Here is a 66,885-nt window from a genome sequence, read left to right as displayed (position 1 = left end):
AACAGGGCTTCCTTGGTAGTGCAGTGGTTAAGACTCCAACTCACAATGCACGGGACGCGGGTTCAATCCTTATTCTGGAAAGATTCCACGCGCCTTGGAGCAACTAAGCCTATTCACACGACTATGGAGCCTGAGCTCTAGTGCTTGTCAGTCACAGCTACTGAAGCCCAAGCGCCCTGACCCCATGGCTCTGCCACAAGAGAAGCCACCACAATAAGAAGCACACACACTGCAACAAAGAGCGGCCCACACCGCCACAGCCAGAGAAAGGCTGCCAAAAGCAGAGGATGCAGCATAAACAAAATGCAAATAAATATCTTTAAAAGAGAGCAATTTCAAAAAGTCTATAAATAACAAATGCTGGAGAGTGGATGGAGGAACCCCCTTGCACTGTTGGTGGAATTGTAAATTGATACAGCTACTGTGGTGAACAGTATGAAGGCTCCTTAAAAAATTAAAACATATGACCCAGCAATCCCACTACTGGACATACATCCAAGACACATGTACCCCGACGTTCACTGCAGCACTGTTTACAAAAGCCAGGATGTGGAAACAACCTAAATGTCTAAATCAGATGAACGGGTGAAGAAGATGTACTACATACATGCAACGGGATATTACTCAGCCACTAGAAGGAGCAAAATGGCCATTAGTAGAAACACGGGCGGACCCAGAGTCTGTCACACAGAGTGAAGTAAAGTCAGAAGGAGGAAAACAAATACTGTATATTAATGCATACACATGCGATCAGAAAAATAGTATAGATGAACCTATTTCTAAGGCAGGAATAGACACAGACTTAAAGAATGGACCTACAGACATGGGGTGGGGGTGACAAGCTGGGGGGAGATTGGGACTGACCAATACGCACTGCATGTGTAAAACAGATAGCTAGTGGGAAGCTGCAGTATAGCACAGGGACCTCAGTTTCACGCTCTGTGGAGACCGAGAGGTGGGATGGTAGTGGGTGGGAGCTCCAAGAGATAGGGGAGCTCCAAGTGTTTGGCTGCTCAGTCGTATCCGACTCTTTGCAACCCCATGTACTAAAGCCCACCAGGCTCCTCTGTCCATGGAGATTCTCCAGGAAAGAATACTGCAGTGGGTTGCCATGCCCTCCTCTAGGGGATCTTCCCAACTCAGGGATCGAACCCAGGTCTCCCACACTGCAGGTGGATCCTTTACCATCTGAGCCACCAGGGAAGTCCAAGAATTCTGGAGTAGGTAGCCTATCCTTTCTCCAGGGGATCTTCCCAACCCAAGGATGAAACTGGGGTCTCCTGCATTGCAGCTGGATTCTTTACCAGCTGAGCTACCAAGGAAGCCTGACAAAGGGGATACATGTGCATATGACTGATTCACTTCATTGAAGAGAAGAAACTAACACAATACTGTAAAGCAATTATATTAATAAAAAAAGGCCCAAATAGAAGGAGTGCAGGCCTTGAACACACCCTGACCCTCATCAGCATCTTCATCTTTGCTACATAAAACTCCTCACAAAATCCTTCTGGGTTGAGACACTTGGTTCTGAAGGCATGGAACTGCTGTGTCCCCCTTTGCCTGGCAAAGCAATGAAGCTATTCTTTCTACTTCACCCAAAACTCTTGTCTTCAACATCCAATTCAGCACTGGGGCACAGAGGCTGGATTTTCGACATCAAAAGCACTAGAAATTCAAAATGTATTCATGATTAAAAACTCTGAAAATTAGTAGGACAACTTCTACAATCTGGCAAAGAGCATCCACAGGTAATATCATACTTAATGATAAAATATTGGCCACTTTGCCGCTAACATCAGCAAAAACAATTCCCATTCTCAGTATTTCTTTCCAACATTTTACCACAGTTCAAACTGTTAACATAAGGCAAAGAAAAGAAGTAAAAGATATGATAGAAAGCCCAGAGATACACCCATGCACATATGGTCACCTAATCTATGACAAACGAGGCAAGAATATACAGTGGAGACAAGAAAGTCTCTGTAATAGTGGTACTGGGAAAAACGGACAGCTACATGGTAAACAAATGAACTTAGAATACTCCCTCACGCTGTACACAAAGGTAAACTCAAAGTGGATTAAAGACTTGAACTCAAGGCCAGACACTATGAAACTCTTAAGAGGAAATCAAACTCTTATGTTAGGAAATCACAGACACAACATTCTCTGATACAAGTCACAGCAAGATTCTTTTTTGAGCCACCTTCTAGAGTAATGAAAATAAAAACAAAAATAAACAGATAGGACCTAATGAAACTTAAAAGTTTTTGCACAGCAAAGGAAACCATAAAAAAGATGAAATAGCAACCCGCAGAATGAGAGAAATATGTGCAAATGCAGCAACTGATAAAAGGATTAATCTCCAAAATATACAAACAGCGAATGCAGCTCTATGTAGACAACTCAATCAAAAAATAGGTGGAAGACATGCAGATGGCCAAAAAACATAAGAAAAGATGTTCTACATCACTAATTACTGCTGCTAAGTCACTTCAGTCGTGTCCGACTCTGTGTGACCCCAAAGACGGAAGCCCACCAGGCTCCCCCGTCCCTGGGATTCTCCAGGCAAGAACACTGGAGTGGGTTGCCATTTCCTTCACTAATTACTAGAGAAATGAAAATCAAAACTACAGTGAGGTACCACCTTACACAAATCAGAATTGTCATTATTTAGAAATCTACAAACAATAAATACTGGAGAGGGTGTGGAGAAAAGGGAACCCTCTTGCACTGACAGTGGAAATGCAAATTGATATAACTACTATGGTGAACAGAGAAGACTCTTGGGAGTCCCTTGGACTGCAAGGAGATCCAACCAGTCTATCCTAAAGGAGATCAGTCCTGAATATTCATTGGAAGGACTGATGCTGAAGCTGAAACTCCATTGATTTGGCCACCTGATGTGCAGAACTGACTCATTTGAAAAGACCCTGATGATGCTGGGAAAGACTGAAGGCAGGAGGAGAAGGGGATGACAGAGGATGAGATGGTTGGATGGCATCATCAACTCAATGGACATGAGTTTGAGTAAACTCCGGGAGATGGTGATGGACAGAGAGGCCTGGCATGCTGCAGTCCACAGGGTTGCAGAGTCAGACACGACTGAGCACCTGAACTGAACTGATGGAGAAGAGTATAGAAGTCTCTTGAAACACTAAAAATAGAACTATGATATGACCTAGCAATTTCACTACTGGACATACTCTGAGAGAAAACAGTAATTCCAAAAGACACATGAAACCCAGTGTTCATGGAGCACTATTAACAACAGCCAGGACATGGAAGCAACCTTAATTTTCCACGAATAGCCAGAGGAATAAATAAAGATGTGGTGGTTGCTGGCATTCAGTCCCTGAGTTGTGTCTGACTCTTGCTATTGACAGTTCATGCAGCCCCATGAGCTGCAGCACACCAGGCTTCCCAATCCTTCACTATCTCCTAGAGTTCGCTCAAAAAGATGTGGGACATATGTCTAATGGAATATTATTGCTGTTTAGTTGCTAAGTTGTGTCTGATTCTTTTCAGATCCCCTGGACTGTAGCCCACTATGCTCCTCTGTCCATGGGATTTGCCAGGCAAGAATACTGGAGTGGGTTGACATTTCCTTCTTCAGAGGATCTTCTTGAGCCAGGGATCAAACCTATGCCTCCTGCACTGGCAGACAGATTCTTTACCACTGAACCACCAGGGAAGACCACTATGGAATATTCCTCAGCCATAAAAAGGAATAAAGTTGGGTCATTTGTGGAGATGTGAATGAACCTGGAGACTGTCATACAGAGTGAAATAAGTCAGAAAGAAGAAAACAAATATCATATAGTAATGGGAATGTGTGGAATCTAGTTTAACAGTATGAGTGAGTGAAGTCGCTCAGTCTTGTCTGACTCTTTGCGACCCCATGAACTGCAGCCTACAAGGCTTCTCTGTCCATGGGATTTTTCTAGGCGAGAGTACTGGAGTGGGGTGCTGCTGGTGCCAGATGGCAAAGAGAACAGGTCTGGACCGCAACGACATAGAAGCCTGAGAAAAGAATTAAGGAGTAAAGAATGGGGTCGAGAGGACTGAATGCTCGTGAGGCAAATCATCGACTTTATTGAAAAGGGCCAGGGTTTTTATACAAAGTGAGACAGGGAACAGGGTACATAAAAATACCAAGTCATTTACCAGGTTAGTTATTGCATCTATAGAAGATTACACAGGCTTGTTTGCTTTCTAAGACAAGCTTGGCATTTAGACTAATGCTCACAAGATAAGAAAAACTAGTCCGCAGGCTATAAAGATTAGGGGGTACATTCTTAATCTATTTTAAGAGATAAGGAGAACATACCTACATAAATTTGGGGGAATAAACAAGAAACCTAGCAAAGGATTATTTGCTCTGTTTTTCTCCAGGAAGAACAAATAAGGCCTGGTAAATGTTTTATGACTCTCTTAAGGGGTGGCGGGACAGGGAACAGTACTTACAAGGCATTCCCAGGGCCAATATTTGGGGCCTCGTTCAGGCCGGCTCCCCGCAGGGTGCCATTGCCTTCTCCAGGAGATCTTCCCAACCCAGGGACTGAACCTGGGTCTCCGGAATTGTAGGCAGACGCTTTACAGTCTGAGCCACCAGGGAAGTCCTAACAGTTTAACAGTGTAGATAATCTTATTTGCAAAGCAGAGGGAGAGAGGCAAGGACACAGAGAACAAGTGTATGGACACCAAGGTGGGAGGGTGCTGGGATGAAGGGAAGACAGGGGTTGGCAAATACACAGTACTGATTACTATGCATAAAACAGGCGACTAATGAGAACCTTCTGCTCAGCTCAGAGAACTCTACTCAGTGCTCTGTGGTGACTTACATGGAAAGGAAATTTAAAAAAAGAGGGGATATATGTATACATGCAACTGATTCACTTTGCTATATAGCAAAAACTAACACAACATTATAAAGCAACTATATTCCTATATAGATTAATTTAAAACATTAAAAAGTTGTAGCATTTGAGAAGGAAGCAAAACTGTTTTCAGATCACATAGCAGTTTACACAGATATCTTAGGAACTGACAAATTGACAAAACTATTAGAACCAGAAGGTGAATCTGACAAGGTCTTAGGATTCAAGGTTAATATATAACAATTATTTGCATTTTTATACAAAAGCACATAGTTATAGATTTGAATTTATATAATAAATTCAAATATAATAGTAGTTAATGAGGAAGCAGTGGAAACAATGTCAGACTTTATTTTTTTTGGGCTCCAAAATCACTGTGGATGCTGATTGCAGCCATGAAATTAAAAGACACTTACTCCTTGGAAGGAAAGTTATGACCAACCTAGATAATATATTAAAAAGCAGAGACATTATTTTGCCAACAAAGGTCCGTCTAGTCAAGGCTATGGTTTTTCCAGTGGTCTTGTATGGATGTGAGAGTTGGACTGTGAAGAAAGCTGATCGCCGAAGAATTGATGCTTTTGAACTGTGGTGCTGGAGAAGACTCTTGAGAGTCCCTTGGACTGCAAGGAGATCCAACAAGGAGATCCAACCGGTCCATTCTAAAGGAGATCAATCCTGGGTGTTCATTGGAAGGACTTATGCTAAAGCTGAAACTCCAATACTTTGGCCACCTCACGCGACGAGTTGACTCACTGGAAGAGATTCTGATGCTGGGAGGTATTGGGGGCAGGAGGAGACGGGAGGACAGGAGGACTGACTCGATGGACATGAGTTTGCGTGAACTCTGGGAGTTGGTGATGGACAGGGAGGCCTGGCGTGCTGTGATTCATGGGGTTGTAAAGAGTCGGACACAACTGAGCGACTGAACTGAACTGAACTGAAAGTATATGCAAACAAACACAGTATAAGGCAGAAATAAATGGAATGATAGAAGCTCTATGGCTGGCAACCAAGCATATGTAAACGAATTGAACATCAACAGACAACAGGAAAATGCAAAGCAAAACCACAATGGGATGTCATTACATACCCAAAGAACATTTTAATTAAAAAAAGAAACACACAACAGTAATATCAAGTTCAGGTGAGGATGCTGACCAGCTGGAACTCTCATAAACTGTTGGTGAAAATACGAACTGATCCAGCCACCCTGGAAACAACTTGATGGTTTCTGATAACGTTCTGTATATATCCACCATACAACCCAGAAATCCTATTTCTAGATATTTACTTGGGAGAAGTAAACACTTACATTCATACTTAAAAAAAATGTATGTGAATTGTTACAGTTGCTTTACTGATAATCCTTCAAGTCTGGAAATAAGTCAACTCTACTTCAAAAATAAATGGATTCGTAAACTGTGGTCTGTCCATACAAAGAAATATTACTCAGCAATATAACAGAATTAACTGCTGATCCAAACAATATGTCAAAGACTCCAGTCAAGAAAACCAGACTCAGGAGGCTATCCACAGAATGATTCTACTTATGGGACTCCCTGGAGGAAGCAAAAGTATAGTGACAGACACAAAAGACTCCAAATAGCCAAGACCATCTTGAAAAATAAAAGCAGAACTGAAGGAATCAGGCTCTATTACTTCAGACTATACTACAAAACAGTATGGTACTGGCACAAAAGCGAAAATACAGATCAATGGAAAAAGGATATAAAGTCAAGAGACAAATCCACATATGTATGGTGACCTAATCTATGACAAACAAGGCAAGGATAAACAGTGGAGAAAAGATAATCTGTTTAATAACTGGTGCTGGGAACACTGAACAGCTACATGTAAATTAATGAGATTAGAACACTCCCTAACACCACTACTCAAACTCTAAATGGATTAAAGACCTAAACATAAGACCAGATACTATAAAACTTAGTGGAAAACATAGGAAAAAACACTCCTTGACATAAACAGCAGCAATATCTTTTTTGATCCACCTCCTAGAGTAATGAAAATAAAAACAAAAGTAAACAAATGAGACCTAATTAAACTCAAAAGCTTCTGCACAGCAAAGGAAACCATCAAAAAAAAAAAAAACCCACAAAAAACAAAAAGAAAACCCACAGAATGAGAGAATATATTTGCAAACGAAACAGACAAGGGACTAGTCTCCAAAATATACAAACAATTCACACAGCTCAAGATCAAAGAACAACAACAAAAAATCAAATCGAATGGGCGGAAGATCTTAATAGACCTTTCTCCAAAAAGACACACAGACAGACAACCAAGAGGCACAAGAACGTGAGCTCAGGATCACAAATTACTAGAGAGGTGCAAATGAAAACTACAATGAGGTGCCACCTCACACTGGTTAGAATGGCCACCATCAAAAACATCTACAAATAATAAATGCTGGAGAGGATGTAGAGAAAAGGGAGCCCTCCTACACTGTTGGTGGGAATGGATTAATAAGTTGGGACATCCACTATGGTGAATAGTACAGAGGTTCCTTAAAAAACAAAAAACAGAATTACCATTTGATCCAGCAATCCCACTCCTGGGTATAAATCCAGAGAAAACCACAGTTCAAAAGGATACATGCACCTCAATATTCACTGCGGCACTATTTACAATAGCCAAGACACGGAAGCAATCTAAATGTCCATCAACGGAGGAATGGATAATGAAGATGCGGTACATATATACAGTGGAATATTACTCATCCATAAAAAAGAATGCAATAATGCATATGCAGCACATAGATGGACCTAGAGACTGTCATACTGAGTAAGTCAGACAAATATCAAACGATATCACTAATATATAAAAAAAATGGTACAAATGAACCTATTTACAAAGCAGAAATTGAGTCACAGATGTAGATAACAAACAAGGTTACCAAGGGAAAAAGGGACTGGAATAAACTCGGAAATTGGGATGAACATATATATACACTATTGTATTTGAAATAGATAACTAATAGGAACCTACTGTATAGCACAGGGAAATCTACACAATACTCTAACAATCTGTTAGGAACAGAATCTTAAAAAGAGTGGATATATACAACTGTTTCACTTCACTGTACAGTAAAAATGAAAAGAACACTGTAACTCAACTACACTCCAATTTAAAAAAAATAAAAACTAAAACAGGATAAAAAACTATAGAGACAGAAAATAGGTCAGCTGTTGACTGGCATTGGAGGGAGGGGTTTACTACAAAGGAGCATGAGAGAGTTTGGGCAGGCACATTATGGAATGGTTCTGTCTTGATAGTGATGGCAATCGCGTGACTATGTCTCTGTTAAAACTCAGAACAGTACACTAAGAAGGGTAAACTCTGCTGTATGTAAGTAAATATGTAAGTTACACCTTAATAAACTCAACCAAAATATTCTCTTTCTACAAATTAGCAAAAAACAGCTAGCCCATGAAGTTTTTTAAGTATATATTTTAAAAGACTCTCAAAGAATGCTTATTCAAATGAATTCAATCATTAAAGCATTTACATGTAAAGGTAGAAGAAAGAACTTTGAGGCTATTAAACTAGAAGGGGAAGAACTTTACAGATAAAATACCCCTCCTCAGCATAGTGAACGTGACCACAGCACTGCAGAAGTCCCTCCTTTTCCACACAGTATGTTTACTATTATCTCTTAATATAAACTGGTCCTAAGGGACATCACAGTTCACCTGCCAGGGAACTGACACTTAACCATACTGCAATCCTGTAGGAAATTCTCTCTGTACAGTATATCGCGCAGTCGTGTTTGTGTGGGCTCAGTCGTGTTCTACTCTTTGCGACCCTATGGACTGTAGCCTGCCAGGCTCCTCTCTGCATGAGATTTTACAGGCAAGGATACTGGAGTGAGTTGCCATTTCCTTCTCCAAGGGATCCTCCCGACCCAGGGATCAAACTCACATCTTCCATATTGCCTGCACTACAGGCAGAGTCTTTACCACTGAGCCACCAGAGAAGCCGCAATATTACCGAAAGCAATTACTATGAACTGAGAGTATTGTTAGTGGAGGGCAGGTTTCTATCATATTTCTAAAAGCACCACATCCATGAGCAGGCAACATATTATTAAAAAAGAAATGTTAAGAATATAAGATAAGAACAAATATGTATCAGTAATTATTATACATACCAACATTCAGTTCAGTTCAGTCGCTCAGTCGTGTCCGACTCTTTGCGACCCCATGAATCACAGCACCCCAGGCCTCCCTGTCCATCACCAACTCCCGGAGTTCACTCAAACTCATGTCCATCCAGCCGGTGACGCCATCCAGCCATCTCATTCTCTGTCATCCCCGTCTCCCCCCGCCCCCAATCCCTCCCAGCATCAGTCTTTTCCAGTGAGTCAACTAGTCACATGAGGTGGGTCTTAACAATTATCAATTCTCCTCTGAAAACTCACTGATGTTGGTTAGAATATAAGTTCAGTGTTGGTTAAAGAGTCCCTCAAAACTGGACAGCTCCCATCTTTCTTCACAAGAAATCACATCTTTGATCCAGTTTATATATTTCAGTGGCCAAAATTTGGCTCCCAAGTGTGTAGCTGTCTCTTCACTCATCTAAGTTATGATTGTGTTCTTCTGAAACTAGAGATTCATTTCAGCAAACTAGAGAAAGACGCAATTGCGTATGTATAGCAGGTGATGGAATTCCAACTGAGTTATTTCAAATCCTGAAAGATGATGTTGTTAAAGTGATGCACTCAATATGCCAGCAAATTTGGAAAACTCAGCAGTGGCCACAGGACTGGAAAAGGTCAGTATTTATTTCAACCCCAAAGAAAGGCAATGCCAAAGAATGCTCAAACTATCGCACAATTGCACTCATCTCACATGGACTTCCCTGGTGGCTCAGATGGTAAAGCGTCTGCCTACAGTGTGGGAGACCTAGGTTCAATCCCTGGGTCAGGAAGATCCTCTGGAGAAGGAAATGGCAACCCACTCCAGTACTCTTGCCTGGAAAATCCCATGGACGGAGGAACGTAGTAGGCTACAGTCCATGGGGTCGCAAAGAGTCGGACATGGCTGAGTGATTTCACTTCACTTCACTTCTTCACATGCTAGCAAAGTAATGCTCAAAATTCTCCAAGCTAGGCTTCAACAGTATGTGAACCGAGAACTTCCAGATGTTCAAGCTGGATTTAGAAAAGGCAGAGGTCAAATTGCCAACATCTGCTGGATCATAGGAAAAGCAAGAGAATTTGTTGGGAAAGGAGTATGTCAAGGCTGTATATTGTCAATCAGCTTATTTAACTTATATGCAGAATACATCATGAGAAATGCTGGGCTGGATGAAGCTCAAGCTGCAACCAAGATTGCAGGGAAAAATATCGATAACCTCAGATATGCAGATGACACCATCCTTATGGCAGAAAGTGAAGAGGAACTAAAGAGTCTCTTGATGAAGGTGAAAGAGAAGACTGAAAAAGCTGGCTTAAAACTCAACAGTCAAGAAACAAAGATCATGGCATCTGGTACATCACTTCTCAGCAAAGAGATGGGGAAACAATGGCAACAGTGATAGATTTTATTTTCTTGGGTTCTAAAATCACTGCAGATGGTGACTGCAGCAATGAAATTAAAATGCCTGCTCCTTGGAAGAAAAGCTATGACAAACCTAGACAGCGTATTAAAAAGCAGAGATATTACTTTGCTGACAGAGGCCCATATAGTCAAAGCTATGGTTTTTCCAGTAGTCATGTATGGATGTGAGAGTTGGACTATAAAGAAAGCTGAGTACCAAAGAATGGATGCTTTTGAGCTGTGGTGTTGGAGAAGACTCTTGAGAGTCCCTTGGACAGCAAGGAGATCCAACCAGTCAATCCTAAAGGAAACCAGTCCTGAATATTCATTGGAAGGACTGATATTGACATTGAAGCTCCAACAGTTTGGCCACCTGATGCCAAGAGCCGACTCACTGGAGAATATCCTCATGCTGGGAAAGATTGAAGGCAGGAGGGGAAGAGGATGACAGAGGAACAGATGGTTGGATGGCAACACTAACTCAATGGAGATGAGTTTGAGCAAGCTCCAGGAGATGGTGAAGGACAGGGAAGCCTGACATGCTGCAGTCCATGGGGTGGCAGAGTTGGACACAACTGAGCTACTGAACACCAACAAATAGCACTTGTGAATGTAATACTATTTTCTTTCATTCATTCATCCATCCATCCAACCAAATGTTTGTTTAGTGTCTTCTGTGAGCCAATGACATTTGTGAATACTCACAACAGTAAGTTCATCTAACGATTTATATTGTGCTTGGGACAGTGTTAGGCATTGTATTAATAAATCACCCTTTACAAACAGCCAGTGAGGACGCTGAAGCACAGAGAGGCTAATCTGTCCAAGGTCACACAGGCGGTAAGTGGCACAAGCAGAACGCAAACCTAGACATCTGACTTGGAAACCGCCACTGTCTTCTGATAAACCTGGAGAAACAGATAGGGACCAGGTCCAGCACAAGGCCGGGCACTTCACAGGATGATGCTTGGATTTTTTTAAAGGTAATATAAAGAAACTAAGGGTTTTCTCCAGAGGACTTTTCACAGCCCCATTTGTGTTTCCACGTGATGGGTCCTGCAGCAACACGGAGGATGGCAGGAAGGGCCTGATGCACACATTTATTATCTCACGGTTCTGGAGGCCAGAAGTATAAGATGGGTGCACAGGGCTAAATTCCTTCTGGAGACACCTGGAATAATAATAATTCCAATTTCAAGTGGTGCCTTCCCTCCATCTGTACAGCACACCAACATAATGGAGTTTTTCTTCTCAGCCTCCTGCCACCACACAAGAGCCCTGTGATGACGCTGGGCCCCCTGGATAGCCCAGGATCATCTTCCTATCAAAGACCCTCACCCTATTCTTACCTGCTGTGTAAGGTGCTGCATTGCTGGGCTTTGGGAACTGGGCTGCAGACATCTTCAGGGGACCATGTATCAGCCTACTGCAACCGCACATGTGTGCTTTAGTGACTGGGGGATGGGAAGACACAGGAAACCCAAGGGTTCAGTCAGTTAGGTTCAGTTCAGTCGCTCAGTCGTGTCCGACTCTCCGCAACCCGATGAATCACAGCACGCCAGGCCTCCCTGTCCATCACCAACCCCTGGAGTTCACTCAAACTCATGTCCACAGAGTCGGTGATGCCATCCAGCCATCTCATTTTCTGTTGTCCCCTTCTCCTCCCGCCCCCAACCCTTCCCAGCATCAGAGTCTTTTCCAGTGAGTCAACTCGTCGCATGAGGTGGCCAAGGTATTGCAGTTTCAGCTTTAGCATCAGTCCTTCCAATGAACACCCAGGACTGATCTCCTTTAGGATGGACTGGTTGGATCTCCTTGCAGTCCAAGGGACTCTCAAGAGTCTTCTCCAACACCACAGTTCAAAAGCATCAATTCTTCGGCGATCAGCTTTCTTCACAGTCCAACTCTCACATCCATACATGACCACGGGAAAAACCATAGCCTTGACTAGACGGACCTTTGTTGGCAAAGTAATGTCTCTGCTTTTTAATATACTATGTTATTATGTTACAAAACAACTGACTGGTCAACATGTGACATTCATTGCATACACCTCAATGCTGAATATATTCCCCTTTCTTTTTTTTTTTTCCTTTTCTGAATTTTAGGCAGGTGGTTTGATTTCAAGTAAAAACTATTAAATGGCACCATGACGCCTTTCAGATCACAGTTCTGCTATTTCCCCTGCCAGGACCTTTTAGCAAAAGCCTTCCTAAACAGATTGCAGCTCCCAGGAGCATTTGCATTTTATATTAGAACAGAGAAGGGAGACTAAGAATTCACATAAAGATATGAATTTATAATGATAGCAGACTCGACCCCCTTGGGGAGATATCTGAAGCAATATTTAGACAAAGTCAGATAAAAACATAATTATGACAAAATTTTAATATCTTGCAACTTTGGGGTGATAGTGATTATCTCATCCAAACCTCTCCCTCATATTTTTACTTTTTTGTTTTTGAGTAATTTGTTTAAAAGTACACGTTCTGTTTCAAGTATGTGTTCTTTCTTTGAAACAACAAAAAGTACCTGTTTGAAGAAAAAGTCATTCACTCATTTTGTTCTCATAAAAGTTTAATAGAAGCCAACTAAAGTTTAAGATCTCCCAGAGGACAAATAAAGATATTTCTCAGCAAATGTAGAATTGCAATTTTCATTGGTGCTGGGGGATTTTACACACAAACGCAATTTTATTTTACATTTAAAAGAGGTGAGTAAATAGACAAATCAATTTTAGCTGTTCTGAAATTTCATACTGGGTCATTAATTTTAAAGATGGGACTTTGGTAATAGTTAAAAGAACAGAGGCCCAAGGGTAAAGACTGAGAATGTGAAGTGAAAGTCGCTCAGTCGTGTCCGACTCTTTGCCACCCCATGGACTATACAGCCCATGGAATTCTCCAGGCCAGAATACTAGAGTGGGTAGCCTTTCCCTTCTCCAGTGATCTTCCCAGCACAGGAACTGAACCCAGGTCTCCCACATGCAGGCTGATTCTTTACCAACTGAGCTATCAGGGAAGCCCTAAAGACTGAGAATAATCACTTTCAAAATTCTGACTTATCAGTAGCCTCGGATGAGAACCAAGAGGGATCTAAACCAGGTTCCTTCTGACATTCTATATTTCTTGTCTGCACAGGAATTCATCTGGAATTCCCTGCTGTAATTACACCACCCTCTCCTCTTCTTTCCGGAACACTGCTTACCCTAATGGATTCTGATAAAACCAAGCAGATAAAATAAAGACCTGTCCTCGCATCTAGTTGTAGAAACAAAGATGTAATACTCTGTACAAAAATAAAATTGGCACGTAAATGCAGCACTTAAACATACATTTAGAATAGAGTAGAATCAGAGACAGGTTTTCCCATAGGAGTTGAGACAAATAATTACAATAATTAAAAGTTTCTCAAGGGGAATCTTCCTTCATACCTTTCCCGCCTGCCAACATTCAATAAAATATTTACCCCAAGTTAAGTAAGTATTTTACTGTTTCTTTTAAGATAACTATCAATTATAAAGTTCTGCCATCCTGGGAAAAATGGCTTTGGAAAACATTATAAAGAAGCTCTGCTAAGTAAGTTCTTTAAGCCTCAGTTTCAGTTCAGTTCAGTTCAGTCGCTTAGTCATGTCCTACTCCTTGTGACCCCATGAATCACAGCACGCCAGGCCTCCCTGTCCATCACCAACTCCCGGAGTTCACTCAAATATAAAATAAGTTTATGGGTTATTGTATGACAATGTATATAAAGCAATTGACAGTTTCAAGCACAAAAAAATTCCTTCTAGGCTAAGATGGAACGCTGATTTACATTAATGAAGTAAGTTTAACTTTTAGTTTTTTTACACTCTAGTTAATTTCCTGTATCTGGCTTTGAGAGCAAAGAACTGGTCCCTGCAAAATCTTTTTGCACTATATACTTACACTACATGATTGCGTTGTTTACTTTCAACTTATACACTGTTATATGTCCATTATATCTCAGTAAAACTGGAAACAATTAGTAAAATAAAACTGATCACGGAGTAAAGAAATGAAAAAGCTTAAGTTACTCAGACTCCTTGCTGAATAAACACATGCTTTTAATTTTAATTTTAGCTATAGACAGTAAGGGGCTTCCCTGGTGGCTCAGCTGGTAAAGAATTTGCCTGCAATACAGGAGACCTGAGTTCCAACCCCGGGTTGGGAAGATCCCCTGGAGGGCATGGTAACCCACTCTAGTATTTTTGCCTAGAGAATCCCAACAGACAGAGGTGCCTGGCAGGCTGCAGTTCATGGGATCACAAAGAGTCGGACACAACCGAGCAACTAAGCACAGCAGCATAGACTGTAAACTCATTGATCTTATACCGGGATTGTTCAGTGAATACCTGGGATAACATTTAAATCCAGTTGGTTCATTTTTTTTTTTAAAGAGAAGCTTTACTGAGACATAATTCACATGTCATAAAATATACCTACCGCTTTTAGTATAGTCACTGAGTTGGCAATCATCAGTATAATCAATATTAGAACATTTCATCACGTTCATTACCTCAAAAGAACCCTCAAACAGAAGTAGAGACCAATTAGAGGGGAAAGGGGAAGCAGGTGGGAGTAATTGGGAGAGTGGGACTGACATATATACACTGCTGAAACTATGTAGAAAATAGACAATTAATGAGAACATACTGTATAGCTCAGGGAACCCTACTAAATTATCTATGGTGACATGCATGGATGGGAAAGCAATCCAAAAGGGAGAGGATATGTGTATACATATGATTGATTCATTTTGCTGTACAGTAGAAACACAGCAGTGTAATACAACTATACTCCAATCAAAAATAATGGTAAGTAAAACAGAAACCTCAAACCCATTAGCAATCACTTATCATTTTGCCCAAATTCTCACCATCCAGCCCTAGGAAACCACTAATCCACTTTCTATTCCCATAGATTTGCCTATTCTAAATGTTTAATATAAGTGGAACTATACAAAGTCAGTTTTGTGAACTGTTTTTTTTTTTCACTTAGCTTTATGTTTTCATGATTCATCCATGTTATACCATGCACAAGAACTTCATTCCTTTTTAAGGTTTCATAACATTCCATTACAGAGATTCTCAATCCATTCATCAGTTGGTGGACATCTTCTGTTGCTTCATTTTTTTGCTATTATGAATAATACTGCTATGAACAGTCACGTAGACATTTCTGTGTGGCTGTCTGTTTTCAATTCTCTTGGGTATTTGCCAAAGACTTGAATTGCTGGGTCATATAGCAACTCTGTGTTTAACATTTTTGAGAAACTACTAGACTGTTTTTCAAAGTGATTGCACCATTTTACGTTCCCACCAACAGTCTCTGAGGGTTCCAACTTCTCCACATCCTCACCAATACTACTGCCTTTCTTTTTTATTTTAGCCATCCCAGTGGGTGTGAAGAGGTATTTCACTGTGGTTTTAATTTGCGATAATGATGTCAAGCAGTTTTTCATGTGCATATTGGCTTTTGGTATCTACTTTGATTTGGGTATGTGTATATATATGTGTGTGTGTGTGAGTAAATATATATATCATATATATATATATATATATATGTTAGTTTCTGCTATACAGCAGAGTGAGCATATATATTACTTCTCAGATTCTTTTCCATTTTAGGTTATTACAAGATATTGAATATAATTCCCTGTGCTACATAGTAGGAACTTCCTGTTTATCTATTTATCCCAAACTCTTAATTTGTCCCTCCTTCCCTTCCTCTTTGGTAGCCATAAGTTTGTTTTCTATATGTTTGAGTTTATTTCTGTTTTGTAAATACGATCACTTGTATTATTTTTTAGATTCCATATGTAAGTGATATCATATGACATTATCTTTCTCTGTCTGACATAGTTCATTTAGTATGATAATCTCTACATCCATCCATGTGGAGTTAATTTTCGTATATGCTGTGAGGTATAAGGGTTGAATATAATTCTTCTGCATATGCTTCTGCATTATTTATTGAACAGTGATTTTTCCCCCCAATGAATTATCTTGGCTCCTGTGTCAAAATATCAGTTGACCATAAATGTGAGGGCTTATTTCTGGACTCTTCATTCTATTCCATTGACCTCTATTTCTCTAATATTAAAAAAAAAACTACTCCTGCATTTATGTAAACATTTTCATAAATAGAAGCATAAGAAGAAATTAAAGGTCCTCCTTCGTGGTCCAGTGGCTAAGACTCCAAGCTCCCAATGCAGGAGGCCTGTGTTCGATCCCTGGTCAAGGACCTAGATCCTACATGTCAAAACTAAGAACTTGTACACCCCAAGTAAAGATCCCGCTGGCTTCAACTAAAAGATTCTGCATGCCACAACTAAAGACTGAAGATTCCAAGTGCCACAGAAAGATCCAGCACAGCCAAATAAATTAAACCAACCAACAACAAACATTTTAGAAAAAGAAATGTGAAGGAAAGATCAATCCCACTGCAGGAGAACAAGCTGCTGGTTCCAATGCTCACTCCTCTCTCACGGTTATACACATGCAAACCCTGTCTCATCAAGGTGGGGGCAGTGTACTCTGCGTGGGGCCGTCTGACTCAGGGCTTGGCCATGCAATTTGTCCTGACTCTTGGGATGTCAGTGAGCATGACTCAAGCAGACACTTCAAATGCTCGTGTCCAGTTCATCTTTCTTGCACTTTTGGGATCACATGAAAAGAATATGCCTTGTGTATCCACTGGTTCCAAATGAACAACAGATGCTTGGAATAAACCTGAACCCACCCCGTGATCTGGAATCCAGCCAAGTTTAGCCAGATCCTGGACAAAACTCCGAAGCTTGGGCAAGAAATAAATGCTTATCACCGTTTCCCACTATGGTGTCTGTGGTCGGCTGCGCTATAGCAGTGGCTAACTAAAACGCCTCTACCACGTAGAGATAACCATGCCTATCATTCTGGTCTTCTATAGAATATGAGATTATGAAAAATAAAGTATGTATACATACATACACATATATGTGTGTGTGTATATATTTGCACTCCTGTTGTTTTCATTTAGCATTTTTCCATAGTACCCTGTGTTTAACAGTTCTGGATAAACACTCCTTTTATTATCAACCTATTTCAACCTTGAAAAAGTTATATATTTCTCGTAACCATTTCCACACTACTTTTACTATTTTAAGTCAAAGTACAATGCATTGTGTTTACTTCCCCTCTCTCAGATAAATCTTGGTTTGTATTTCACATTTTCCACGGAATGGATTCCTACAGGTAAAATCTTTAGCAAGTGCCTTTAACAAGGGTTCAGGGAAGAACCACATCATCCTAATTTCCATGGCATTACTATCCACATTTTCAACTATACTCTGGTTAAAGCTGGATTATTTTGCTTCTTAAGAAAGTGCAGGTCAAGAAGGAAGGGACATATGCACATCTATGGCTGATTCACGTTGTTGGATGGCAGAAACCAACACAACACTGTAAAGCAAGTATCCTCCCATTAAAACTAAACAGCCAAAAAAAAAAAATACAGGCCAATTTTTGTTTCACTTTTTGAAAAACCATTTATGTGAATTCTTCCAGCATGTTCCATTATACTATCTTTGGACGTTTACAGTTTATTCTAAAGAAGACTGTTCTTGCCACAAAAAATAAACTACACAAAGCTGTGCCTATTATCTTCCTTGGCTTTATTTGGAAATAGGGCATGGGAACAAAATGCAAGCTTGTTTCCTTGGGTTTTTAATATTGGCATGGCTGATAACGTGTCATATATCTAGAAAGATGGTATCCAGGGTAAGAGCCAGTTCTGATTTTCTCTATATCCATAACAGCTTTTGGCTTGTTGCATAGATGGATTTAATAAATATTTCTTGAATAAAGAAACATAGAAAATGTTAAAACAGCCTTTCTGGTCAGAAATTATTGCCCTCACAATGATTAGTAACTAGTTTTAAGTTTTCAAGGATGACAAATAAGCTGCAACTAAAATTAGATGCAGGACTCTAAAAAGTAGGTCAGATGGCTGATACTGTATCTAAACTTCTCTGGGTCCATCTTAGCAAATAAATGGATCTCTCTCAGTTCCCAGTTCAACTTTTCCTTTCCCCAAGGAAAATCATGTTTTTTCAGATCATCTAATAACAACTGATCTGGTTCTTTTTCGGCAACTGCTAAAATGATTACCTTGGGAGCCCCAGTGGCTGTCCTTGCAGAAGACATGCACTGACTTGCAGGATGTCTCACTGGGGTGCCTGTCATTTTTCATCCTGTAAACTGAACCCCTTATCTCACCTGGCCATTGCCTCTCTCACATCAGTTCTGTGGAGACCTGGGCCCCTCTGTTCCCACTTCTCGGGGGCTGCTTGCTGCTCACCCCTCTGGGCTAAGCCTGGAGATTCCCTCTCAAAGGGAAAGGCTTCCACCTGCCTCAGGCGCTCAATAACGTTAAGGGACATTTTCATCTATTCAAACCCTGGGAAACATATTTTTAAAAGTTGGGTTTGCAAGTCATGTGCCTGGAAATTCCCTAGACAAAAATGGAACAAAGGACAGGAGAACCCAACTAGGTTTACTTAAAGTGAAGGTACTGAGGAGAGGCCAGCTGAGGTGCTGCACCGGGAACCGGGAGATCAGAGACAGCAGGTCTTGGGTGAGCACAGAAAAACACGGCCACAGTCACCATGGGCAGGGTGAGTCCAGACTCGCCAAGGCCAGCAACTCGTGACACCAGAAACTGCGTCTCCCTCCTCTGCCCCGCGCCCAGCACACACCCATCTGTCTGAGGGCGCAGGACCTGCTAACACAGCAGAGAGGGGTTAAGGAACCTCTGAAAACTGAAAATTGCTGCTCAGCTTGTAGGGAGCGGTAGATACCCCATTTTTCTGTTAAATCGTGTGTCTGGTACTGTGTGACAGTGGCACAAAAAATCCTCCAGCTGAACGAAGCACATGAAGAAAACAGAAATTCTGGAAAGTGCCCAGGGAAAAGTTGATTACCTTGCCACCCAGGAGCCAGTGTTCACTGAAACTCCTGAATAGGGCAAAGCATCTAGAAAGATAGTGAAAATGCAGATGAGACAGTTATCAGATAGTGGCTATCAGGAACAGAGAGCGCCTTCACTCAACAGCAGTTTAGTTCTCAGGAGTTTCGTTACAGGGTTAAGGCTCGTCCAGAACTACCTGCTCACAGATGCTCCTTGATATTTGCTTAGAGGAGCCCTGCTGCCCTCCCATCGTCAAGGGAACTGGCTGTGAGTTTGTAACCATTACAGCTGTGATGATGAAACAGTGAAGAAGATCTGCCTCTAAGTCAAAAGTGTACAGAGATAAGGTTCATTTTCAGTGCCCTGCAGCAGCTTCTGATGGCAAGGCCACTGCACTTCTCCGTAAGTGGGGATCCAGAACTGATTCATCTCAGAGTGAGCAGATGACTCTTTCCCTCTAACACCACTCTGAGCTCCACCTCCTAATAACTTCATTACACGGCAGGGGTGGGGGCGGGTGGGGAATAGGAAAAGTGAGAGAATGACTTGTAAATATACGGCAAACTTTTACATGAAGAAATGGGGAAAACAAAACCCCTTAGAACTCTATTATTAGCAGGAATGGAACTAATAACGTTACTATAGACATGTTATCAGGCCAGTTGTGTCCACTCTGGGTGTAATATTCTATTCCTTTGTGTTGGGCTAAGTAACTGAGGTGTGCAGTCTGTGTGAAGGTGAGTCACACTGGAATAAAAGCTACGTTTTTTGCTGATTCTTGTTTAAGACACCTGTTACCCGCCGTTGCAGATACTTCCGAGATTAAAATGAGAACACAGACTCTGCTAAGTTTTCTGGGGAAATATATGAGTTTAAAAAATAGGGGACAGGATAAAATAACTTGATGAGGACGTCTGCATTAATAAGAAAGTTACAAATGCAGAAACAGCAACCAAAAAGGAGATGGTGGCCCTGGCTCTAACTGAAGCCATCTGCTTTCTGTTTCTTCTGAGGGTTCTGGGATTTTGAAAAAAAAATTGTTTGATTTTATATAAAATCTCCAAAAACTTGCTGAAACACCTCACTCGGTTTCAGGTTCACCATTTTATTAAATTTTGACCCCAATCAGTGTAAACATATTTCCATATATACAGAAGAAATGGATGGAATGACAAAAAAAAAAAAGAAAGGAAGACATGGAAAGAAAAATCAGATTCTCTTAATACTCCATGAGCCTACAACTCATTAACACATGAAAAGTGACTTTTTATAGCCATATTGATTAATGTATTTGATACCCAATTTAATGAATCATCAGGTTGAAAACTGAATTACCCGGTACAATTTCTAATATTTCTTGTAAAAGGGTATGACTTCTTTCATAATTACTGAAAAATATGTTAGTGGATGTAGCTATTTGTTAACTGTTTGCATTTCAAATATAACAAAGTCTGGGAAATCAAATCACCTCATTCGTTTCCATTACTTGAAATGCTGCTTGGGGAAATTTTTAGGCAAGGTACCAAGAGTATCACATCTCACCCTAGACAGCCCAGGTTTGCTACGTGCTCCCAGCCTGCCGTGCTCTAATCTAACTCGTCCCTCTGCTAGGTTTTTCCCTACAGAGCTCGACTTGTTAAGGGGTGTGCATTAATTTGCCTTTATTTTGTGTAGAACCAGGCATATGTAGCACCTGCCCTGGGCCTGAAGCTGTGCTAGGTGCTGTGGCTGCAGCCACGAGCACTGACAGCATGGAGGCGGTCCTGGCTGTCGGCTACTGAGCATGGGTGGTCATCAGGAACGAGAGGATCAGACCGGAGGAGACAGGTATGCCTGGGAACAGGGAAGTGTGGATGTGGGATGACATGGCACCACGTGCAATTGGCAGGAAGACATTTAACCATTAGGAGATGTGCAGCAAACTCTTTCTGCCAGCATTTCCCAAATACTCAGGGTGGCAGCACCATTTCCACCTTGGCTAACAAGGGTTTATGACTGTGGCAACAGTTTGAATTGCTGAGTTATATTTAAGGACTATTTCAGAAAATTAATCAGAAGTCCTGTAGTAAGGCAGAAAAAAAGGTTGCATGCCTTGTATATGCTCCTAATGACTCATATTTTTAGGACTATGCACAATTTTTCACTTGGGGGTAATGCAACATACCTAGCTAAACATGTCATTTGCATTTTACACCTTGGTTTATTTATTTATTCTTCATTCCCCAAGAGATAGGTTCTATTGCTGATTACACTGTACGGGAAAAAAAAAAGGAAGTAAAAAGTAAACTCTACTTTTAAGAGTTTAACGGACCATGAATCCTAACAGTTGCTTTTCAATTTCTGTGCACTGAAGTTGAGTTTTAATTAGTTGTCACCACAGTTGACTCAAAAAGTTTCTTTAAAAAGGGTAAATACAACTTTGGTTATAAAACAAGTGTCCTGGGCAGCAAAATAATCTGGAAAGAGAGTGGGGAAAACGTTAAGTCTGAACTTCAGTAGAATTTGACCAATTCTCAGGAACACTGGGGAAATTCATCGACAATTGTCAGGACTTTACCCCGCTTTCTAGAAACATCTGAACTGTGAGCGATGATGCTCCTGTTTACTCCCAAATTTCAAAGAATAAAACACCTGCCAAATTCTCAGAGAGTACTCGAGGAATTTTAGATCACCCAATGAAATATGACAAGAACAGGTAGCCCATGGTCTTTCTAAGAGACAGCATGCATTTCTGATAATGGTATTAATAGGTAGGCAACACATGTTTGCTTCATTCTGAATTTGAATCTACTTTAAAAATTTAATGGTATTCCGCTGGATTTTAATTAGTATCCATGAGAAGAATGCATAACAAGTTATTCTGAACAAGTTATTTCTATACATTTTAATATAGTGACACGGCCTACTGTACAACAAAACATTACCCCGCTGACATCCATGTAACAGTATATCACTGGATTAAAGAGATGACCCCCAAAGATTCAAGTTCGTTTTCCAGCAGGAGTGACTGCTCTGCCACGGACCAGAAATATTAAGAAGACATGAGCAAAGGCTGAAGGTGCTTTCAGGGAATGAGCAGAGCAAACAGAATTATAGAAAAATACAGGGTCATCTGCTGAACCTTCAGTAATACCCAGGCTTTTACTGAATTTATCTGGCTCACAAAAAAAAATGTTGAGTATTTTGTGTTGTCTATAAGACAACAACTTCTTTTATTCAAAGTTACCATCCTTTTTAACAGATAATATCACAGTAAAATGCGAAAAAATGTGCATGGCGGTTTTATGGTTGATAAAATTGATCATCACAAATTTTTCGTCAAATTTGAAAAACAATTCTGTTTTAATCAGCTATAAAATCAGAACACATAAAAAGTTCTAGGGCAGACTGCTTGGTTATATGAAATATTCAACTATCTCCACATTGAGGCATGTGATAGTTTATTACTTCAACAATTTAATTGCAATTTATTATTTTTACAAGTACTGTTATAACATACTACTTACTTTGACAGTCAGTAAAACTCACTCAGGGAAAATCAATTTTGCATTTTTTTCTGACTGAGAATTCCTCCTAGTAATAATGATTAGTGAAAACTTAGAACACGTGTGATATTATTTCCGGAAATACTGAAATTTCAAAGACATCACCTTCTAACCTTGAAGAGGAAGCTATTTTTGCTGTTGTCTGTCAAGGAATTTTTTTTCCACTTTTTTCTTTATTTTGGCTGTACTGCACAGCACATGAGATCTTAATTCCCAGCCAGGGATCAAACCCATGCCTGCCCCTGCGGTGGAAGCACAGCGTCTTAACCATTGTACCACCAGGGAAGTCTCTAAGGAGTTCTTATCTTTGCTTCTAAGGCTTAGTAAATTACCAAGGCGTGCCTTTAAATCCTTAACATTCTCACTGAAACCTTTAAAAACTTTAGAACAGCTGCTTTTATCATTACTGTTGCTTTAAAAATTCTTTTTCTACATGGTGTAAAATCAGAGAAAGAAACAGGATGATTCTTATCAAAAGAGGCATAACTCTGGATGCAAGGAGGACTGTTGTATGATATCCCTTATATGTGGAATCTAAAAAGAAATGATGCAAATGAACTTACAAAATAAAAAGCTACTCACAGACAACAGAACCAACCTATGGTTATGGGAGGATGGTGGGAAGGGTAGGGGAAAGAGATAGTTAGGGAGTTTGGGATGGACATGTACACACTGCTACATCCAAAATGGAAAACCAACAAGCACCTGCAGAGAGAACTCTGCTCAATGTTATGTGGTAGCTTGGATAGGAGGGGAGTTTGGGAGAGAATGGATACATGTATATGTATGGCTGAGTCCCTTCACTGTTCACTGGAAACTATCACAACATTGTTAATCTCAATACAAAATAAAAAGTCTTAAAAAAGTGGCATAACTCTGATTAGCAATACTTGAGTTTATCTGACAAAGAAATTGATTTGTATGCTGTTTCTGTCTTTGTGCTGTGACATTTTACTAATTTCATTAGTAAGTAGTAAAAGTAAAGAAAGTGTGGTTTTTGGTTCTTCCTTAATGTATCCATTTAGCCAACGTTTATCCTCTGTGGGTCTACCAGAATTATGTTTGAAAAATATCACATCACTTAAATAAAATTTTAAATTAAAAATTGTATAACTTAAGTAAGTGTAGAACATAGGTTTTACAGTTGGAAGATCTGAGACCGTGTCTATGATTTTTAGCCATCTTTTCACCGTTGTAAATTGGATAACTACACACTCTCATTATCTGGTGGTGGGGGAGGACAAAACTTAGCAGGCGGAATGTTAGTTTTGTTAAGTTCATATGAAAAATGCCTTCCGAAATTTTCAAAGGAAACATTCAAGATTTCTAATCTACAATTCTCAACAAAAGATCTTTTCTTTCACGTTAAAAAAAATGTTCCTGAAACAATCTACTTTTTTCAGACAGCCACACTTGAGTTATGCTAATATTTCTACTCTAGATTCATTGTCTGCTTATTTTTTTTTAATTTAAAAGAAACAGAAATATCAGTTTTATTTTCTTCAGGCCTATGTTTTCATTCCCTTTAATGGCCTATTTCTTTCTGGGTTCATCAAAAAATTCCGCCTTTCTGAAGTCTGAAGTACTAAACTCTTATTCCAGGTTTGTGATACAAAGCGTCTTTTTCCCATGTAAACATTATTTTAGATTTAAGTTCCTTGTCATGCTGGACATGTCATGCTCATATGTAAATTCTTATTAGTGAAACTGGTAATGATATTTATATTCAATTTTATTAACTCTGTGTTCTACTGTTCAAACATCTGCTGTGGTCTCTCACGGAATATCAACCTTCTCCTATTTTCTTTCCTCTCTTCTGGCTTCGCATGGCTCCGTGTGCCACCATGGATGCCTTTCCTCACTTGCATGTGTGTAAGAACTCTAGTATATCCTTTAGGACTCAATTCAGAAGTCTCTTTGCTCCTTATACACATCTTTACTAGAGCAGTTTTGAAGCTGGAGTTACAATGATTGATTTGCACTTCATTCTGTCTCTCAGATCTCTCAGATCCATGTTGGCAAGACAAAATCCAAGATTTGTTCATATTTATATTTCTAACACATAAAGTTCATAAATGTTTGTTAAATGGCTAAATGACTATACTTTTCTTTAGAAAGGAGCTAGCAGCTTTTCTTAGAAATGGCAACAGCTGACCATTTGGATTTTTGTCTTTCTGTTTTCTGTAGGATGTGATCATCATGGCACCTGAATTACTGATTCTTTTGGGGGCGGCAGTAATACTGCAAGCAGACTTACTTCCTGATAAAAAATGTAAGCAGCACCTATTAAATTCAATAATTAAAAAAAATAAGTACATTACAAAGAAGGATAGTATTAATTTCTCCTAAATAAGACTCAATTAGGAAATCAGGATTTTTTTAAAAAGGGATGGAACATTTATTCTTATCAGAATATCAGTTTTTTAAACATACTATATTTTAAGAAAGCAAAGTTGGCTGAAGCACGTATTTTATATTGCAGTGGGAAATCGTATTCCAAGTATGGGTAAACGGGCACTCGGAATAAAGCTGCAGCTGGTGGCCGTATCTGGACACCTTCCCAGACAAGCATATAGTTCAAAGTCCTCTCAAAGTTCTCAGAACCAAAGAATAAGAAGCTTCCACTATGTTTGGTTCAGATCAGTTGAATCAGTGGGTCTGTTGATCAGTCGGTTTAAGGGAAAAATAACCCATCACATGAGTCCACTGGCAGTAAGAGACGCTGCTACAGTCCTGGCTGTGAGCCCGTGTCTGCACTGTCCAGTGACACTTGACTGCTGAGCACTGTGTACATGGCTCACCCAGCTAAGACACTGAACTCTGCTTTTAGTTAAACAGCCACATGTGGCCAGTGGCTACCACAATGGTCGGTGAAGCACAGAGCCCCAGACGTCTGCACGGAGCAGGTGCGGAGGCAGAGTCGTGGAAAGCTATTAAATGTTAAATGTCAGTGGAAATGTGCTGACGCATAAATTCATCAAAGAAGGTTTCATAACTGTATAATACTATAAGCGAAAGAAGTGAACTCACTCAGTCGTGTCCAACTTTTTGCAACCCCATGGACTGTAGCTGACCAGGTTCCTCCATCCATGGGATTTTCCACACAAGAATACCGGAGCGGGTTGCCATTTCCTTCTCCAGGGGATCTTCCTGATCCAGGGATTGAACCTGGGTCTTCTACACTGCAGGCAGACTCTTTACCATCTGAGCCACCAGGGAAACCCAACTTTAGCAAAAATTTTAAAAGTTGTATAAAGGTACACTCAAGAAAAAAAGACAATAAATGTATTACATGTTAATGCCACTCAGTGATAAAACTGTGGCTGTATTTTTTTCTTATTTTTTTGATCATCTGTGCTTCCCAAGATTTCTAAGAACAGGCATTGATTTTGTAATTTAAATGAAAGCTTTGATTCTGAAGACAGTGGTTCATGAGGGCAGAAAAAACATTTTCTTTTTATAAATGCTCAGTGAGTAATTTTGCTTACAAGGTTTTTGACCTTTAATCATATTAAGAAACAAATCTTTACATCCTGAACCAGTATACAAATATGTGACTATATTTATGGAACAGAAATAAGAGGTTCATGAAATAACACTTCTTATGTTTGATGCACCTGATATTTTCTATTCAATTTTATTCCATGTCATTAAACACATTGCTACCCACAAACTATTATTTTAGTCTGTTAATAGATAATGACCCTTTGAAAATTATTATACTGAATAACAACATAGCAAAATATTCATATTTCAATAAAACACCTGTAGGTGTTATAGGTAAATACCTGGGCAAAGTAAAAAAGATAATGAACTAAAAAAAGTTCTAAAGAAACTTTTCCTAAGATTATTTCAGTGTTATACATTCTGATAGCATAATAAAATACTATACTACACAATAAAACATTTAATGATTTTAAAATGTACCATATAATTAAACATTGCATGGGTTTTTTCTTTTGATCAACAGTTTTACTTCTACCACCAATCAATTTCACCATTAAAGCTGTCAATTTAGCTCAAGTTCTTTTACATTGGGAACCAAATCCTGATCAAGAACAAAGCAATGTCCAGCTAGGATATCATGTGAAAATAAATGCTCCACAAGAAGAAGATGTAAGTGTTTATTTTGATGGCAATGCTTACCTAGACTGAATTTTCCTTACTAAAGGAAATTTTAACTAAAAAGAGAGAAAACCGCTACAGAGCTTTCTGTTATATTTCAAGTAGGGCAATGTCTCTACTGAAATGGCTGAGAACTAGTGCCATACCTGCACTAAAACAGTGGCTCGGAACATTTTTAACTGTGGGACCAATTCTTCCACTTAACAATAAAGTTTAGTAACTTCTGAGCTACAGTGGTTTAGATATTGATTTTATGTTGCCTTTAAAATATTCAAAAGAACAGAAGAGAATAACCAAGCAAAAGTGGAGAGGGGCCATTGTACCTAACGGAAAAGGTCAAATTCAAATCCCAGTTCAGCCACTTCCTGCCTTTACTACCTTCCATCAGTCACTTAAGATCCCAGAGCCCCAAGTTCACTGCGGGGACATATTAAAGCACCAGGCACCGAGCTGATGTGCAATAAATCAAACGAAGGGAGAAGCAGTACTCACTGTGTCAGTAAATATGGAATTCTAGAGCATTCTCTATGGAGCCAGAGATGGTGGTCAAAGGAAACTGGAGTCTGAACTGTAGCATTCTGTTTGTTTTTACAAGAAGCAGTTATTCAGGTATCCTTGAATAATTATTTTCTATATTTCATTATGTATTTTTAAAACATGTACCAATCTAGAACTAGGCAATTTGTTTATTCATTTTTAAAACCATTTTATTTTTGGTAAAAAGCTGTACCTATTTAATGTGTACAACTTGATCGATGAGTTTAGGGATAAGAACATAACCTTGAAACACTGGGTTTGATTTTTTTCTAGCAGAATGATTGCATTGCATTGTGTTTACATGCCATTTAAAAAGTGGAAGAAAACTCCTATTTGATTAAATAGTTCTCTGAAGGTCATTTCTCCTTTACATATCATGACTTGTGGGTTTTTATTTTTAGTACGAAACCAGGAACACTGAGAGCAGCCTCATAACCATCCTTCACAAGGGCTTTTCAGCAAGTGTGCAGACAGTGCCGTGGAACAACCAGTCCCTACAAGCCAGCAGCTGGGTTTCTGCAGAACTTAAAGCCCCACCAGGTAAGGCAGGTCTCTGAGAGCCCAGTTTTAAATTTCAGACTTTTGGCATCACCGACTCTGTGGACATGAGTTTGAGTGAACTCAGGGAGTTGGTGGTGGATAGAGAGGCCTGGCGTGCTGTGATTCATGGGGTCACGGAGAGTCGGACACGACTGAGTGACTGAACTGAACTGAACTGAACTGATCATCTCACGCTGGCCATAACAGTCATCATCAAAAAATATATACATAAATGCTGGAGAGGATGTGGAGAAAAGGGAACCCTCCTACTCTACTGGTGGGAATATAAATTAATACAACCACTATGGAGAACAGTATGGAGGTTCCTCAAAACACTAAAAATAGAGTTACCATATGCCACAGCAATTCTATTCCTGAACATATACTTGGAAAAAACCATATTTCAAAAAGATACATGCAACCAATGTTCACTGCAGCACTATGTACAATAGACAGGGCATGGATGCCACCTACATGTCCATCAATAGAGAAATGGATGAAGATGTGATCCACATATACAATGGGGTATTACTCAGTCATATAAAGGAGCCAAACTGTGCCATTTGCAGTGATGTGGAAGGACCTACTGTCAAAGAGAGTGAAGTAAGTCAGGTAGAGAAAAGCAAGTATCATATATTAAGAAGGAAATGGCAATCCACTTCAGTGTTCTCACCTGGAGAATTCCATGGACAAAGGATCGTCGAGGGCTAAAGTCCATGGGGTCGCGAAGAGTTGGACACAACTGAGCGACTAAGCACCGCACGTGTGGAATCTACAGATGACCTTATCTGCAAAGCAGAATAGAGACACAGACACTGAGAACAAACATACCGAAGGGAAAGAGGGAGCAGGGTGAACTGGGAGGTTGGGACTGACATATATACACCACTATGCATAAAATGGCAACCCACTCCAGTGTTCTTGCCTGGAGAATCCCAGGGACGGGGGACCCTGGTGGGCTTCTGTCTATGGGGTCACACAGAGTCGGACACGACTGAAGTGACGCAGCAGCAGCATGCATAAAATAGACAACTAATGAGAACAGATTGTACGGCCCAGGGAGCTCTACTCAGTGCTCTATGGTGACCTAAAGTAGACTTTCATACACTAGTGTGCGTACTGAGTCTTTAAAGAGGCAGTGTTCTTTTGCCATGTTGCCAAAACTACTTTCCTTTTGAGCGGCAATCTGTTACTCATGAAGCATTTGGATACTACCTAATGAATCACTTCATTCTCTGATGCAAAGTGGCTTTGGAGACCTTCCTCAATTAGCTCTCTTAGTCATAACTAGTTATTGACAATGGAGCATCAGAACCCTGAGGCTGCTGTATACCAAGCTCTGAATGACAATCTATCACACTGCTCTTGAACTCTGATATCTATCACATATAAACCCTCCCTGCAAAGAAGCTGCAAAACTTTTGAAGTCAGAATGTAGGGCTTAGTCATTTTAGTTCATCCCCCAGAAAGCTGACCTTTTGCAAATAGGTTTCTAGAACTGTGTGGTGACAATTACTTTTTGATGTCCCCAATCCCTATGGGTTTAAAAGAAACTATCAAAAGCTATCGTGGCAATGCTTTGTTCTTTAAAAAAAAAAATTCGTTTTTGGAATAGAATTAACTTACAATGTTGTGTTACTTTCCACTGTACGGCAAAATGTGAAACAATTCATGTATATGTATATCTGCTATTTTTTTTCCCAATTTTTGACCATCTAGGGTCTCCTGGAACTGAGATTGTGAATTTAACTTGCACCACAAACACGAAGGCAGATAATTACACACACTTACGAGCTTACCAAGTTTCTCTTCACTGCACCTGGCTTGTTGGCAAGGACGCCCCTGACGATACACAGTATTTCCTCTACTATAGGTTAGTACCGATTTTCACTTATGCGAATGGGTTGTTTCCTCCAGCCTTGAAAACTTATGAGTGTTCCAATACAGGTATCGCTCTCGGATTGAAGAATGTCAGGAATACAGCAAAGACATCCTGCAGAGAAATGTTGCCTGCTGGTTTCCCAGGACTTTCATCAATAGCAAAGGGCGAGACTCCCTTGCAGTGTATGTTAACGGCTCCAGCAAGGAAGCTGTGATCAAGCCTTTCGATCAGCTCTTTGCCCTTCATGCCATTGGTAAGACAGCCTTGACACAAAACCAGAATAATTGAATTGCAGAATCTCAGCACTGGGAGGGTTTATAAAAATCACCTAGTTTGGCTACTTATCTAATACTGAACGACCACATGGCTCCTGCTTAAAAACCACAGGGTCAAGGTTTCTCAGCCTCGGCACTACTCATATTATCTGGCCAAAGATGTCTCTGTGGGGCTGTCCTGTGCTTTCCAAGGTGTTCAGGAGCAGCCCTGGTCTCCAACTGCTAGACGCCAATAGCACTCCACCCCCATTCTCAAGTTGTGACAATAAAAATGTCCCCAGACTTTTTTTTTAATCTCAATATCTAATGATCTTTACTTTTTTAATTTTAGTTTTGATGAGGTAAGAGAGGTAAGATGAGATTTATCCTCCAAATCTTTGGGGCACAATACAGTATTGGTGACTGTAGGGACAATGTTGAACAGCAGATCTCTAAAACGGAGTCCTTTTTTGTTTTTAACTTTTGATTTCATATTGGAGAATAGCCAATTAACAATGCTGTGATAATTTCAGGGCACAGCAGTGACTCAGCCATACATGTACCTATATCTGTTCTCCAAACTCCTGTCCCACGCAGGCTGCCACATAACATTGAGCAGAGTTCTGTGTGCTATACAGTAGGTCCTTGTTGGTCCTAGTAATTCCCCAGACATTTCAAAATGTGCCCTAGGGGATAAAATCTCCCCTAGCTGAGAAGCCAGGGAAAGTGAGCTTGCTGCTGAAAGAAGCCCAGACCACCACTCAGCAGCTCTGGCTGGTCTTGTGAAATGTCTGCCCACGGATCCTGTGACGGGTTGGCATCACCCCCACAGGATTCCTTCCCCACAGGAAGGTCCCTCAGCTATCTGAAGGCAGCCAGATTTCTCATCCTGAACTCTCTCTTTCACAAACTACTGGCCCCCAACTTCTCACGCATTCCTCTCACAGTCCTCCACCCTCTGCACTGTCTCCGCTGGGTGTTCTTGAGTCAGCAGGTCTCCCTCACCATGTGATTCTCTGACTGAAGCATATGAGCTAAGCTTCCACTTGTTCAGTTTTCAAAACTGAAGATCTTCTCCCTCACCCTAAATACTTGTATTAATGAAACTCTAAATACTTGTATTAATGAAACTCATCGGGAGCCCTTCACATAGCATTTCTGGTTCTTAATGTTCAAGGTTTCCGTGATGGCATGGTTATTAGTGTGGACTATGGAGCCAGGCTGCCTGGTCACAGATCCTGGCTTCTCCACTCACTCGCTGAGTGACCTTAGACAAGCTGGTCATTTCTCTGTGCCTCGGGTTTTTCACCTAAATATGGGGAGAAATCAGTTCTTCCTACATGGTCTTTGCGACAATCAAGTACATTAATAGTTATAAAGTGCTTAGAATGGTGCCTGGCCTAAGTATCCAATAAATATGCAAAATATTATTTAAAGGATGTGGTTTGTGACATATGTACCTGTTTCTACTTTTCTATCATCCATGTGTGTATCGAGTGGAGTATAACTTTATTTAAACAATCAGAGTACTTGCTAAAGAGGTTATACAGTTCTCTTCAACAGCCTATTTTAGGTCATATTAGATGACCTAAAAATGTCACTTTCATGACAACAGGTAATAAGAAATACTGAGAGAGACCTATGAAACAATGATATTAATATGAAAATGGACATAGCCTGGGACAGACTCTGGGCATTTATTTTCTTGTATGATTTTCATTTTATTGAGACCAATTCCTCATGTTACTAAAAGAAATAAATGTTCTCTTGGTGAAAAAAGTTTTGGCTTAGGGGATGGCAGGCTCTGGAGCCAGTGGGCCCCATTCTTAGCTTGTCCCTATGATTCAGTAATTGTGAGGTCCAAGTCACATAACTTTAGACAAGTCGACTCAGAAATAATTTCCAACCATATCAAGTGGCCATAGGACAATCAAGTGAGATCTCAGCGGAGAGAACTATGGAGTTATAAGCAAAGACAAATTTAGCCTAACCCATTCATTTTCTGTAAGAAAAAACCAAATCCTCACAACAAACGAAAACAAGATACACAAACCAAAATGAAATAAAAACTGAGGCCCAGAAAGGGGAAGTGATCAGCCCAGCCACACACCTGTTCCATAGCACAGGGCTTAGTTGGGCCTCCGGGACACCTCTCCAGGAACAGGTTTACCCTCAGGTCGGCCCAACTCGGAAAGTAAAAATGGATGGTGGGGTGGGCCTTAATAAGCTGAAGGAAAGGGCATACAACCATTCGAGACCATTTAAGTAGGAATTTTTGAGGTTTACAGGAGAGATCTCTCCTGTAGCTGTAAGATGGGAGTCAGATGCGAGCTGCTGGAGTTCTGTGGCTTGCAGATTTGTTGGTTAAACGTTGCAGGAAAATACTTGAGAACATGTAGCTTAGAAATACCTTGACAAATGTGGGTGGACTGGACTTATCAACCATAATCACCAAGCTCTTGTTCTCTAACACAGATCGAGTAAATCCTCCAGCGAACGTCACGGCAGAGATCAAAGGAACCTATCTCTCTATCCACTGGGAAAAACCAGTTTCTGCTTTTCCAAGCCACTGCTTTGATTATGAGGTGAAAATTTACAATGCAAAGAAAGGATATTTTCAGGTAATGATTCCAATAATTCCATTATTTGATGACAAATTTCTTTAAAAAAAAAAAAAATTCTTGTCCATTTGACAGCTCTGGTGATAGCCTGGAACTAACAAAGTCAAAGGTAACATATCCCAGTTTGTAAAAATAAATCAAACCTTACTGATTTTTTGTCTTGAGAGGACCTATTTTGGGTTGAAAATAATGTGAAGGATCAGATAAAAGTTCATTAGCACTGTTGGGGAAATGGTGCAGCTGCTATGGAAAACAGTAAGGGGATTTCTCAAAAATTAAAAATAGAATTATCATATGACCCAACAATTCTACTTCTGGGTACATATCCAAAAGAATTGAAAGCAGGGTCTCAAGACCTTTGAACAACCACGTTCACAGCAGTATTATTCACAATAGGTAAAAGAAGGAGATGGGGTGCACGATGCGAATGTACTTTTACTGCTGAACCACACACTTTAAAATGGTTAAGATGGTAACTTTTTGCTATGTGTGTTTTACCACAACTTAAAAAAAAATGCCACCTCATCAGCCCTAATGGGACAAAAGGTCAAGGGGAAAGGAGCTGAATGAAAGTCAATATTTATTAAGCATCAACTATAAGTTAAGCTTTGTTAATACAGTCATATCTGACTTTTGTGACCCCATGGATTGTAGCCCACCTGGCTTCTCTGTCCATGGAATTTTTCAGGCAAGAACACTGGAGTGGGTGGCTATTTCCTTCTCCAGGGGATCTTCCTGACTCAGGGATGGCAAATCGGGTCTCCTGCATTGCAGGCAGATTCTTTACCAACTGAGCCAGGGAAGGCCCTTGTTATACTTACAGTTTCTCTATTATATAATTATACAGTGATCATTCCCATCTTACAAGAAAGTGAGGCACAGAGAGATTAAGTAAGTTGCCCAACACCATTAAGCAAAGTAAAAAACTGGAGAAGTCAGGATTCAAACTCCTGCTTTGCAAACTCAATTTGGTTTAACAGAGATTTTTCCAAGCTGGCTTCTCAGTGGGAGAGAGACAAATAGGCACCATTTCTGCTCTCAAGGGGCCTGGTCTGCAGGATGCACTCACCCAGTCTCAGAGCGGCCTGACCAAGAGGCTGGGTGGATACAAAGCAGGGAGTCAACAAAGCAAGCTGCCAGGACCACCACCCAAGGGGGAGAAACTGAACAGAATCTTGAAGGATGAATAGAAACCTGCCTAGTGGGAGAAGCAGAGGACTTTTTTAGCCAGCACTTGCCCAAGTAAACATGGCAAAAAACTGACTTTCTTTTTAAAATTTCGAATCCACCTATACTGGTATGATTTGCTAGAAAAATCAAGGATAGCCAAAGACAAACCCAGTGATCCTGAGCTTGGATGCCATGGCAATGTCAAATTGCTATGAAAGCTCCCAAATTGTTGTCTCCACTTGTATATTTCCTCCTTGAGGACCACAATAAACAGCCCTCACTCATGCCAGTCCTCCAATACACTTGCAGTGGTCAGGGCCCTAGGCAGAAGGAGTAACCAAAGCTTGAGAGAACATGGTTCCTTCAGCCAAGTGGCAGTAATTCAGTCAGCTGGACATAAGACCAACACTGGAATCATAACTCTAGCTCTGACATTAGGACTTCTCCCAGAATGACTGTAAGATTTTGCTTGGAAAAAGTAGTTTCTCTTTTTAAAACCATGGCCATTAGCAATGGAAGCCACTGGAAGGTCTTACTCCATAGAGAAATGTGAACAAATCTGGAGAAATGCAGAATTATTTTGGTAGCAGCATAAAAGCTGGGCATGGCAGAGGGAACATGTGGAGATAAAAACAGCAGTCTCACGGCTACTGCAACCGTCCAAGCAAAAACTGATGAGACCTAAAATGGCAGTGTTTTTGGAGGAGAGACAAGGAGGGGAGAAATCTATCCAGGAGTATGTAACACGGGGGCCCCAGGGACATAAACTTGGTTTGGGGCAGAGGGAATTAGTTGCATGGTGAAGACACTGAGCAGTAGAGAGAATATAGAATAGAATATAGAAGGCTTTGTGAGAAAACAGCCTCAATTCAACACTATACAATGTTAGTCTACATTGCCTATGACAAACGGGAATTTACTGAGTGTATATTAAGGTTCCGTTCCGTTCCGTTGCTCAGTCATGTCCGACTCTATGCGACCCCATGGACTGTAGCCTACCAGGCTTCTCCATCCATGGGATTCTCCAGGCAAGAATACTGGAGTGGGTTACCGTTTCCTTCTCCAGTATATTAAGGTTGAAATACCCCAAATGGTTGTTTTTGCAGATCAAATATGGATTGTTGAATATTAGCAGCTTTAATGTGATTCAACCCAAAATATCTTTAAGCTTGGCCTTTACAAAGTTGGAGAAGGCAATGGCAAGCCACTCCAGTACTCTTGCCTAGAAAATCCCATGGATGGAGGAGCCTGGTAGGCTGCAGTCCATGGGGTCGCTAAGGGTCGGACACGACTGAGCGACTTCACTTCACTTTAAAAAGTTAGGGCTTCTTTATTTGATAACCCACTGGTTTGATGGTATTATTCCTATTTTACAGATGAGAAAACTGAGGCTCAGAGAGGTCAAACAACTTGCCCTGCATTTAGTTAGAGGTTAGAGCTAGGATTCAAGCCCCCTTTTCCTAGATTCAAGGGCCCTGCTCTTTTCTACATCCTTATGCACCCTCCACCCCTCACTTCTCCTCCCAACCCCAGGCTGGGAGTGACTCATTGAAACAGGGATCAGCAAACTTTTACAGTAAAAGGTCACAGAGGAGATATTTTAGGCTTTGCAGACCCTGCTGCTTTTGCCAAAATTACTCAGCTCTGCCACAGATACAAGCTAATAGGCATAACTGCATTCCAGTAAAACTGTTTGTGGATACTGAAATTTCAATTTCATATAATTTTCATGTGTCACAAAATGCTCTTTATATTTTTCAATTGTTGAAAAATATATAAGTCATTCTTAGCTTGCAGTTTCTATAAAAACAGGTGGCAGGCCAGATATGTCATAGACTGGACTTTGCTGGCACCTGTTGAGTATGATGGAAGCCACGGGATGTTGTTAGGTGATTACAGAATATCTTGTGACAAGATGAGGAGAGTTACACATCCTGCTAATGAGCCACTCCAGTCTTTCACTCTGGAAATATCAGCTGGATCCACATGGATCACTGAGACTTACAATTGCCTATTTATTTTTGTTGCTACTAGCTTTCCATCGAAGGATGACTGCCAAGACTTCCATACTGAAGTGATCTAGAAGACACTAATTGATGTGTGTCTTGATTTTAAACGGGTTGCTGAACACTGAGTCACTTGCATATGACCTTCTGGTCTAGTCACTGGCATAATTTAAATAGCAGGTTCCAAAGAGTATTATCGTGTTATTTTTTTCCATTTAGACAGAAAAAATGACAACCAATACACTCATCGCCATAACTGATGATGTTTCTAAGTATTACATTCAAGTGAGAGCAACAGTGAGCCCTGTGTGCAGAGCAGCGGGGCTCTGGAGTGAGTGGAGTCAACCTATTTACATGGGTGAGTACCTCTTGTTTATCTTAAAGCAAGTGGCTTTACTCATGGTTGTAACAGATCCTCCTGGAAAGTGGACATGTTCACTTCTGAGTCTTGAAATGCTTTCATTGTCTCAACTAGGCCTTATCTTGTCAGCTGGCTTGCTGCCTTTCTGACCAGAGGTGCATTTACCATAAAAACAGTGAAGTTTAAACATTCAAGCTTCTCAAGAGCACAAGCTCTTCCAAAGTCTGGTGACTATTTATTTTTTGCAGATTACCTAATTCCACTTCTATTCAATTTTTCCAAAATATGTTTTTTTAATTTTGATATAAATTCATATGCAGTTGCAAAGAAACATGCTGAAAGAACTCATGAAGACTTCATTTGGTTTCTTTCAGGAGGAACCTCTTAAAAACCTGCACTGCGATATGCCACTCAAAGAAAGTGGCAAGGAATCAACCCATCAATCTTATTCAGATTTAACTGATTCTATATGTACTCATTTCTGTGTGTATTTAGCTCTACACAATTTTATTCCATGCGTAGGTTCGTGTATCTATTACCACAAGGGCTCCTCTTTCTGCCCTTTTATATGCATATTCATCCCTCTCTCCTCCTTCATTCCTAACCCCGGTCTCTGTAATTTTTCCATACCTAATTTTGAATTCTTATTTTTGTTTCATTTCATAAAGAAGATTCCAAAACTGAATAAGGTCAGGGTCCACAAAATCTGAATTCAGACCTGGGCCGTCAGCAAAAACAGACCTCAGTTCAGATCAGTTGCTCAGTCGTGTCCAGCTCTTTGCGACCCCATGGACTGCAGCACGCCAGGCCTCGCTGTCCATCACCAACTCCTGGAGCTTATTCAAACTCATGTCCATTGATTCAGTGATGTCATCCAACCATCTCATCCTCTGTCATCCACTTCTCCCACCTTCAATCTTTCCCAGCATCAGGGTCTTTTCAAATGAGTCAGTTCTTCACGTCAGGTGGCCAAAGTATTGGAGTTTCAGCTTCAGCATCAGTCCTTCCAATGAATAAGCAGGACTGATCTCCTTTAGGATGGACTGGTTGGATCTCCTTGCTGTCCAAGGGACTCTCAAGAGTCTTCTCCAACACCACAGTTCAGAAGCATCAATTCTTTGGTGCTCAGCTTTCTTTATAGTCCAACTCTCACATCCATACCTGACTATTGGAAAAACCATAGCCTTGACTAGATGGATCTTTGTTGGCAAAGTAATGTCTCTGCTTTTTAATAAGCTGTAGAGGGTGGTCATAACTTTCCTTCCAAAGAGTAAGCGTCTTTTAATTTCATGGCTGCAGTCACCATCTGCAGTGATTTTGGAGCCCAAAAAAATAAAGTCTGTCATTGTTTCCATTGTTTCTCCATCTATTTGTCATGAACTGATGGGACCAGGTGCCAGGATCTTAGTTTTCTCAATGTTGAGTTTTAAGCCAACTTTTTCACTCTCCTCTCTCACTTTCATCAAGAGGCTCTTTCTTCACTTTCTGCCATAAGTTAGTGTCATGCATATCTAAGGTTATTGATATTTTTCCCGGCAATCTTGATTCCAGCTTGTGCTTCATCCAATCCGGCATTTTGCATGATGTGCTCTGCATATAAGTTAAATAAGCAGGGTGATAATATACAGCCTTGACGTATTCCTTTCCCAATTTGGAACCAGTCTGTTGTTCCATGTCTAGGATTGGGCACTGCCTGGACTCCTATATTGGTTCTGCAGATGTTTTTGTTTATGATTAAATTGACTAGCTTACTAGGCAAATAAGGTGATCATTGTATCTGTCTGTGGGATCGGAGAAGGGGGATGACGGTGGCTCTGAGTGAAGGGGAAGATTTCTATTCATCCTCTATGTCAGGTGGTAATTCTGTAAACTGGAGAGGTGGTCTTGCACCATGAAGCTAGAACTTGCACTCCCTGTGTTTGCTGTCACCTGTGTGTATCTTGGCCATGCAGGGGGGCATTGTATGAGAGAAGAGGACAGTTAATAGAAACAACTACTGTTTCTCAAAACTCTGGAGTCTTCCACAGCAAGCTCAGATTTCATACTAGCCTTGGCACATGGTAACTACTTGTTCAGCCTAGAATAGATCACTTCTCTCTGCCCATCCTTGGGCTCCCAGAACTAAGGAGACAATATCCATTTCTCTTGCCTCACAGGTTATTGTGAAATAGAAACAACAATGTCAGTAGATAAGATTTATTGTTGACTACCTGCTCCCCCCTAAAGCACTAAGCACTAAGCTCCAGCTTTACACGCACCCTTTCACCAATCCTATCCACAAAACTGTTCTGTACATGAGAAAAAAGGGTTTTGAACATTTAGACAGTTTGCTTAATTCTGCATGGCCAGTAAGTGGCAGAGAAGGAATTCGAACCCAGGCTGACTGACTCCAACACCTGAGCTCTCAGCCCTACAGCACCGTGGCTGGAGTGCTACGAGCTAGAACCCTGAACAAACTAAAGACTCATTTAAGAGATCCTGGTAGCTAACTTTGTGGTTACGGCTGGTCAAGAGATCCTGGTAGCTAACTATGTGGTTATGGCTTGTCAAGCACATGTATGTCATAGACCTCATCCTATGAGGTAGTTAATGACAGGTACTAAAGAAGAGATTTCTTTCTTTCAGCACATGCTATGATTTTCTATTTAGAAATAAGACACTTAGGCTACTGAGTGTCTCTGCAGGATATTCCTGGGCAGTGCCCACTGGCCCATGTGGATGTTAGGCCAGATCAAAGATACAGCAGGGAGATTTCCAAGGAAGGTTGGGGAAGACAAGCGAAGGCCCGAGGGATGGAACACGGTTCTGTATCTGCAAGGCCTTGTTGAGTTGCTGAGTTTCCCAAGGGGAAAGGCGCCCCTAAAGTTGTGCCACAGGATCAGCACAGCCTTGCAGCTCTGCTCCCATATGACCCTACTGGGACTCAGAGGAGCAGCAAGAGCCTTCCTGGGAGAGGGAACTGAAAGGAAAAAACGAACTGAGAAAACAGGCCAAACGCCCCTACTTCATGGTTCGGCCAAGGCCAGTCTTTTCCCCTCCCCCAACACCCTCCTTCCCAGGTTGAGGCCTCAACCTGACAAAACAGACTCAGCACACACAGCACCCCCCCACCCCCACAACCCGCCAACTTTGCTTTCAACTGCACAATCGAGATCCACTCTGCTCCCCAAGAGGGGACCCAACAGAAGAAACACAAACCCATCGCAGGGCATTTTCAACAAGGTTATGAATTTCATCAAATGCCCATAGCGGAAGCTTAATTTTGATCACCTGCATTTGGTGGATTTCTGTCTTAATGCTTTGTTCTTCCCCAAAGGCACAAAAATCACTGGCCCCAAAGTACTGATATTTCCAGGTGTCTTCCCAACATTGCTGCACACACAGTTTCAGAGATTTTTATTTTTTCTCAATGCTGCTGGAGGACCTCAAACTAACTTGGAGACCATGGTGGGGGTACCTTGGCTGTGGAGCCAGCTCTGAAGTTTTTTAGCGTTTGTGTTCCAAATTCTCATCAGTGTTGACTGTGAAGAGTTTAGAACGTAGAGAGGAAGAAAGCGAGAGACAAATCAGAAGATCTAGGTTTTCGTCCTGGCTGTAGCAGCGTCTAGCTCTCTGATTGAAGTTAGAGATGCAGAGATAACGTTTCGTGAGCCAACTAATGAGAGACTGGAAGGAGAGACAGACTACTTTAGGTCATCCGAAGGAAGGGCCATCAGTTTTCACCCCTGGAGGGGACAGAGTGGCTGACCCTGACCTCGTCAGCCACCCCTAACCTCCCCAGGTCTCAGCTTCCTCCCTGTAACAGGTGAATTTCCTCCTTTGTAAGTTTATTCCACATCTGCCTTTCACTTTCCTGGCTCCCCTACCCCCCACCGTGACAGCCCCCTACCAAAGTGCTGAGAGAGATCCTGACCTAGAATGAAAGTTTATTTTAAGCTTGTTTTTAATTTATTATTCACTCTGCACTTTAGAGCTGGCATCCCATTATTATTTTCTAAACAGCAGCTTCCCGGTTTGGAACTGGGTTCATTATCCTTTGCCCTCAGGTATGCCTCCCTGCCATCATCACGGCAAATCTTATTTCATTTACTGCCACCCTGGTCATGAAGATGCACTGATTAATATTACCACTAACCTTATAAATCCATCCTTTCTGGAATTTACTCCCCTGCTCAGTTTAGGATCATTAGTGAATTTAATCAATGCAGGCTCTCCATCGCCATCAAGATGATTAATAAACTAATAGGAAGCCCAGGCTCCTCTGGGACATTTCACACGGCTCTTCCTTACCCCGCGAGGATGCAGCAATAATTATGCTCTGCTCGCAGCCCACCAGGCAGTGTTCCCGCTCCATTCATTTCCTCCAACATCCTTCCTCCTCTCCTACCTTGTCTTATAAATGGCACTCTAGAGCCCTCCCCTTCCATTTTCATGCCAAGACCCAACTCAAATACCACGTCTCTGTTAGATATTACTAAGTCCACCTCCCTTATTTGAGGGAAATGCAGACCCAGAGATATTTAATAATTCAGTAGTTATCAAACAGCCAAGAAGTGGCTATTAATGGATAATTTTCTCAAATAGGTGACATGAGTCAATTAGTAAATTGCAATAAATTCGATTGACTAGTTAACCCACGAGAGCCCAAGGATCTTGATCAAGAGAGAGACACCAGATGAATACACTTTGATTGAGGAAAAGGGAGGATGGAGGAGTCGGGCCTGCTGTCCAGCTCGGTCGGCAAGGCCACTGCACAGTCAAAAGGCACAGGGCACAGTGGTCCGGGGTCCGCCAGCCTCTGTGCACTCTCGGTCTGCCTTGAAACTCTGTCCTCCCATGATGGGATTTCCAGGGCATGGAATACTTTTTATTTATTCCTCAGATGGAAGAAGCAGTTTCATTTTATCTGCCCTCGTTATCAGCTGCCCTTCCTCAACTGGCTTCTCTGCCTTATCTGAAGAGCTAACTTCCCACTTTTCACACTTCTTTCTCCTTTTGTAACTTTCTTAACTTCCGGATTGTTCTGTTCCTTTATTATCTCTGCCATCTCCTGTTTACCAAAACCCTGTGTCTCCTGAGGGGTTCGTGGTCTGAGTGAAACTTTTCCTTTTCTAAAGTCCATCATCTTCCCCCTCCCTTCCCAGAAGCTTGTGTCATGCATGAAACAAGCAATAATGAAAACAGTTTCCTACAGTAACGCCTTTACCACGGAAAAGTGTTACGTGCATCCACCCAGCCATTTAGCTGGTCAGGCTCAGTGGATCTGAGTCCGGCACATCAGTGACGGGTCTTTCCCACAGTCACAGGCATTGCCTCTCAAATGAGCCACTGGGCCCTTGATGAAATCAGTATCTAAAAGTCAGGATCTGTCAGACAGAGGTACCAAGTACTAGTTAAAAATAAAAATCTTGCTTTAGGCCTGAGATGTGTAGCACTTACACCCAGGGGAGGAGGGGAAAGTTTACCGCATTCTTGGATGGCTCAGCTGTGCAGTCAAGGTAAACATGGATGGCAGCTATCTTTTGGGGCATCTTCTACAACAAGACCTATTATTCATAGGACTGTAAGGACTTCATGAAAATAGTTGGAAGCAGAACCAGGGAGGGAAGTAAGATTTGGTGGGGGTGGGGGCAGGGAATGGAAGCAAGGCTCTTACAGGGAAACTCTAGTGCCTTTTTCCTTGGACCTGACATTCATGGGCTGTGAATGAGTGAGGAAACCTGGCATAGCAGCCCCAGGGCACATGAAATCAAAAGTTGGAGGGCTTGGTGTCCCCTCCCAGGCCCTCCAATCCACCTCGAAGACTTTGCTGGCTCCACCCTCAGCACTCAGAAAAAAAAAAACAAAACCTATGGCATAGTCTATTTGTCACAGTCTTTAAGTCCTCACACTGTGCTGGAAAAGGGAGAGACCAGGCAGGTGAAAGGTGAAGGGGAGACACTTGTAGAGGGCTCAGATTCACTTTGCACAGGAAATGAATTCTGCAAATTCCAAAGCTTTCATGAAGAAATGGTGGGCTTCTGGGTCAACAGTGACAAAAACTGATAGAAGAATAAAAAGTCGACCCAATAACGTGAAAACCCCCCCTGGCTTCCCTGAGGGTGATATAACTTGTGGCAGTTTCAGGTTTTCTTTGCAAATGGGGGATTTGGGGTTGGTAAATGTGGTGGCTGATTTGGGCCACTGCTTCCTTTTACCCAGACTCCTGTGGTTTCCAGGCTGACAGCCCCATTGCTTACTTGTTCCCAGTGGGGGGACAGGACAATTCAGCCCTGTGGCCTGAAGGAGGGCCAGCAGGGAGCTTTCTCATTGTCCCCAGATGTCAGGAGCAGGGAGTTCCCACTTAGCTTTCAAGTCTAGCTCCTACCAGCTGGACTTGCCCCACCAGCCTTCTGTGTATGACCTCTGTCTCATGAAGGAAGGTGGGGCCCTGCTCTTGGGGCAGGCACTGTGCCTGGCACGTTCACTTATTTTATCTTATGTAGCTTCACAAACACAGGATTTTCCTAATTTAGAGGTGAGAAAAGAGATGCAGAGGGGTTAAGGAAGTGGCCCAAGTGAGAGCTAGGAAGTGATGGACTAGGACCTGGAATGCAGCCACAGGACTGGGTCCATGCCCTGCTTTTTTTTGTGATACTGGTCACAGTGCCAGCACAGGAGGAGATGGAGGCGGGCGGGGGGTGGCATGGGGGCTAGCGGCAGTAAAAGGGTCACACTGTCAGCTCATGAGCTGGTCAGCCTTCATGCAGACCAAGCAATGGGGACATTTTCATTGACCTCTTCAGGCTCCTCTAGTCTAAATACCTCCTATGAGCTGTCTGTGGTGTGCATTTTCACACAGACCTTCCAGAGGGTGAGAGCCATCATGCCTGATGCCCTCTCCTACTCTCCGGTATCCTGAATATTCAGTGTTTTCTTTCCCTTCAGGCCTGAGCTTATGACTTAATCTTTTGAGGATTCTGACAGGACTTGATTTTTAGTCTGGCTTTGATGAGTTAGGGAAATTATCTTGGTGCCTTACTGCTGAACACGATGCATTCATTCATAATCACAGTTATAAGACCTAAGATTCATTAAACATCTACTGTGAACTAGCACTGTGATGACCACTTTACAGGAATCAACTCAGTCGGCTCTTATCCACATTGAACAAAGCTCCCTGCTCAGGGACACCTCTCGTTGCAAGTGGGAGAACCCAGATTAAAGTGCTTCACTTCTGTTTCTTGACTCTCTGTGAGGACAGCTCTCAGTTGCTTTAGCAGATGGAGAGAACAAGCTCAGAAAACCCCTTACAGGGAAGAAAGTTCTGGGTTGCCTGGGGCCCTTGGTGCTGTGTGGAAAAGTCTGCAAAGAAGAAAAAGAGGGCAAAGATGAGTCTTCCACTCGGCCTCACCGAGTCCTGCTGGAGACCAACAGCCTGGCAGCAACCCCTCTAGGGAATCCTGAGTGCGTACAAATGCACACACACCCCAAAGCATCTCCATGTCCTTCCCATATGTTGGGTCACTGAGCCCCGTTTCCCCAGATGAACACAGTACAAGTTCTCTGCATTTTGCTCGGGGTCCTGCACTATCTACATACTGTTCACCAAGGCTGGACTGGTTCCCTCTTTCAGTCTCCCTAAAACAGGTGAAGCTCAAAATCCACTTGACAGCTGTCTCAGAAAGCTCATCCACCTGAAAGGCATGCTTATGACTTCTACCTGCATTGTCAGCCTGTGACCCCCCTTGGGGGCCCCTTCACAAATGATGCCAGGCTCCCCCTCCAATGAGGGGCAAGCACAGGAGGCTTTGGACACTAACAAATCTGCATCCTCTCAGTTATCCAGCCCTGTCCATGTCCTGAGAACTCCTCCCAGTGCCTGGTGGCTTACCAGACAATGAATATGGCTGCTTCACTGGCAGAGCCCCATCAATCTACTAAGTAGTTTTTTCCCTTGGAACCCATGGTTGAGACTGAAATCAGATTCAAAATCAATATGGGATCCCTGATAGTCATGGTCATATGAAGAGCTTAAGGGTGGAATAGGCCTTCAAATCAAACTGACTGTCTGAGAGTTGTCAGTCTGAGCCATAAAGATCACAGAATTCAGGAGCAAGTGGGGTTACAGCCCCAGCTGGGGGATCTGACAGAGCTCCGAGAGCAGCCAGAGGCAGAGTGGGACTGTGGGTCCAGGGTCTGGGTTTCTGCAACCACCATCCTATCTATCCCCCTCTCTCCCTTCCCCACCATACCCTCCCAGATCATACAACATGTGCAGAAATTTCTTTAGCTCTCTTATTCTCAAGGCTGAATGGCTGAGAAACTAAAGATGCCAAGGTCACCAGAAACCAGACAGCTTGAGCTCCCAAATGCTCCAAGTTGTCAATATTGGGAGAACAACCTAGAATAAGGTACAGAGCCTAAGCTGCTTCTCCTCCTGAGCAGGACAGGCTTTGCAACTTCCTCTTTGTAAAGCTCACCTCTGCATAACCAAACACTGCTCATCAATTTCTTGAAAAGAAACATCTGTGGCTTCCGTTTCAATGGCACAAAAGTCATTCTTGAGTCAGAGAAAAGATTCAAGTTACCTGGAAACACTTGTTCCTCAGAAAATTTCCATTGTCAGAGACCCCAAATTCAAATGAATGATGTACTGAGGGGCCTCTGAACTTTTACAGAGGTAAATTTCTTCTTCATTTTGACCTGAAGGATATATACTGTGAGTGGGGACTGTTCACCTACTCAACTTTCAGCGAAGTCAGAGTAGGTGCTGTCTTTAATTGATTTAGTCACATAACTGACTCTCAACTTCATTTTTGTGTGAAGAAATCAAGTAACATTAGATAATCCCCAGGCAGTTTTCATTTGGTAGTGAATATGTGAACGCTTTTTTCTGCACTAAATTTATTGCCAGTTTAGGTTTTCTTTGAAGAAAACCTGACCTCAGCTCTGCTGTCTGGGTTAGTTCTGTCCTCAGGTGATGGTAAGGGAGTAGTTCTAAAACAAAGCTGGGACACTGCAGAAGCCAGGAGGGGAGAAATGACTCAAGTGCCACCTCTTCCAGGCAGGAACCATGACTGCTCCTCACCTTGCAGGCACCACAAAATTTTTTTGATCAAAAGAAATAAAATCACTTGTCTCTCTACGTTTTGCTAATTCATAGAGCATCTTCACTTATCAGTGCGAGTACTGAAGTGAATAGCAAGAGAGTAGTTTAACTGAAAAGATTTGTGTAACCACATTCACAAGTAAACGGCACTCTTATCGGGACCTGACACTCTGCTTGCAGTGAATTGCCCAATCTGAGACACCAATGGGACCCAGTGTGCCACCCTGATAATATTTACAACATTGCTCATTCTTCCTGCAGGACTCAAGTTTATCCTGTCTAACCCACTGAAAACAGGGAGAAGTCTGCTCCTGAAATAACCCTTGCTAAATTTATATCCCACGTGGACTAGTGTGGAACTTCTGAAAGTGCTTGTCAGGGGACTTGTGTAACAGCTCACTGTGTGGAACGGTGAGCTTCAGAAATGGGGCAGTGAGGCGGGCAGGGCCCCTTACTCATGCAATCAGAGTGGGAAATAAAGCGAGCCACTACTTGATTTGATGGTATTCCAGTTCATCCCAGGTGCTCTTTATATTAGCCATGTGCAGTAAAAACTAGGTTTAAAAGGAGACTTGGTGACAACCCAGAGAACTGAATACTAATCCTAGAACTGACTCTCTGTGGTATTTGGGAAAACAAAAGGTTTGTCTTTCTGAGCCTCTGTTTTTCATCATTTTACGAACTGTGGCTACTGCCTGTGTGTAAAATAGCTGTAAACACATGAAGCTTCTTTTTACATGCCATGGTCAGAGTGAATCCCTTGAAGTGATTCAGTCCCGACTAAAGCCTAGGGAACCACAGGAGTAGCGGCATGCAAGGCAGCCTTGTTCTCCTGGAGACACAGCCTGAAAACACAGCCACCTCCGGCAACTGAGAAGCAACACAGCAGGGCTGCCCTGCAGGGAAGTGGTATCCGGCTGGGAAGAGGACGCTGAGGACAGTGTTGCACAACGGAGAGATGTTTAGGATGTGTTCTGTGAGGTGCCTGCCCATGCAGTGTATTCTGGGTCTGGGGGACGGGGTCCCTGCACTGTGGTTAAGAGCACAGCTGCTCAGCATGTCCTGGCTCCTCCCCCGGCTCCGCCCGTCTCTGCTGCAGCTCCTCCATCCATCAGAAGTGGACAGCAGTGCCCACCCTGAAGCGCTGCTTTGAGAATTCAACTGCAATTACACAGGAAGCCCTTTGTGGAGTGTCCGGTACCTAAAAAGTGAATGTAAAAATGTGTATAGAACATAACCTATTGGTGACTGCCGGTTGTTACTGACTTTTCTCTTTTATTCTTTTCTACTACTTTTTCTAATGAAAATTTACTAAAATTAATTATGTGAGAGATCAGGATGCACAAAAGGATGGTGCCTGGACTGAGTCAGGGTACTAGAAAATGTGCTGGATTGAGAACGTTCTTAAGGGTCCTATTTCAACTCCCTTGTTTTTACAGATGAGGAAGCCGAGGCCTGGAATGGCCACCTTCACCACAAGACTAGGCAAAGGCAGAGACAAAAGCACGCCTCTCTCGCATTTATGGTTGCGTGTGATGCACCGGTGTAAACTGAGCCATAGACAAAAGCACGCCTCTCTCGCATTTATGGGTGGGCGTGAGGCATTGATGTAAACAGAACCAGTGAGGAAGGAAGGTGGGGGTCTACAGTGAGTGAGGAGAATCAAAGTAACTTCCAAGGGTTCCAGTTGGGGAACTTGGAAGAGTGAAGACCAAAATGGAGCGGTCATGAGGGAAGTTGCTTTGATGCGAAGAAGGGGGTGAGTTTAGTTTTGAACATTGTCAGCTTTGAGGCACATCCCAGTGGGTTGCGCCTATGGGCAATCTCAGATCCAGACCAAGAGATGGGCAGGAATAAAGATGCAGGAGAGGTTGCCATGGAATTAAAAGACAAAGCTGTGCTCAACAAACTTTTCAAAGTTCAAAGAATAGATCACAGTGGAAAAACATCAAGAGATCAAGGTTGAGCTGAGAGGGCCAGCTGAAATTAAGAAGGAGGGAAGGAAATTATATTGAAGCAGAGGAAGATTTGGGTAGAGGATTCAGTGGCTTGGTTTCCAGTGGGCATAACCATCAAGTCTGAAATTCAGAGGAAGGTCAGGGAAGATAAAGTTGCAAAAAGAAACCAACCATCCTTTGGCTTCAACCAAGAGGAAGTCAGTCAGGATTTTAAAAAGTGGTTTCTGAGATGGGAAAATGAAGCTGCCTGAATTTCTTATTCAACAAATGAGTCTAGGAAATAAAGTAAGATGGCATTTGATGATCACTGAGAGAGATGGCAGAGCAAAGTACTGGCTTATTCAAGATAAAGGGTTCTATGAATATTTGAAAGCAGAGGGGAAAGATGAAGGAGGAGAGATTAAAGCTTTTGGGAGTTAGAGGATCAACCCCAAGTAAGAGTTCTCAGGAGGCAAAAAAAAAAAAAAAAAAAATGTTCAAGAGATCAAGGCAACACTGGAATCGGGAGCATTAAATCCTCAAGACATCTCTCCATCCTGACACCTTGAAAGATTTGACTTTTATGTATTTTGTTTTTTTTTTCCCAAGTCTTAAGATATTTACAAGTACTTGAAAACTGCATTTACATTTACTCCTCATTTTATAAAAGCAACTGTTAATGGCAAACTGAAGAGTAGGACCTCCTGGTGAGGTGTGTCTGTCTCACCCCTGTATTTAGAGCTGCTGTCACTTAATTACCTGTCTTTATTTACTTAGAGAGTTCTTCCCTCAACTGCAGGAAGAGAAGTCTCAAATGGGTTCTTTTAACCCTGTCTCCCGGCAAGGTGTATAGAGTTCAATACACGATAGGAGCTCAATAAATATTGACTAGATGGGTGAATAAGGAATAAACAAACACAGAAAGGATGGTATATTTGAGAGATAACTCAATATTTTCATTTTCTCTAAAAATGAATCAGGAAGTTTAGTAAGCAGATTATTCCCTAAACTCCATTTGGTTTTTTTTTAATACATTTCCAGTACCTTAAATGAAAAAAAAAAAAATCACACACACCCCAAACCTATCATTAAAGCCCATAGAAAGATCTACCCCCTGAATGTAGATTAGAAGCAAATTTAACTTGAGTCGGATGGCATTTATACTTTCCGTACTGAATCAGGGCAGTTAGCATCTACGTCCCTATCTGTGAAGTGGACATGATTCCAAGACCTGCTTTGAGGACAATTAAGATTGTAAATAAGACTATAAATGCTGGGAAAGACTGAGGACTGGAGGGCAGCAGAGGTCAGGGAAGCCTGGTGTGCTGCAGTCCATGGGAACACAGACAGTCGGACACAACTTGGCAACTAAACAACAAGATTGAAAAGTACTTGCAACAGAGTTTGATACCTTTGTTGTTACCTACAAGTATTATTCCATACTGTACTTCCTCTAAAAGTCCAACTTTGTAAGATATTTTGATTGCAATGCAATTAGGTTACTGATTAGGCTTACATTTTTACAGCTTTTTCATCTACAATCCTTACTACTCACCCAAAGCTCTAAATTCCAAGATCCAGGTGGAATATTATCTAGAATATATTCCATAAGTACCTGTTCAGTAATTAAATAATGTTTTAAGATTAAAAATGGTCTCATTGCCATTTTTTCATTTCACTATGATATCAGCTCTGTGAGATGGATGTTACCCTGCACCCCATTTTACAGATAAGAAATCTAAGACTCGGGAAAGTTAAGCATCACCCAGCACCTGCAACTCAGACCCAAGCCTCTTGATGCCCTACTGTAGTCATTTCTCTTACCTACTGCTAATTCTAGTTCTGATTTTTCTTTCTTTTTTCATTAGGGAAGGATGATCAGAAGCCCTGGACAGAGTGGTTCCTTATTGCAGTTATGATGACCTTCTGCTTCATCTTGTTAATTTTCTCACTCATCTGCAGGATGTAGGTATTCTTTTTATTTTGGCTGCTTTCACTGGGATCTGAATATTGAATTACATTCTTGCCAGGCATCCACTGGATGGAGGGCTCTTGTTATCAGGTGGAATCTACAGTATTTTTGTGTCTTCCTGGACAGCCTTTCCAAGATGAGTGTGGACTAAATAAAAAACTGGGAAACAGTAGGTGATTTACAGAAACTGGACAGAGCTCAGTATAGCCTCAGTCGCTGATGTCCCGTTCTTGATCTGCCGACAGTCGGCTAATTTCTGTGGTTTTTACACTTGTGTTCTTTTTCTCCTTGACTGTCTTCCACTCAGTCCTTGGTTGCTTCTGTTGAGTCCCCAGGGCACGTCTGTCACATCTCAGGGAAAACAAGGCAGCCCACTGGATGCTGAAGTCGCCTCAGTGCCCCCTGTGTTATGATCCCCAGTTACGAGGTACAGACTCCTAGCCTGGCCCTTCTGTTATCTGGCCCCAGAGTAGCCGATCCTTCCCAGATTCTACAGTATCTTGCAGATTTGGCAACCAATCCTAGAGCCTGCAAAAGCCCCTGTAGGAACTTCTCAACACTTCTGGTGTCCGGAAGGTCAAGTGCCACTTAGGAGGCTGCAGAACATGTTCTATCTTCGCTTTTTCATAGTTTAGAAAATGACTTTTAGGGGACTTCCCTGGAGGTCCAGTGGTTAATACTTTGCCTTCCACTGCAGGGGGTGTGGGTCTGATTCCTGATGAGTGAGCAAAGATCCCACATGCCTCACAATCAGAAAACTAAAACATTTTTTTTAAAAGAAGCAGCAATATTGTAACAAGTTAAAGACTTAAAAAATGGTCCACAAAAAAAAAACCTTAATAAAGAAAATGACTTATCTTAAACAGCTTCACTATTTTAAATGTTATTTAAGATGGCATCTATACAGGGTGGTGGTGGTGGTGGTGGCAGTTCAGAAAAGAGAAACAAAGGAGACCGAGAGCCAACACACAGGAGGAAGGGCACATCAGCACCACAGGTGACCTGGAACCCCACACATTTGATGTCCATCACTGTCAGAAATCAGGTCTGATAACACGTACCAACATGAAGCAGTTGCCATTTTGTCTTTCTTGGATCAGAAGTCACATCAAAGCCTTGCAGTACCCCTAGATCTTCAACTATTATTACAAAGCAGGTACCTGGAAGTCTTCGTCGATGAAGATTTTGAATTTACCAATTGGCAGGTTTGGGGATTAACCAGGTCAATGTTTAGAGCAGCTACCAAAGCACAGAAAAGGCTGTTTGTGCTCATCTGTTTCCCTCCTTTACTGTTTTCAGATGCCACTTATGGACGAAGTTGTTTCCACCTGTTCCAGTGCCAAAAAGTAATATTAACGATTTCTTTGTAATCATCAACAATGAGGTAATACTGAAGTTTCTCTAATGTCATATCTTCCCAGGAACCAATGGGTCCTGTCACTGAGTCACTCGTTTTCCATGTTACAAGGGCTTTTACCCAGGAGGCCAGATGTTTTCACATTGCTTTAGTCACTCTTGCTCTTTGGCGGATTGTTTTACATGTTCATTACAGTCTCTGAATATTGCAAAGGTCCTACTCAATTATGAGGGTACTCACCAGTCAGAAAACCTGAATTTTTATTTTCTACCAGCCATCTTTTAATTGACCTTGGGCAATTCCTTCAACCCCATGAGATTTGACTTCCTTTTCGGTACAGTAACAGGCATAGATGCGTCCAATGACCTATTTAACTCTGACGTTTTAAGATTTCATGTTTCTGCCCCTGAGCACCCCTAAGTTTTTCAGAGGAATTTTCCCTAGTTTCTAAATATAAAGAACCATCGGGCAGGCAAATGATTTCCCCAAATATGTTTCTGTAGGTGCCATTGTGCACTCAGAGCACTTACGTGCAACCACTCACTCACTTACCAACGTGTGTTCCATTGCTCTAGCTTCAAGTGGGAGAAGTACTCCTTTCTCTAGTGAATTGCCTCAGTGTCTTTGCTGACAATAAGCTATCCATGTGTATGTGTGTCTATTTCTCGATTACTGTCTATCAGTATGCCATTACAACACTGTCTTGAAACTGAAGCTTTATTGTAAACCTGGAGACCAAGTAGTTTAAAACTTCCAAACAAGACTGTTCAAAGTTGGTTTGGTTATTCCAAGTCCTTTTTCTTTTCATATGGCATGGCAACACACTCCAGTATTCTTGCCTGGAGAATGCAATGGACAAAGGAGCCTGGCAGACTGCAATCCATGGGGTCACACAGAGTCAGACACGATCAAGTGACTTAGCACAAACTTGAGAGACAGTTTATCAATTTCAACAAAAAAGGCTTCTGGGATCCTTATCAGGTGATTTTGGAGAGAAGGAACATCTTACCAGTAATGAATCTTTCTGTAAACGCAACATCTCACCTTATTTATTTAGATTTTCTTCAATTTCTGTCACCAAGTTCTTGTGCTGTTCAGTGTATTGATGTTCAGTTGCTTGTCAAATCTGTCCTTAAGCTGAATGGATATTTACATTAGGGGCCAGGGGACTTTCTATAAAAAGCCAGATAGTATACGTTTAAGGGCCAAATGTTTATCATGCAGTCATCATACTGTGAAAGCAACCACAGACAATACACAAATAGCTCTGAACAATAAAACTTTATTTACAAAAGCAGGCAATGAGGCAGACTCAGTCTATGGGCTGCAGACTGCAGACCCTCATCAAGGAGTTTTCTTAACAAATTTAGTTTTCTCTTTGATAAAGTGATTCATGGCTGGATAAGTCAACTGGTGACTAGTTGAAGGGGAAGATGAGTCGATCAGACACTCACCAAAATGGATCACTGCTAGAAGCAGTGACCTTTAGAGTTAGAAGTTTGGGTGTCTGGGGTGATTGAGCTGATGATAGTTACTGACCCAGAGAAGCAGAGGATCAAGGCTGGCCCAAGACCCATGCCTGCACTCAGTTTCACCCCTGTGGTCTCATTTACCAGGGCACCCTCTGGCTTGCTCTGGATAACCCACAGCTTTTCTGGATGGTGAGTGTGGCCCCCCCGGGAAAGTTGTTTTGCTTCATGTGAATTCGTGCTGTGGATCCCTTCTGACTCTGGCACACTCATGCCTGGAAAGCACCTGTGGTTTAAGCAGCAGACTCAAGTCGTTTGTCCTGGACTCTTAATGGCATATATTAATGCTGGTATCTCATTTCCCTTTAGGACCCCAAAATTTCCTTGCATATTCTGAGATTGGTAAAAGAAACAGGCTTAACAGTTTACTGTGTAAGTTTGCAGTTTGTTGTTAATTAAAATCAAGTCATACATGTAAAGAACAACTCCAGGTAGACAGGTTGGTTTCAGAATAAGCAAAGGATTCATGTCAGAGCCCATCACTACCAGGTTGCTCCTCTGGACAATATGCTCTCCTCTCACATTTTGGGGGGTGGTGGTGGTGGAGAGAGAGTGTGTGTGTGTGTACCCGCGCATCACTAAGTCGTTTCTGACTCTTTGTGACCCCATGGGCTGCAGCCCACTGGGCTCCTCTGTCCATTTTCCAGGCAAGAATACTGGAGTGGGTGGCCATTCCCTCCTCCACAGTGCTGCGGGTCAGGTGAAAAGCAGATCTGTGAGTGGGGCTAGGGGAAGAGGAAGGGGCGGGGCTGAGGGGTTGGAGGAGGAGCAGGGAGAATTGGGAAAATGAAGCGTCGCCTTCTGCTGTCAGTTCTACCGCCCACACCCTCCACCTGGCGGAGCAAGTGACTCAGTACACAGCTGACCATGGGTGGCCCCGCAGCAGCGCCCCGGCCTCACCCCTCAAAGCATAGTCTGTCCGAGCCCCTTGGGGGCCTCTGCTGCAGTGACGGTGAGGAGCCCTTCAGAGCTATCGACGAACCACCAGGAAATCTTCCGCCGAAGGGAAAGGAAAGCCTCTGCCTTTCATCACTGCTGGCTCCTCGGAACTTGATGCTGGTACCCAGAGTCCTGGGATTCTGGGGGTGGCTACCATCCCAGGGAGGCCATTACACACATCTTTGCTTGTCCAGGCCTGAGTCAGAAATTATTTTTTTTACGCTCAAGAGACTCAGGGAAGGAGAGGGAGGGAGAGAGGAGGGGGATGAGCTGGCTGAACAATAAAAAAGACTCACTTAAAAAAAAAAACGAAAAACTCTTATTCTAAGCTTTCCATTTGTTAAAGACTGGTTTCCAGCCATTCTTTGTTCCTACACTGGAAACTGGAGAGAGTTCCTTCCAATATTAAGTAGATCACAAACCACAGTACATAAGGCAGAGAGCATGGCTGCTTGATTCATCACTGAATATTCAATGCATCACATGGTGTCAAGTGCAGAGCCGTGCTAAGTCATTTCAGTTGTGTTCATTGCGACCCTATGGATCATAGCCCACCAGGCTCCTTTGCCAGTGCAGAGTAGGTATTAAAAACATGCCGAATGACTTCTGCATTGTTGGTGGGACTTGTAGATTGGTACAGACACTGTCAAAAGAAGTATGGAGGTTCCTTAGAAAACTAAACATAGAATTACCACATGACCTAGCAACCTCACTCCTGGGCATATATCCAGACAAAACTCTTAATCCCAAACGATGCATGCACCCCTATGTTCATAGCAGCATGATTTACAATAGCCAAGACATGGAAGCAACCTAAATGCCCATTGACAGATGAATGGATCAAGATGTGGTACATATATACAATGGAATACTATCCAGGCATAAAAAAGAACGAAATAATGCCATTTGCAGCAACATGGATGCAAACAGAGATTAACATACTAAGTGAAGTAAGAAACAGAGAAATCTCATATGATATTACTTACACATGGAATCTAGAATATGGCACATATAAACCTACCTACAAGACAGAAACAGTCTCATATACATAGAGAACAGACTTTAGAGAGAGGGAGAAGATGAGGGAGGTGGATGGGCTGGGAGACTGGTGTTAGACACAAACGTTTACATTTAGAATGGATAAACAAGACCCTAACATATAGCACAGGGGACTTGTTTCAATATCCTGTGATATAATGGATAACGGAAATATAAAGCATAATGGAAAACAATATAAAAGACAACATATATATTTCAAAACTGAGTCACTTTGCTGTGAAGCAGAAATTAGCACTACATTGTAAATCAAATATACTTCAATTAAAAATATGAAAAAAACACCCTGAAGGAGTAAAGGAGGTGGAGGAATATGATCTCTCACAGGAAGTTTATTTTTGGTCACGAATTTTGTAATCAATATTAGCATTATTTGTAATAGCCAAAACAGGACACAATACCCCAATTTAGGGGAAGACTATAGTAAATAGTGTACGATGAAACTATTTAAAATGATACAGCCAGAAAACATACAGTCACGCTTTAGCATCTGCAGGGGGAATGGTTCCAGGAGATCCTGTGGGTACCAATATCTGCAGGTGCTAGAGTCCCTTGTATAAAAGAGTGAAACCCGTGGATACAAAGGGCCGGCTGTACATAATTTAAAATACGATATGATGCTGCACAAGAAGCAATCAACTTATAAAGCTCTTCATGTAACTGTAACGATAACTCAACAGCTAGAGAACAGGGCTGAAGAAACAGTGGACTGTGCTTGGGAGGTAAGTTTATGGGTGTTTTTCCATCTTTTTCCTACTTCATTTCCATATTTTCTTCAGTGAACATTTACTATTTTTAAGAGCAAAATTACTTGAAACCAACTGTAAAGAAATTCAAAGAATGGAAAAGTTCTCTAGAAAACATCTAAGGAAGGATTATTTGTTTTGCAGAAAACTGGTTCCAGTGAAACTGAAGTCATAAGTTATGTGGAGGAGGCTGGATTTGAGACCCTGGAAGACTCTGTGTTTTGACTGTCCCTGGAACACTCTCAAAGTCAGCTCATCTCACGAGCCTCAGTGATGACAATGGGAAAGGCTGTTTCCTGGCTTTGAGCAGTTTGGAGTTTACAGGACACTCAATTTAGCTGTAAGATGATGCAACCAGACAGATCCCTGACAAGTGTGGATGCCTCATCACAGTCTCCTAACACACACTGGGTGACCGATTCGTCCATCCTGCCAGGTCTGATCTCTGCACGGGCAGCACCTCCTCACCCTCCAGTCACCTGATGTGCATTACTCACCTCACACATTTTTGTGCGAGAGAGACCGTTATTAAGCTAACGTCAATTGTGTTTACTCTGGTAGTCAGCCACCAATAGTAACAGTCAACTAGAATCTCAGGAAGAAAGCATTTTGTACCGTTCTGGAATGAACAGTGAACTTGCATTCAAGACTGTCCTTCCTACAGCAAGTGGGCGCCATGGTGCTTTTATTCTGAGTTCAGGAATACTTTTTCAAGTAATGTGTGGGTGTGGGGTTGGGTGTGTGTGGTAGAGGGAGACGGAGGGGAGAGAGGAGGGAGGGAGAGAGGTACAATCAAGTTAGCATCACTGCAGACAAACGAATTTCAAACCCTAAGAAGCTAACGAATCAGTCTATACCCAAGGAGGGGACGGGATTTTGTTTGAAGATTGTATTCTTGAAGGCAGCCTTGATATTTCAGTAATACACTGAGAAAGGCACTGGGTGGAATTGTGTTGGAAAAGGATCACTCTACTAAGAATGACTTTTCTGAAGAGATGTCTGCTCACAAAGACTTCAGGGCAACTTGCTGGGCATCTGGTCAGGAAGGGCTGGATCAAGTCCAGCGTCAGAGGTTTGGAATGGGTCCTACACAGTACTCATCACGCATCCCAATCTAGACAGGAATCCCTCCTCTGACACCCTCATGGGCTGCTGGTGGTTGAGTCACTCAGTTGAGTCCAACTCCTTGTTGAGTCCGATGGACTGTAGACTGCCAGGCTCCTCTGTCCATGGGATTTTCCAGGCAAGAATATTGGAGTGGGTTGTCATTTCCTTCTCCAGGGGACCTTCTCGGGTCTCCTGCACTGCAGGCAGATTCTTTACCGCTGAGACACCAGGGAAGCTTGACATCTTCCTGTACTGTTTGCAACTAGATCCTGGACAGAGGAAGGGTAGGAGGGGCAGCTGGAAATTGAAGGGACCCAAACAGTGCTGACTGTACAGGGCCCTGAACAGGAAGCTTAGAACTGGGAAAGGTCACAGTGCTCAGAACGGCCTCTGCCAGGGCCCACTCTTTACATGCTTGTCATACTTGATTTAGTTCGATCCAAGAATGGGGAAGGTTGACTACCAAATCCTTCCAGGGGCTGTTTTCCTGATAAACATCCACTGCATCTAGCAGGAAACTGGGTCCAGGACAACAGGCATAGGGCTCTGGCAGCTGGCAGTTACTGCCTACTTCCAAGTGTTAGGGAACAAATGTGCCCCACTCCCCATTCGTATGTTAAAACTCTACGCCCCACTGCGATGGCATTTAGAGGTGGGGCTTTGAGGGAAGATGAGGCTGGAATGCTCAGGAATGGGATTAGTGCTCTACAAGGGGACCCCAAAGAATTTCTCCCCCATGTGATGATATGAGAAGTTGGCATTCTGCAGCAAGGAAGAAGACTCTCACCAGACACAATGATCTGGGACTTCCAGTCTCCAAAACTGTGATAAATAAATTTCTGTTGTTTGTAAGCCCCCTAGACTGTGTGCTTTGTTAAGGCGGCTGGGTGTCAGGAGCTGCACCAGATGCTACGCACACATCTCTCTAAACCTGAGACACCCATGTGGTCAGTATTATTGCTTCAGTTTTACAGATGCAATCACTAAGGCTCAGAGAGCATGTCTGATAGGAAATGGCAGATCTGATAGAGTGCCTGAAGAACTATTGATAGAGTTCCATGACAATGTACAGGAGGCAGTGATCAAGACCATCTCCAAGAAAAAGAAATGCAAAAAAGCAAAATGGCTGTCTGAGGAGGACTAACAAATAGCTGGGAAAGGAAGAGGAACTAAAGGCAAAGGAGAAAAGGTAAGATACACCCATTTGAATGCAGAGTTCCAAAGAATATCAAGGAGAGATAAGAAAGCCTTCCTCAGTGATCAATGCAAAGAAATAGAGGAAAACAACAGAATGGGAAAGCCTAGAGCTCTCTTCAAGAAAATTAGAGATACCAAGGGAACATTTCATGCAAAGATGGGCTCAATAAAGGACAGAAATGGTAGGGACCTAACAGAAGCAGAAGATAATAGGAAGAGGTGGCAGGAATATACAGAAGAACCGTACAAAAAAGATCTTCATGACCCAGATAACGATGATGGTGTGATCACTGACCTAGAGCCAGACATCTTGGAATGTGAAGTCAACTCGTCCATAGGAAGCATAACTACGAACAAAGCTAGTGGAGGTGATGGAATTCCTGTTGAGCTACTTCAAATCCTAAAAGATGATGCTGTGAAAGTGCTGTACTCAATATGCCAGCAAATTTGGAAAACTCAGCTGTGGCCACAGGACTGGAAAAGGTCAGTTTTCATTCCAATTCCAAAGAAAGGCAATGCCAAAGAATGTTCAAACTACCTCACAAGTGCACTCATCTCACATGCTAGCAAAGTAATGCTCAAAATTCTCCAAGCCAGGCTTCAACAGTATGTGAACCGTGAACTTCCAGATGTTCAAGGTGGATTTAGAAAAGATAGAGAGGTACCAGAGATCACATCGCCAACATCCATTGGATCATCAAAAAAGCAAAAGCTGCAGAAAAACATCCACTTCTGCTTTATTGACTATGCCAAAGCCTTTGATTGTGTGGATCACAACAAACTGTGGAAAATTCTTAAAGAGATGGGAATAACAGACCACCTTACCTGCCTCCTGAGAAATCTGTATGCAGGTCAAGAAGCAACAGTTAGAACTGGACATGGAACAACAGACTGGTTCCAAATAGGGAAAGGAGTAAGTCAAGGCTGTATATTGTCACCCTGCTTATTTAACTTATGTGCAGAGTACATCATGCGAAATGCTGAGTTGGATGAAGCACAAGCTGGAAAAAAGATTGCTGGGAGAAATATCAATAACCTCAGATACGCAGATGACACCACACTTATGGCAGAAAGCAAAGAAGAACTAAAGAGCCTCCTCTTGAAAGAGGAGAGTAAAAAAGCTGTCTTGAAACTTAACATTCAAAAAACGAAGATCATGGCATCTGGTCCCATCACGTCAGGGCCATTAGATGGGGAAACAATGGAAATAGTGACAGACTATTTTTTCGGGCTCCAAAATCACTGCAGATGGTGACTGCAGTCATGAAATTAAAAGATGCTTTCTTCTTGGAAGAAAAGCTATGACCAACCTAGACAGCATACTAAAAAGCAAAGACATTACTTTTCCAATAAAGGTCCATCTAGTCAAGGCTATGGTTTTTCCAGTAGTCATGTATGGATGTGAGAGTTGGACTGTAAAGAAAGCTGAGCACTGAAGAATTGATGCTTTTGAACTGTGGTGTTGGAGAAGACTCTTGAGAGTCCCTTGGACAGCACAGAGATCCAACCAGTCTGTCCTAAAGGAGATCAGTCCTGAACATTCATTGGAAGGACTGATGTTGAAGCTGAAACTCCAATACTTTGGCCACCTGATGTGAAGAGCTGACTCATTGGAAAAGACCCTGATGCTGGGAAAGGTTGAGGGCAGGAGGAGAAGGGGACAACAGAAGAAGAGATGGTTGGATGACATCACCGACTCAATGGACATGAGTTTGGATAAACTCCAGGAGTTGGTGATGGACAGGGAGGCTTGGCATGCTGCAGTCCATGGGGTCGAAAAGAGTCAGACACGACTGAGTGACTGAACTGAACTGAGGGGTTGACCACAAGCCCAGGTGAACCCAATAAGGTAGAGGGGATGGTCAGAAAACAAGGTGAAGCCTGGATTGGACCAGGAGGGCATTACCCTTGGAGAAGCTGCAAAGATGGGCAAAATATTTGATCCTTCTCATTGATCTAGAATCTCTGTGAATGGTGTTCAGGAACCTGTACTATTCTTATGCTGCTGTTGCTGTTAAGTCGCTTCAGTCCTGTCCGACTCTTCACAACCCCATGGACGGCAGCCCACCAGGCTCCCCCGTCCCTGGGATTCTCCAGGCAAGAACACTGGAGTGGGTTGCCATTTCCTTCTCCAATGCATGAAAGTGAAAAGTGAAAGTGAAGTCGCTCAGTCGTGCCTGACACTTCGCGACCCCATGGACTGCAGCCTACCAGGCCCCTCCGTCCATGGGATTTGCCAGGCAAGAGTACTGGAGTGGGTTACCATTGCCTTTTCCGATTCTTATGTTCAGTTCAGTTCAGTTCAGTCACTCAGTCGTGTCCGACTCTCCGCGACCCCATGAATCACAGCACGCCAGGCCTCCCTGTCCATCACCAACTCCCGGAGTTCACTCAAACTCATGTCCACAGAGTCGGTGATGCCATCCAGCCATCTCACTCTCTGTCGTCCCCTTCTCCTCCCGCCCCCAACCCTTCCCAGCATCAGTCTTTTCCAGTGAGTCAACTCGTCGCATGAGGTGGCCAAAGTATTGCAGTTTCAGCTTTAGCATCAGTCCTTCCAATGAACACCCAGGATCGACGTCCCTTAGAATGGACTGGTTGGATCTCCTTGCGGTACAAGGGACTCTCAAGAGTCTTCTCCAACACCACAGTTCAAAAGCATCAATTCTTCGGCGATCTCTCAAACGAGCATATCAGAATCACCTAGAGGGGTTATTAAAGTGAATCAGAGTTTGTGATTGAGCAGTTCTGGGCAGCGTCTGAGAATCTGTGTTTCTCATAAGTTCTCAGGTGATGCCAATGCTGGTTTCCCAGCCCCAGTTTGAGAACAGTCGCCCTGTTGGTGGTTCTAATGAATATCCATATTTGACATCCCCCCCAAAAAATAACAAAATAAAAATGAAGGACATCCATGGTGGTACAGTGGATGAGACTCCGAGTTCCCAATGCAGGGGACACTGGCATGCAGAGTGGCAAAAATGAGCACATACACCTGAAATGAAAACCAACAGCTGCAGGAGTGGAAGACTGAAGCGGGGTGTGGGGGGACCAAAACTACCTCTTTTCAACTGATTTCTTGATGTCTGATCTTTTTCAAGGAGTGGGGTGTGTGTGTGCTGGAAACCTAGGACTATGAAAACTGTCTCTGCCTAAGAACCTGATGAGAAGAAAGCCACCCCTAGTGTGGTTACTCCTCTGTTTGGAGAGACACTGGCCTCAGACTTGCCTCCCCTGACCTTGGCAATAGCATTATCCAGGTATTGAGTCTGTGCCACCATCTGATGTCGGGGTATGAGTGTCCAGGCAGCAGAGAGTAGACCATGTGTCTGCAGTGACTTAGACCCCAGAGGGTTTGACCCTTCCTCCTCCAGCTTGTGGAGCTCACACTCAGTCTTAGGGGACCTGGACCCCTCTTCCCTCCGCCAAGCCTTCAAAGGCAGATTTGGGTTGATCCTGTCTCTGGGGCTGCATTCTGGGTCTCAGGCCCTCTTTTAGAGTGATTGACAGTGGTCCCTAAGCTTTTTGGCACCAGAGACTGGTTTTGTGGAAGAACGATTTTTCCACAGACTGGGGCTGGGGCTGGGGCTGGTGAGGGATGATTTTAGGATGATTCAAGCGCATAACATTTATTGTGCACTTTATTTCTATTATTATTATATCATCAGATCATTAGGCATTAGATCCCAGAGGTTGCGAACCCCTGCTACAGGATGTACTCTCCAGGATGATGGGGCTCATATGAAATGTATTTTTTATCTGCAGCGTCTGGGACAGTCCCTGACTCTTAGAAGAGATAAGTGTTTACTGGATCCTCTTAAACCCTCTTGCCACCCTGGTACAGATCCTTGCAGATAGCTGGAACTAAATAATATGTGGCAGAGATCTGCTGCTGCTGCTAAGTCACTTCAGTCGTGTCCGACTCTGTGTGACCCCATAGACGGCAGCCCACCAGGCTCCCCCGTCCCTGGGATTCTCCAGGCAAGAACACTGGAGTGGGTTGCCATTTCCTTCTCCAATGCGTGAAACTGAAGTCGCTCAGTCGTGTCCGACTCGTAGCGACCCCATGGACTGCAGCCTACCAGGCTCCTCCATCCATGGGATTTTCTAGGCAAGAGTACTGGAGTGGCTTGCCATTGCCTTCTCCGTGGCAGAGATCATCAAGGCCTAAAATAAAAGCATGGAGAAGAGACAGGTGTCTAACATGAACCTGATTGGAAATAACCAGGAGACCCGTGTGTGCCTGGCCACTTGGCTGATGTTGCCTGGGTCTCTCTCTGCTGCTGATGTGGCTGTGTTGTAATGTGTAAGTTGTCATAGAAAGGACTTGGGTTTTGAGTGGTGTGTTCTGTTTTCACTACCATGTCACGGCAAATCACAGTGTGAGCACTTCACAGTAAACACCCTCATCAGCAGGTGGATTAGCTGTGGGCACTCATCTCTTTCTGTCAATTGCCAGGAGGGTGGATGGCTACCTTCCTCCCAAGAGCCTTTACAGTCACAGGCTCAGAACAAACAGTGGTTCTGCATGACAGCCTTTCCAATAAGGATTTCAGCTTCATCTCTTCAGTATTTGGGATGCACTGGGGAGACTGGAGGGGGAAGGGCAGCGTGCCTGCAGCTCGGCAACCTGGGCCTTATTGAAATGCCTCAAGGCCTGATGCAATTGACACAGCCTGGGGAGGAACTCTGTGTGGGCAGAGAAGACCCTGATTAAAAATCCAAACGTTTTCACAGGGAGGCCTGTATGTGTCAGGACCATCTGTTGGTGGAATTAATAAACCTTAGGTGCTAATTTGTTAAGGAAAAAAGTAGGTATGTGAAAGTAAGAGCAGAGAACCGAAAACAGTCTTTGATGGCACAAGTGAAGGTGGAAAACCTGATTAGAATAGGACTTCATGCCATCCCAAGGGTGTCCACCTGAGCAGGTATTCCTGCTTTCACCGACAACAAACCAAGTTCCAGAGTACAAGCTTTTGAAAACCATTCCCTTTTAAAGACTGATCCTTGTTTCTCCCGCCAGTATCCCTCTTTTTAAGGCAACAGGTGTGAATGTAAACACGGTTCAGAAGGAGAAACCTTTAACATAATTGATAGTGAATTGTCCGTCTGCAAACTGAACATGAGCACATCTCATTTCCACCCCCAAATCTTGGCATTCTGTGTTCTCACTCTTGTCTGCATCATCTCTGAGCTAGGACCAACGCAGCAGCCTCTCAATATCCTGGCCTCCAGTATTGCCTTTCTTTGAAGCATCTAAGCCAAAGGGCATTTGCAGAGCTCAGCTCCTATCCAGAACGCTTAAGTAACTCCAGCACCTTCAAGTTCAAACTCCTTTTAAAACAAAGCCCCCTCTGACTCAGCTCCTCCGTCATCTCTCCACCCACATCACCAGGGAGCACTCCTCTATCACAAGCACCATGTCCCTCAAATACCTCCGAGCGTCCGCCAAGCCTTTCTCCGACAGAAAAGCCTTTTCCATTTTCTCCCCCATCTTGTTGACAGTTTATTTTCTAAGTTTCGGCTCTTTGCCACCAGGAAGCCTCTGTTCCCCAGTTACTTTCTGTTGGATGCTACTTTTATCACTTATTATATTATTTAAACTTTTCCTGTCTCATTTAAAGTTAAAACTCTGAGGTCGAGAACATGGCCCTGTTTATCACTGTGTTCTTAACAGCAGGGTAGGAACTGATTGAACTTAGACAATGAAAAAGAAAGGCAGTTCCTTAAGTGTAAGCCAGAATAGAAAACTATATTCATCTCAGACCAAACAAACCAAATTGAACCCTGCCCATGCCCAGGTCACCTTTCAACAACCTGTGTACAACTTCCTAGGAAGCCCACTACCCTTCTTGTTGGGAAGCTGTATCTGTATCTCTCAAGCTATCTGGCTATCTACCTGTCAACCTATTGGTATAAATATCTAATGGTTTAGAATAAGGCTTGGAGTCATAAGTGACCAGCATCTGAATTCCTGGCCTCCCCAGTCAGCTGTGTGACCTGGAAGAAACCTATGAACCTCTCAGCCTTGGTCCCTCCTGTACCAAATGGGAATAATACATGGTAACTACAGATTTGCAGAGACTGGCACATGCTTAAAGAATTATTGTTGTCAGCTATTATAATTACCAGTGCATTTCTCTGTGGTAATGTGACAAAACACTGACTAGTCCTCTGGCTTCCCCACCCAGTCTAACTCCAAAGGAGGAGATTTCACACCAGCCTCAGAGTGTCTCTATCCCCTTCATCCTGTGGCCCTTGTGGGGTCTCTCTTCCTGACTCCCTGCCACTCCTCTGTGCCTAGAACAGGGCCTGGTACAAGGCGGGCACAGGTTCCTCTGAACAGCTGTCCTGAGCCTGGTCGGATAAAGAACCCCTCCACCTCTCAACCTCAACCTCAGACATCTCCCCTCCCACCTCACCACCGTCCTCTCACCAACTCAGTGTCTTGACTGCCTATTGGTTGAATTTAACAGACCAGCTTCTTACCTTCTCTTGTCTTCCCTCTGAGTAAATCCATATTTCTAGGTTTTGAAATGCACTGAATTAAGAGTTCTAAATTCTTTTGTTTTTTATTATTACTTTTTGGCCATCCTGCACAGCATGTGGGCTCTTAGTTCTCCGACCAGGAATTGAACCAGTAAAATCTTAACCACTGGACCACCAGAGAAGTCCTGAGAGTACTAACTTCTTGTCCCAACTTTCTAATTGTCTGTGTTACCATGGACTTATCATATCACTTCTTTCCCTCCATTACATAAATGCAAAGGGATAAAACCTGCATATCCTGCTTCTTAGTGTGAAGAACACTTTGAAAATTATTTTTAAAAATTCAGATTCAAGTCATTACACTTTGTTAGTTAAAATCCTAAGGTATATACATTTCCTGGAATGGTTTGTGTGATTCCTAACAATTGGTAAGAATACACAGAAGAATTCCAATTTTCAGAGATTGGGGAATAAAAGGATAGTACCTGATTTTGTCTAAATTGTGAGTTCTGTTGAGTGTCGTAGTTTACACTTGGGTTGTGGAACTGGAACATTTAGTCTGTATGGCCCATTCGGCGTGAGGGGAAAGGGGGCTCCTTTTGGAATGAGCAGCCTGACTACAGGCGGTGATCAGGAAGGCAGAGCCTGGCAAAGTTACTCCAAATGCTGCCCTAGGCTCTCCACCCTCCAGCTTCACCAGGGTCAGAGGTGGAGGTGGGCGGGTGGGGATAAAGGCCTGGCACTTTGGGACAGCAGTCAAGAATCACAGCCAGACTTTAAGCCTGAGCTATGCTCTGATGATTTAAATACCACATCGTATGTACTGAATAGCACAGGGAACTCTACTCAATGTTCTGTAGTTACTTAAATGGGAAGAAGTTCCCCAAAAGTGGGAATATATGTATACATATGGCTGATTCACTTTGCTGTACAGTACAAACTAATATAAAATTGTAAAGCAACTACACTCCAATAAAAATTAATTTTTAAAAAGATACTTAGAATACAAACCTATAGGTATTGCATGTAGTCTCATGAGGCCCTATTTTGATTAACAATGTGCTTGGGGGTTTCTGAAGTCACTTTTGTATGTATGATCTGCTGACAATAAAACTAAAAGCTGAAAATAGTTCAAGGAAAAGTGACACCATGTAATGAACTGATACCTATGTGTGAGGACACATGATGTGCTGGAAAAAAAGAAATGAGAGGCCAATGCCAGAGAGGGAGACTGAGGGAGGTCTTATGGAGAATTTGGTATCTGACTGAGAACCCTACTGCCTTATTCCATTAACATAACTACACAGTTTTATTTTATTAATTATATTATTGAGATTATTAAATATTAACATTTATACTAAGAATTGAAAATATCTAAGAAAAAAGTGATAATGGATATCTCAGGTGAGTTCAACACTCATTTAGGTTAGGGAATGCACCCACATTCTTGGTCCGTTTTTTGATGTCCATCTCAAGTGACTTGGGAAAAAGAACAATGACTTCCTTATTTACAGAACAGTTTGCTAGTGTTTGGAGAGCTGTGATTCTAGAACTTTACACATGTTATCCTGTCAAATAAGTGGCAGTTGTCTGAATGCATCCCTGGTGATCAGACTCCAGAATTCATATTCTTAGACACTGTACTAGGTAAGGTCGCAGTGTCTGTCATTTTGTCATAGAACACTTTGGGGGCAGATCCAGAGACTGACTATAAGTATTTGATTTTAAAAGGCTTTTCCCCGAAATCATTACGGTTGGCCAGAGAATTCTTCTAATTGTCATAAAGGAAAATATAGCCAACTCTTAAACTACAATGAGATACTACCTCACACCAGTCAAAATGACCATCATCAAAATGTCTACAAACAATAAATGCTGGAGAGGATGTGGAGAAAAGGGAACCCTCCTACACTGTTGATGGGAATGTAAACTGGTACAAATACTATGGAGAACAACATGGAGATTCCTTAAAAAAACTAAAAATAGAGCTAGCATATGATCCAGCAATCCCACTCCTGGGCATATATCTGGAGAAAAGCATTGTTGGAAAGGACACATGCACCCCAGTGTTCATCATAGCACTGTTGACAACAGTCAAGACACGGAGACAGCTTAAATGTCCATTATTAGAGGACTGGATAAAGCTGCTGCTGCTGCTGCTGCTAAGTCACTTCAGTCGTGTCCGACTCTGTGTGACCCCATAGATGGAAGCCCACCAGGCTCCCCCATCCTTGGGATTCTCCAGGCAAGAACACTGGAGTGGGTTGCCATTGCCTTCTCCACTGGATAAAGCAGGTGTGGTATATATATACACAATGGAATATTATTCATCCATTAAAAAGAATGATATAATGCCATTTGCAGCAACATGGATGTACCTGGAGATTATTATACTAAGGGAAGTAAGTCAGAGAAAGTCAAATATCTTATGACATTGCTTATATGCTGAATCTAGAAAAATGATACAAATGAACTTATGTACAGAATAAGAACCAATTTACAGAACCAACTTATGGTTACCAGGGGTAAAGTGTGGGGGTGGGGAAGGGATAGATTGAGTTTGGGATTGACATACATATACTGACATATTTAAAATAGATAACTGACAAGGACCTACTGTTTAGCACAGGAAACTCAGCTCAATATTCTGTAATAACCTAAATGGACAAAAAATTTGAAAAAGAACAGATAATTGGATGGAAATAACTGAATCACTTTGCTATACACCTGTAGCTAACACATTGTTAATCAACTATACTCCAATATAAAATGAAAATTAAAAGAGGAAATATATCCAATTCTTGATTATCTATGTTAATGGAGGTGAACAGCAGCATTGATAATCCAATATAGTTTGCAAAAATCACCTGGTGGTTGATTACATTACATTGCTTTAAAAATTACATGACATTTTAAAAGCTAATTATTACTATTTATGGACTTTTTAGAATTCAACATTTTTGAACCTTATTTGCTGTAGGGTATGGGTGGTGGGAGAGACTGGGAAAAGATTCATCAGG

The 66,885-nt window shown here is 42.2% G+C and overlaps 1 protein-coding gene across 1 annotated transcript; it reads left to right on the top strand.

Moving 5' to 3' along the window:
* The first annotated feature begins 19,674 nt into the window (after positions 1 to 19,674).
* IL5RA (interleukin 5 receptor subunit alpha) lies at positions 19,675 to 56,968 on the top strand. Its single transcript, XM_088831618.1, has 12 exons — positions 19,675 to 19,809; positions 21,082 to 21,234; positions 25,140 to 25,224; positions 26,923 to 27,068; positions 28,016 to 28,154; positions 29,874 to 30,027; positions 30,102 to 30,289; positions 32,766 to 32,911; positions 36,307 to 36,445; positions 49,345 to 49,441; positions 50,748 to 50,832; positions 55,220 to 56,968. The coding sequence occupies exons 3-12, from the start codon at positions 25,152 to 25,154 to the stop codon at positions 55,298 to 55,300; spliced, it is 1,248 nt and encodes a 415-aa protein (XP_088687744.1). The 5' UTR covers positions 19,675 to 19,809; positions 21,082 to 21,234; positions 25,140 to 25,151; the 3' UTR covers positions 55,301 to 56,968.
* Positions 56,969 to 66,885: the final 9,917 nt, after the last annotated feature.

Source organism: Moschus berezovskii, chromosome 24 (assembly GCF_049115385.1).
Source record: "Moschus berezovskii isolate FMDL1 chromosome 24, NW_MosBer_1.0, whole genome shotgun sequence".
NCBI classification, from domain to species: domain Eukaryota; kingdom Metazoa; phylum Chordata; class Mammalia; order Artiodactyla; family Moschidae; genus Moschus; species Moschus berezovskii.
The sequence above is the reverse complement of the archived record's forward strand: the minus strand, read 5'-3'. Positions and strand labels throughout refer to the sequence as shown.

Bases quoted from the DNA above. Each gene is read 5' to 3' on its own strand.
- IL5RA (XM_088831618.1), top strand. From the start codon at position 25,152: ATGGCACCTGAATTACTGATTCTTTTGGGGGCGGCAGTAATACTGCAA. The intron at 30,028-30,101 runs GTTAGTACCGAT...GTTCCAATACAG, and splicing joins CAGTATTTCCTCTACTATAG to GTATCGCTCTCGGATTGAAG. The intron at 32,912-36,306 runs GTAATGATTCCA...TTTTCCATTTAG, and splicing joins CAAAGAAAGGATATTTTCAG to ACAGAAAAAATGACAACCAA.